Source organism: Triticum urartu, chromosome 7A (assembly GCF_056163025.1).
Source record: "Triticum urartu cultivar PI428250 chromosome 7A, HENAU_Tu73, whole genome shotgun sequence".
NCBI lineage: Eukaryota > Viridiplantae > Streptophyta > Magnoliopsida > Poales > Poaceae > Triticum > Triticum urartu.
Genome location: NC_141879.1, coordinates 631618199 through 631690287, shown reverse-complemented (window position 1 = coordinate 631690287; position 72089 = coordinate 631618199). Strand labels below are relative to the sequence as shown.

General features: G+C 46.7%; 1 protein-coding gene, 1 long non-coding RNA gene and 3 pseudogenes across 3 annotated transcripts; 3 read left to right on the top strand and 2 right to left on the bottom strand.

The window, feature by feature from the left end:
• Positions 1–18713: 18713 nt before the first annotated feature.
• LOC147960826 (uncharacterized) lies at positions 18714–20575 on the bottom strand. Its single transcript, XM_087536968.1, has 2 exons — positions 19338–20575; positions 18714–19101 (listed from the first exon to the last, which is right to left on the bottom strand). Exons 1-2 carry the CDS (start codon positions 20531–20533, stop codon positions 19080–19082), a joined length of 1218 nt encoding a protein of 405 aa, XP_087393094.1. The 5' UTR covers positions 20534–20575; the 3' UTR covers positions 18714–19079.
• Positions 20576–27044: 6469 nt separating this feature from the next.
• LOC147960825 (uncharacterized) lies at positions 27045–31270 on the top strand (annotated as a pseudogene).
• A 1070-nt stretch (positions 31271–32340) lies between these two features.
• Positions 32341–33099, top strand: LOC147960824 (secreted RxLR effector protein 161 pseudogene; annotated as a pseudogene).
• A 9091-nt stretch (positions 33100–42190) lies between these two features.
• On the top strand, positions 42191–45744 carry LOC125518995 (tyrosine-sulfated glycopeptide receptor 1 pseudogene; annotated as a pseudogene).
• Positions 45745–59723: 13979 nt separating this feature from the next.
• Positions 59724–65527, bottom strand: LOC125524962 (uncharacterized). 2 transcript variants are annotated; one of them, XR_015611748.1, is made up of 5 exons: positions 64883–65527; positions 64604–64748; positions 62245–64447; positions 59964–62053; positions 59724–59855 (listed from the first exon to the last, which is right to left on the bottom strand). It is a non-coding gene; the product is annotated as an uncharacterized LOC125524962 (long non-coding RNA). The 2 variants fall into 2 exon arrangements; XR_015611747.1 differs by having other exon boundaries at positions 62245–64748.
• Positions 65528–72089: the final 6562 nt, after the last annotated feature.

Here is a 72089-nt window from a genome sequence, read left to right as displayed (position 1 = left end):
TCACATGCAATCAATATAAGTGATATGATATGGCCATCATCATCTTGTGCTTGTGATCTCCATCTCCGAAGCACCGTCATGATCACCATCGTCACTGATGCTACACCTTGATCTCCATCGTAGCATCGTTGTCGTCTCGCCAATCTTATGCTTCCACGACTATCGCTACCGCTTAGTGATAAAGTAAAGCATTACAGGGCGATTGCATTGCATACAATAAAGCGACAACCATATGGCTCCTGCCAGTTGCCGATAACTCGGTTACAAAACATGATCATCTCATACAATAAAATCTAGCATCATGTCTGGACCATATCACATCACAACATGCCCTGCAAAATCAAGTTAGACGTCCTCTACTTTGTTGATGCAAGTTTTACGTGGCTCCTACGGGCTTAGCAAGAATCGTTCTTACCTACGCATCAAAACCACAACGATAGTTTGTCAAGTTGGTGCTGTTTTAACCTTCTCAAGGACCGGGCGTAGCCACACTCGGTTCAACTAAAGTTGGAGAAACTGACACCCGCCAGCCACCTATGTGCAAAGCACGTCGGTAGAACCAGTCTCGCGTAAGCATACGCGTAATGTCGGTCTGGGCCGCTTCATCCAACAATACCGCCGAACCAAAGTATGACATGCTGGTAAGCAGTATGACTTATACCGCCCACAACTCACTTGTGTTCTATTCGTGCATATAACATCAACGCATAAAACCTGGCTCGGATGCCACTGTTGGGGAATGTAGTAATTTCAACATTTTCCTACACACACGCAAGATTATGGTGATGCATAGCAACGAGAGGGGAGAGTGTTGTCCACGTACCCTCGTAGACCGAAAGCGGAAGCGTTAGCACAACGCGGTTGATGTAGTCGTACGTCTTCGCAATCCGACCGATCAAGTACCGAACGTACGACACCTCCGAGTTCAGCACACGTTCAGCGCGATGACGTCCCTCGAACTCCGATCCAGTCGAGTGTTCAGGGAGAGTTTCGTCAGCACGACGGCGTGGTGATGATGTTGATGTTCTACCGACGCAGGGTTTCGCCTAAGCACCGCTACAGTATTATCAAGGTGGACTATGGTGGAGGGGGCACCGCACATGGCTAAGAGATCAATGATCAATTGTTGTGTCCATGGGGTGCCCCCTGCCCCCGTATATAAAGGAGCAAGGGGGTGCGGCCGGCCATAGGAGGAGGCGCGCAGGAGGAGTCCTACTCCTACCTGGAGTAGGACTCCCCTTCTTTTTCCTAGTTGGATTAGGACTTGGGGGGAAGGAGTGGAGGAGAAGGAAGGAAGGGGGGCGCCGCCCCCCTCTCCTTGTCCTATTCGGACTAGGGGGGAGGGGCGCGCGGCCAGCCCTTGCCTCCTCTCCTCTCTTCCACCTAGGCCCACTAAGGCCCATTTGATTCCCGGGGGTTCCGGTAACCTCCCGGTACTCCGGTAAAATCCCGATTTTACCCGGAACACTTCCGATATCCAAACATAGGCTTCCAACATATCAATCTTCATGTCTCGACCATTTCGAGACTCCTCGTCATGTCCGTGATCACATCCGGGACTCCGAACAACCTTCAGTACATCAAAACATATAAACTCATAATATAACTGTCATCGTAACGTTAAGCGTGCGGACCCTACGGGTTCGAGAACTATGTAGACATGACCGAGACACGTCTCCGGTCAATAACCAATAGCAGAACCTGGATGCTCATATTGGCTCCTACATATTCTACGAAGATGTTTATCGGTCAGACTGCATAACAACATACGTTGTTCCCTTTGTCATCGGTATGTTACTTGCCCGAGATTCGATCGTCGGTATCTCAATACCTAGTTCAATCTCGTTACCGGCAAGTCTCTTTACTCGTTCCGTAATACATCATCCCGCAACTAACTCATTAGTTGCAATGCTTGTAAGGCTTAAGTGATGTGCATTACCGAGAGGGCCCGGAAATACCTCTCCGACAATCGGAGTGACAAATCCTAATCTCGAAATACGCCAACCCAACAAGTACCTTCGGAGACACCTGTAGAGCACCTTTATAATCACCCAGTTACGTTGTGACGTTTGGTAGCACACAAAGTGTTCCTCCGGTAAACGGGAGTTGCATAATCTCATAGTCATAGGAACATGTATAAGTCATGAAGAAAGCAATAGCAACATACTAAACGATCGTGTGCTAAACTAACGGAATGGGTCATGTCAATCACATCATTCTCCTAATGATGTGATCCCGTTAATCAAATGACAACCCATGTCAATGGCTAGGAAACTTAACCATCTTTGATCAACGAGCTAGTCAAGTAGAGGCATACTAGTGACACTCTGTTTGTCTATGTATTCACACATGTATTATGTTTCCGGTTAATACAATTCTAGCATTAATAATAAACATTTATCATGATATAAGGAAATAAATAATAACTTTATTATTGCCTCTAGGGCATATTTCCTTCATTCGGTACTTGGATCGGTCGGATCGTGAAGACGTACGACTACATCAACCTCGTTGATATAATGTTTCCGCGAACGGTCTACGAGGGTACGTAGACAACACTATCCCCTCTCGTTGCTATGCATCACCATGATCTTGCGTGTGCGTAGGAAATTTTTGAAATTACTACGTTCCCCAACAATGCCAAAGTCGGAGTAGAGGCACGGCGGTCGTCGGCGGCAGCGGGCGACACAAACCGATGTAGATCGGAAAAACCAAAAAGAAACGTCGATCAAGACGATCGGCGTCAGAGAGAAAAACCTGGATCAAAGGATCGGGAGAAAGACTCTTTAGGGCAGCCGATCAGCACGACCGGCAGACGAACCCTAGGTACGGGCGGCGCGGCCCCCCGCGTCGGTCATGGAGGCCGACCGCCCCGGGGCGGCACGCGGGTGCGGAAGCGGCGACGGCTGGGGTTTAGGATCGACTAGGCTGATACCATGTTAGAAGGAAGAGAGAGGTTTGGTAGAATAATTTTATTGTTTTGCTTGAGCCTCGTGGGCATATATATAGGAGTACAAAGACCAACTTGAAGTACAAGACAAGGCAGGACCAAATCCTAGTCTATCTTATACTTCCTAATAGTCCTTATACTCAACAGGCCAACAAACGAATTTGTAAACAATGCTCATTTTAGTCCCCACAAACGAGCACATTGCATTCAATGTTCAACGTAAACACATACACAAGTATCTTCTTCTCACTTTTCCAACAAACACCATGCACCCCTCTAGCCTCTCTTCTCCATTGAGCTTGTCTCATGTCGTGTCTTATTTGTCCATACATACATTAATCATCCTCTCAATACAAAAGATAATTTGAATAGATAGAATGACATCCATCTAAGGAATGCAATCGGTAAAACAATAACACCAACTGAAGAATGGTATAGTTTCATCTGCAAAAATGTGATGTTGCCTTCTAAATATTTTAGAGTATATAGTATTACTAGGTCTAGCCAAACGGTGAAATCATATACTATTTTACAAAATCGTTAACTAAATCGCTACACGTGTGACTAAAAATTTCATAACAAGTAGATTATCCTGCATTGATTCTCACACAAAAAGAGAAGAGATTCCCCTAGATCCTGGGTAACGAGCTCACAGATTTTTAACTTTTAGCCCATTAAAACTCCTTGAGCTACACGCATGACACCAGAAATACTATGAGGTTCATATGACAAATCAGCTGATCAAAGAATAATGCCACAAAGAGGGCTAATTTGAGCATTCCAACTCCTGCTTCTTGTACACTTATGTATAGATTTGATTATATCCTTCACTTTAAAGCTCGGAACAGGCTTTCGCCCTGCTATAATAATATAGCAACCACCCGATACAACTATGAGACCACTGTTGGTGAAACAACACAAGCAAGCCCAAAAGAAAAAAAACAAGAGAAACAAATGCCAACAACGCCAGATCGACGAAAGCGACGATTCCTCGCAACCATTTCACCCTCCGGAGAATTCCCACCACGCTCCCATGCCTTCGAATTGCCGCGTATCAAGCAACACCTTCAAAAAAGACTGCGACAACGACGCTGCTACCCATACTGATGCTAGGATTTCTCTCGATACATGGAGGGGTGGTGGAGAAGGGGTACACCAGATGCCCTTCAAGAAGGATGGCAACGCCCATAGGCATCACCGCATCGGCGCCGACAAGACCCGACAAAGACCCCCACACAACCACCACCCAGGACCACCCGTCGGCTCCACCATGCTTGTCGCCCACCAAAATGCGCCAACATAGTCATGAGGACACCATCGACGTCTCACCATGGTGAATGATGCGAGGCCGGCCAGACCAAGACGAAGCAATCATAAACAGGGGTCGGCAGTACCGCAGCCACGTGGGGGGGGGGCCTCCACCAGCTCAAGCAGTAGCACACCAGGCCAACTGCCCGACCGGGCCCAAATTGGGCTCGTGGAGCTCCCGCCGCCGCGCTGTAGCAGACGTGGTGCCGTAGCCACCGCTCCCATCACGAGGTGCTCGCCAGTATAACCGGAGGCGACCCGTCAGAGCCCAAACCAGCCCGCCTTGACACAAATCAGGCCCTCAGATCGGGCCCAAAGGGCCTAGATCTGGGCCTGCAGGGCTCCGCCGGCAAAATCCCGCACCAAGCCGCCACCGCCACCAAGAAGTCGCATCGTGGCCTTGCTGCCATCGACATCTGCGCCGGGCGCCGTCGGCCGAGCAGTACCGCCGCCAGGACTCGCCCTCCTAAACCGAGTGCATGCTCAAGGAGAAGAAGGGGGCGCCATCGCCAGCCTCACAACGACACCGCATGGGCAACACCCGGCCTCACAATGGCGCCGCATGGGCAACGCCCGGCTGCACCCGCCGGCGGTGGCAGCGAGAGGGGGAGGGGCACGATAGATCTCAGAGGTGTGGGGGATCATTCTACATAACAAAAGCCTTCTTTTCAAATTGTAACCTGGGCCATGTATGTTTAAAGAAAAATCTGCAAGGCGAGAAGAAGCGGCCACTCCTTCAAATCGATTCACTCGACTTAATACTACATTATAAGATATCAAATAGAGTCAGAGATCAAAAGAGCACTCGGTTAATTACGTACATTCAACTAAAGGGTAAAAATAGTTTCTGTGTTGCATACCTATATTGGGAACAACTCAGTGATGCTCCACCGAGAGAGACATGAACACAAGAAGTCAAAAGCTCTCACCATAAATATTTTTCCCACCTTAAAACCAGCTGACAATACTATATATGTGTCAAAAATGCGCATAAACCAGGGCAAGCCTAAATATAAGCAAGGACCCAAACAAAATTCTGGACATCTTATGGCACTTCGCACCTGGAAGTCCATATAGCCACCCAGACATAAAATTTGCCTCTAAATATAATAAACAGAGAAAGAAGACCCAAGGAATAATATCCATGGGCAGGGACTGAATGCAAGCACATTTAAGTAGTCAAATATGCATATTCGGGCTTTAGAGTCAAAACACAAAAGAAGTTGTTAATTGCATCTCCTAGACCATCACTTTTGCAATGCTAAAACAAGCATTGTACCATCCGGCGGAGGGGCGGCGAGGTGTCTCATATGTGACAGACGTAAATCTTTGCATCCGCTCATCCTTCATCCCCATCTTCTTCTATTGAATTGATGTCGGCCACAAAACAACTATGCGCGATTATTTAGAAACTAAAAAAAAGGCCTCTCAAGCATTTTAGTCCTACTTAAAATTAGTAAAGTCGAAATTTGGCATACCATCAACATTAGAGAAATCCATACTTGTCTATCATGCTGCTTCTTAAAGAAGTAGGTTTCCTTAGAAGTAGCAAGAACATTTGCGACATTCTTCAATATAGCGACCATCGCAACATTGATATACTTCAAACTGAATGATACAAAGAATATTAGAAAGTGCAGCAGATAGAGTTTAAGAAAGACCACAACATTCCATCCAATACTTCATTCTTACAAGTCGAGGAGCGATCTCTTCACAGCTCATACAGGAAAACTCAACTCAAAATGTTTCGAAATCCGAAAAACCGATTCAGGTTTATCAGTATCCTATCAAACTGATTGACCATGAATAGAGACAGAGCAGATGATCTGCAAAAAATATTCATTAGAAATTTTAACAACAACCAAACACCTCTAGAACAAACATTTTCTCCCTCAATGAACTTTAAGCTGTCAAAACAAAAGCATTGATCTGATTAAGGTAGTGTTCCTTTGCACATAGTTCTGACCTCTGATAGTGGGAAGAAAAGAAATAAAGTGTGCTTTCCATATTTTATCAAGTCAAAGAGTATATAACGATAAAATAAATTAAGGTTTTAAACCGAGTAAACAATTCCATATTCTGATATACCAAATTGTAAGTACAGACCAAGTATACTGCACAGAAAGTAGTGCTTAGCTCAAAATGATATGTAGATCTGACACATACCTAAACATGCTTGTGATTAGCATTCCGACAAATATGATGTTCACAGGCAACCAAACTTTGACTAAATTCCATGTTAGTGGTTTAGTTGGGATAACACCAGAGAGGGATAGTGTAGAAACTATGGTCACTGATACAATGTTCTGTAGTAAAAGTGTAAAACGTGATGAAGACACTATCAATGTCACCCAAGCAGCATAGACAACGCAGAAAGTAAACACAATTGAGAAGTACAGTCATTAATAAACAAAATTACCTGGTAAATCGTTAGAAATATTCCAGCATTGAAACCATATCTCTACCTTTTGTGGCCGGTGTCATCAATGCTGAAGGTTCCTGTCATAGACATATGGGCCAGAATTTTTCAGTTATTTAAGGTTCAGAAGTTGTTTTCAGATTATTTTTGGTTGTAAGACACTGATCAAGGGAAGCTATATGTCTGTTACCAATGCCTGGTGCTTTTCTCCTAGGAGGGGCGTCAGGATCAACATGAACGCTTAACGGAGGGTTTCTACAATATAAAAGAGAACTCTTACAATCAACAATAATCCAATTATTGAACCAATCTGTCTCATTATATTGTCTTCAACAGTGTTCACATTCTAGTTAGCTTAGAGCATCTCCAGCCGTTGGCCCCAGGGGGCGCCTAAAATCGTCGCCTGGGGGTGAGCCGGCGCAAAAAATCGGCCTGGGGACGAGTTGGTCCCCAGCCGCCCGCCCTCGGGCCGCCCGCGCATTCAGAAAAGGCAAAAATATAGCAAATTTCGGCAAAGTTCGGCGAAGTTCGGCATATATTACATAATAGTCGCGGATTTTTATTACATAATATATCTAATTAAAAAATGAACTGGCTGCACGCCGATTAGTCGCCGTCGTTGCCGCCGTCGTCGGGCTTCTCCTCCTTGACGCGGCCGTCCCTGGTAGACCCCTGACCGGCGTCGCCAATGCGGGCTGGTGGCGGCGGCGCGTCGTCGTCGTCGCTGTCCTCGATGACGATCGTAGCGGCCCCGGCGGCGCTGCACGAATCGCTGCAGAGCGGCGCACTGGCGCTCCCTCGCCATCTTCAGGGAGTCCGCGCCCGTGAGTACGCGTGCGAGGGAGGGGAGGCGTCGGTGCGCCGTCCCGTGACGCGCTGCTCGTGAGGAATCAATGGTAAGGCTGACCGGAGGCAGCTTTGCCATTGATTCCCCGCGTGAAACCAAGGCGTGGGGGGAAGACGACACGCCGTGTCGCTGACGCGGTGGGCCCGCGGCTCTTTCGCGCCAAAACCGCTCGCCCCGACGTCCCCGAGCGTCCCCCAGTGCGCCGGGTTCGGCCTGGGTCCGCCGGCGCTAATTTCGGCCCAGGTCGGCGAAAATCGGGCTCCTGGGGGCGCAACTGTGCCGATTTTTCTGCGCCTGCACGAACTCGGGGGATGAGGCGGAGCGCCGCCGCCGCGCGCAAGCGGGGGGGGGGGGGGGGGGGGGGAGGGGGCGGGGCGTCGGTGGCTCAACCGCGATACCCGGCTGCCGCCGGCCTTCGACCGCCGCGAGCTCGAGGACTTCGATCTCGAGCTCGCCTGTCGCCGCCACGCCTCCTCCGAGAACTGGTCCACGGGGAGCTCATCCGGCAACTGGTCCGTGGGCGCATCGAGCTCGCGGCTCGTTCCGGTGAAGAGGGAGCCTGAGGAGGCGATGAAGAGGGAGCCGGAGGAGGCCATGCCCGATGCGCCGCCGCGTCGAGGCATCATCGGGCCCGAGGAGTACCCCCCCCTGGGGCAGGAGGAGCTCCTCGAGCGCGTCGTCCTCGAGCGGTCGGCGAGGGAGCAGGAGGAGATGGAAGAGCGCATCCGGCGCGAGCTCGAGTACGAGTGGCTCTTCTTCGAGACGGGCGTCACGGCATCGCAGGCGCACGCATCGAAGGAGGCTGACCTGCGCGTGATGAAGGCGGAGCAGGCGAAGCTCTACATCGACCTCGACTCCGACTCCGACTGATCGCCGCCGGTGGGCAGCTACCGCAGGAGCTCCGGTGAGTTCAATTTTGTTGTAGTGGTACGGTAGCGTAGGCCCTGTCTAGCATCTCTTACCTTTAATATGTATGTGTGTGGAGTGTACGAACTTATGCAAAGAATAACCATCTATGCGAGCGAGCTCCGGCGAGCTGCTGCTTAAATTTCTCTCGCGAAACAACTTTTTTAAAATATTATGGGTTTGTTTGCGGTTTCTGTTCTGCCGCCGCGTTTATCAGCCTGCATAAGCGTCCCTGTTAGAGTTGGTCTAACTAAATTCTTGATGGATCGACCCGCTCTACTTGAGTGTAGGCAAATGGAGCTGAAGCGTACTACTATTGTTCCTAACCCAAATGATTCTTTGCTTCACGAGATTGTCAATCTTAGGAGCGACTATGACTTGCTTATAGCGAGGTAGTACGAGCACTCGCCTGAAGCGCCTTCGCTATGGCTGCCCAGCGTGCAGGGCCTTCAGCTCCCGTTTGTTTCTTTCGTTTTTTCATATTTTGTTTCCTTGTTTTTACTTTTATTTATATTTGGAAATATTCTGAATACATATATTACAAAAATCATTTTACATAAAAAATTCAAAAATATTAATCATGCATTTGAAAAATGTTAATCACATACAAAATAATGTTTCTAATCTATACAAAGATGTACAATGTGTATGAAAAAGCATGCATCAAAACATAAAATATGAAAAAAAAATATAACAGTGTATTTAAAAATGTTAAACATGTATATAAAATCCCGGTGTATAGAATTTTTTTTTACAAACTCTATGTAAAAGATACCCGTGTATGAAAAAAGTAGACATAAAATATGATAATCACGCATTTAAAAAATATTAAACATGTCTAAAACAATGTTCCTGTTGTATACAAACAATGTAGAAGGTGTATGTAAAAAGTAGACGTAAAAAATAATATTTGAATTTTTCTAATTTGTGCGTATAAAAAATACTCCTGATGTATAAAAAAAATACGATGTGTGTGATAAAAAGTTGACATCAAAATATATGTCACAAAAAATTAATCATGTGTTTGAAAAAAATTAAACGTATATAAATTATTGCTAGAGTTGCTTTTAGACTGAGCTATCATTTATTTTCGGGCTTGTTCCAGGTCGGCAGGTCGTGTACCTGGGGCTTGGTAAGTGCCGGTCGATGAGCTAGTTCTTAAACCTTATTTGGCATTGAAGGCGCTAGTTAAAGGTGTTTTCGCCAATCCGGCGCACCCCCACCCTTCGAGCTAAGCAAGCTCATTTATGCTTTCTTTTTCTTTCCTGCTAAAGTTCTAGAAAGTTGTGGCCGACGGGTTCGAACTCGAGATCCCTCGATTCACAGAAAACCGTAGCAACCACTAGGACATATTCACTCATGTGCTTAATAACTTCTTTTTTCGGTTTATTATTTCTCCAGTTTGTTGTGAATCTAAAGGTCTCGTTTTTTTTTCTTATACCTTTTTCTTTCTTTTCTTATTTCTTGTTTCTTGTTTCTTTTCTTAAATTCTCACGATTTTTTTTCTCAAAATCAATGAACCATTTCTTCAAAATCTATGTTTTTTTACAAATTTGTGATTTTTTAAAAAATGGTTGATTTTTCCATAAATTAATGAACTTTTTCAAATTTGTGAACTTTTAAAAAAATTGATGACGGTTTTTGTCAATATTAATGATTGTTTTTGGACGCCGATAACGCCCATACATGTGGGCGTTAAGGAGTCTGCTCACACATTTTGTGTGGTGTCTAAGAGGATCAACCCACGCGCCTATGTGTAGGCAAAACAAGTAATTCCCACACGCTACTTTTTTCCTCACGGTCCCTCTCACACACCTACGTGTGGGCAAAATAGACAACGCCCACACGGCCGTACCGTACGTTAGGCCTCCTACCTCATTGTCCTGCACGCCCCGCGTGACAGTCACCACGCATCCCGCAGTTGCCATGGTCTAGACCCTCTTTCATGTTCGTTTAATTGTAGTTGTCATGTCGCTGAACTACAGTTGCCATGTCGGCCAACTACAATTGCCGTTGCTCAACTGTAGTTGCCATCTCAGGTCAAGTGCCAGATGTCATTTTTGGACAATTGCAGCTGTTGCCATGTATGGTCTGATTTACTATAGTTGCCATGATTTGGAAAAACTTTAGAGGTTGCCATCTACTAACACTAGGCAATTGACATGTATGATCTGTTTTACTACAGTTGCCATGATTTGAAAACTTTAAGAGTTGCCGCCTACTAAAACTAGGCAGTTGACATGTATGGTCTGGTTTACTATAGTTGCCATGATTTGAAAATTTTAGGAGTTGCCGCCTACTAACACTAGGCAGTTGTCGTGTAGTGCTACAAGGAGACATGGCAAAATAACATGTTCCTGTAAAAAGAGAGAGTTGCCATCTGCTTACAAATGCACTAGGGCAGTTGCCATGTACCCTACAAAACAGATGACAACTGACATGTTCGGGTAAAAGAGAGAGTTGTCATCTGCTTACAAGCATACTAGGGCAGTTGCCATGTGCCCTGCAAAACACATGGCAACTGACAGCTTTGAGCGTGGGAGAGGAGACGGGCGTGTGGGCGAACTGATAAATGCTCACACACCAGCCCATGTGCGTGAGTGAAAACTGACGTGTGGGCGTACTGCTAAACACCCACACACCGATCTCTCCGTGTGGTGAACACGAACGTGCGGCGACCGAATGAATGCCACCACATCAGCCCAGTCCTACATGGCACCACAAACATGTCAAGATTCGTGCAACCACAAACAGACGTGGATCCACACATATGGGCGAGTTGCAAACGCCCACACGTACGGGCATTAGTGTTTCCGTTGTTTTTAAAATTTTGTGTTTTTTTTAAATCGATGAACATGTTTCAATTTTTTGATTTGTTTTTGAAAATCGATGAACATGTTTCAAATTTGTGATTTTTTCAATCAGTGAACATTTTTTGTAAATTTATGATATTTTTTCAAATTGATGAACTTCTTTCAAAGTGAAGGTTTGTTTTAGAATTTGTGAACTTCTTTTGATAATCGATGCACTTCCTCAAAACTGATGAACCTTTCTCAAATTTATGAACTTTTTTTCAAATGGATGATGTTTTCTACAAAATCCGTAAAAAAAATATTTCACAATTTTTTCATAAGTTTTAAAAAAACGATCAGGTTTTTTTTAGACATAAAAAACCGATCCGGTTTGTCCTACCAGATCGTCAGCACAAAAAACTAAAAGAAAACTATCCTGCATAGCGAGCGGCCCGCTTGGGTCGTTCCTTCGATAAGTAGCGTTGTTGGGCTGGCCCACGCAGCGGCTAAGTGAGCGCCAGTTCTTGAACTGGCGCCTGAAGCGCGGATTAGGAAGTCCCGAGCAAGTCCTTTCCAACCTACTACCCTAAGAAAAAACTACTGCTGCTGCTTCTTCTCCTGTGCCGATTTCCTACTCTACTACGTACGTACTTACTGTATTACATTTTCTGTATTGTCTCCACGTGATAACCGAGGAGCATCCAGTGCCCGTCACAGTGCTCTTTTCACCAAGAACAATACTACTACGACTTGCTACTTTTCAGCTTCCACGCTCGATAGTCGATACGGCTGCAAGTTGCAAACACTGGGAACGCATTTCCGGTAGTTGAATCTTGAATGGAAGACCAACACGTCCAGTCCAGACGTAAACTGCACACGCCGCCCCTGCAATTGACCCCCGCGCTGCAAGAGAATCTGTCAAAAGTCGCCGTCGAAATATTTCACGCTCTTTTAGGACGCGCTAATTTAAGAACCAGAGCCTGGACTAAAGAAAAAGAGGAGTGGGCTCTAGGCGTGTTCCTAGGAAGAACATTAAAAATGAGAGAAAAGGGATAGACAAGAATAAGAAAAAAGACTAGCCTTACAACCAACTCTATTGTATTTTTTTTAGGGTAACTCTATTGTATTTATAAGTAATAATTCTCTATAATACTATGCTCCTTAGTTTTTAATAGCCTATATTCAACTGAGGTCTCCAATTAAAATTGGGTCATCCGATTTTGACCGGATCAAAAATTTCGCAACGTTTTTCAATTCAATTCTTTTGTATTATACACTATGCTTCCTAATTTTCAACTCCTCACAATTGATTGAGGTAGTATTAAATTTAGAATTGGATCACCTAATTTTGACCGGGTCAACAATTTCTCAAGCTCTTCCATCTGATTTTTTTAATTCACTATGTTTCCTAATTTTGAAACTTCTTTCATTAAATAGAGGTATTCAATTTTGAATTTAGTTTATGACTTTGACCGGGCCAGCGGTTTTTCAAATGAATCAGCAGCAACCGGCACACATCAATCCCGTGCACCATCCCACCATCTAGAAAAAATTATGTGATATTATAGTACCAATATAGTACATACAACCACCGACGCAGAAACTTCCCCACATAAATATAAGTGGGTTAGTAGATAACATAGCATCAACCATGAAAGGCCACCAAATCATCACATTATAAAGAAAAATAAAACACACTCCATCATCTCCCGCACCCGTCTAAATAAGGATTACATCAGTTTGAAACTATAAGGGGTATTAGTTTTTTTAAGTCAGATTTTTGTAATTTTGACCAAGTTCAAAGCAAAGATATTGACATCCACAATATTAAACAAAAAAGTATGGAAATTCATTTCATGATGAATCTAATCATACCGATATGATATTATGGATTTTGATATATTTCTCTATAAATCTGATCAAACATAAAAGGTTTGACTTTTGAAAAAAGTAATACACTTTATATTTTGAAACAAAGTGATTTTTTTAAGAAATTCAACAACACCGAGGGCGCAGCAAAGCGCGCCCAACCCTTTTAGTAATAATGACTTTTGATGACATGGTAATTTTATATAGCTAGGTGCAGACTCTACTATTGTTCTTCCTTTATACTGAATATGAATCTTGAATCCACCAAAAGCTTACAAATTACAAACTACAAGGTTAGAGAAACAACCGCTTGTAAGCACAAAAGGTAGGGTCATCAATGATGTTTCCACTCATCATCGACTAGCTAGATTCAAAAAATAAACAAGATAAATCATTAATTGTCTTAATTGTCTTCTCATTAATGAGCAAACCCAATGGCATAAGATGCACTTTTCAAGCCTTATGATCATTCACAAAATTCCAGATTTTTTAGGCCTTTAAATATGTCTTCTTAAATTAGAGTATATATATAAGAGCACCTAAAGTGTGGGAGCACCTAAGGGCATCTCCAATGCTAACCCACAAACCGGACACCCATCCATCCGCAGACCGAAGGGGACTTAGTCCACGGACACGGATGCGGGAGGCGGCCATACAAAACTATCCGCATACGTTTCAAACCGGGTTTCAGGACGAATTTCATCAAACATGACACAATTCATCGGAGTTCGGATAGAAAAGAGCACAAATCATCCACACATGGCATGCAAATAAGTCTACCACAACTATAGTTCAAATTCAACGACATAAACCGGATGTTCAACAAGTTTTTCATGGATTGATCATGTTGTCCCACACATATTGCCCCTTGAGCTTTCTACAACAATGTGTGCACGTGAATGGTCTACCCTCTGCCTCGTGGCATCACGTCAGTGCGTACATGCTGCACAATGTGTAGAGCAACATTGAGTGAATCAATCAATCAATCAATCAACAAGTTAAGCAAGAAGAAGTGAAACTTACGATCTCCTGGGCTGCCGCGTGCAATGGCCACATTGTCACTAGCCGATAAACCGCGCCACAAAACTTCATGACAAAGTTCTTGATTGTGCACCATCAATACACTAACGACTTCACATTGCGTTCATGGATGATGTGCATGTCGTAGAGCGCAATGTCCTTTTGTGCATGAAAGGAACCATGCATGCGCTGCCAAAAGAGCCCCCCCTCTGCTCTTGCCTGTGAAGTCCACAGATACGGCCAACCACGCATCGCACAACAACTCATCCTCCATGATCGAGTACCCCGCCATCCTTCTTACTCTAAGAAAACAACATAAAGTTTGAAAATAAGTTCAATGGCATTTGACCGAGTACCTACCAGGCGTGGTGTCCGCCATGAATGTCGTCCGGGGGGGGGGGGGGGGGGGTACCTAGCTGCGGACAGATCCTGAGTGGACGACGTCCTGGTACAAGGCGAGAGGACGCGTGGGTGGTGGTTGTGGACGTCCGACAATGCATGGGCGGCGACCAGAGAGGTACATCGGCGGCGGCAGAGGAGAAGGGCGCGGATGCAAAGTAAGGGGGGTAGGAGCGGAGTGGAAGAGAATGGGACCGGGAGGGGGATTTGCGTGAGCCAAGGATGTCGTAGTCCTACGTGGCGACGGTCCGGACTCCCGCAAAGCCCTTTTCAAGTTCGCTTCTAATTTACGGGAAAAGTACGTCCGGGAAAAAGCAGCGGAGTGGAAGAGAAGAAACAAGGCTACATAGATTCTGGGGATGCCCTCATTCTCAGCGATTCTGGGATTGCATGACGTGCGGATGTTTGCCCCACCACCGTTCCGAAGTGATCAAAATGATCTAAAGTGCTGCTTCCTGGATTGGCTGCGACGTGCTGACAGTATGGAGGGAGATGCAACACTAATGTCAATCTACCATCTTTGGCTAGCCAAAAATGAAGCACGAGACACAAAGAAAATGGAGGATCCGGAAGCTTTAGCTGGTCGTGTATGGCGTCTGATGGAGGAATGGCATGCGGCTCAAGTTAATAACAAAGCTGCCCCGGTGACGACGGCGTTGCCGGGCAGGGCTACAGAGCAGCGATGGTCTCCTCCGGCGGGAGGCTGGATCAAGGTAAATGCGGACGGCGCTGTTGATAAATTGGAGGTGGAGGGACGATCCTGAGGGATCACCATGGCACGTTCGTAGCAGCGGCCTGCCATATTTTCCCCACGTCTCCGACCCTGCGTTGCCCGAGCTTTATATATGGCTTGCAGACGCGCGGCTCAGTTGGCAAAGGAGTTGGGGCTTCAAATGATCGTGCTGGAGACCGATAGTCAGACTGTGACCGCGTGTGGCTACGATTAGAAGAACTGTTCAACTGATAGATCACAGTTTGGGCGCATCATCAAGGATTCAAGGACAAGGAAACAAAGAGCTTGCTTAAGAGTTTAGGTGTTTTCAAAGTGTGCTGGGTTCGCCGTTCTGGCAACGTAGCTGCACCGCGGCTTAGCTACGGAAGGCTGCGTTAACAAGCGTTCTAAAACTTGGTTACATGTACCTCCGGGTTTAGTTGTGCACTTGGTTGTCTCGGAGTCAGCCGAGCTTGTTGAATAAATAAACGCAACGATTAACTTCAAAAAAAAAACGCAACGATTTTCCCCTAAAACGGATTAAAAAAGGAACTTGTCACTACGTGGTGCTGACTCGACGAAATATAAATCTAATAATACTACATTAGCGTGTACGGGCTAGTCAATAAGACAGGCGCCAAAACTCAAAACCACCCCCACCTAATTCGACGTAGTACGCACCAACTGCGAAAAAACAAATGAACATTTCACTTAAGATGTTTGTTGACGAGAGAGAGAAGGAAGAGGATCGAACACAGCGATCACATTGCATCAGTAGGACACTTATACAGAGGGGAACAGCGGGCGTGGGCGCACGATGGTGATCGTGGCCAGGCCGCGTTCGAGAGGAGGCGATCGTGGGCGCTTTGACTAACAAAACTGCACCCACGTCTGCTACTACTACTCTACGGTACAAGTGCGTATAATACATGAGGTTCAACACCCCCCGCAGTCGTGACGTCGCGAGAAGCGACGCAAAGACTGGACCGAAAATCATGAAAGACATCGCTTGGCAAACCCTTCGTCATCACGTCCGCGAATTGTTGTCGCGTGGGAACATGCAGAACACGGAAGTCGCCAAGGGCGACGCGCTCGCGGACGAAGTGGATGTCCACCTCCACGTGCTTGGTGCGGCGATGATGAACGGGGTTGCCGGAGAGGTACACGGCGGAGATGTTGTCGCAGTAGATGAGTGTAGCAGTGGTGACCACGCAACGAAGCTCGCCGAGGAGTTGTCGTAGCCAGACACATTCCGCCACAGCGTTTGCCACGCCGCGGTACTCCGCCTCCGCACTGGAGTGGGAGACGATAGGTTGACGCTTCGACGACCACGAGACGAGAGCGTCGCCGAGGAAGACGCAGTAGCCAGACGTCGATCGGCGGGTATCGGGACAGCCGGCCCAGTCGGCGTCGGTGTACACACGGAGATCCAGCGTCGAGGAAGCGCGAAGATGCAGGCCGAGGGAGACGGTGCCGCGCACATACCGCAACACGCGCTTGAGGAGGACCAGGTGACAGGCGCGCAGATCATGCATATGAAGGCAGAGTTGCTGCACAGCACAAGCAAGCTCGGGGCGAGTCACCGTCAGGTACTGCAGCGTGCCGACGAGACTGCGGTAGGCAGTAGGGTCAGTAACACGCGGACCAGCGGCAGACGAGAGCTTGGCCTTGGTGTCGACGGGGGTAGGTGCTGGCTTGCAGGCGTCCATGTTAGCGCGCTCGAGGATGTCCTCGGCGTACTGCTCTTGAGAGAGGAAGAAGCCGGTCGGAGAGCGCGTCACACGAATGCCAAGAAAGTAGTGTAGGTCGCCAAGGTCCTTCATGGCGAATTCGGTGGTGAGCGCGGCGACGACTCGATGGAGAAGGGCTTCCGTGGACGCCGTCAGGATGATAACATCCACATACAGCAGCAGGTACGCAGCGTCCGTGCCACGAGCGAGCATGAACAGGGAGGTGCCGGAGCGCGTCGCGGTGAACCCGAGGGTGGCGAGGAAGCCAGCGAAGCGGAGAAACCAGGCACGCGGCGCCTGCTTCAAGCCATACAGTGACTTGGAGAGGCGGCACACATGATCGGGCTTGGTGGCATCAACGAAACCAGCGGGTTGGAGGCAGTAGACTTCCTCCTGGAGAGTGCCGTGGAGGAATGCGTTCTTGACATCTAACTGATGCACGGGCCAACGGCGTGACACAGCGAGAGTCAGAACGGTGCGGATGGTAGCAGGCTTCACGACAGGGGAGAAGGTTTCGCCATAGTCGACGCCAGCGCGCTGGTTGAAGCCGTGGACAACCCAACGAGCTTTGTAACGCTCAAGCGAGCCGTCAGCGCGTGTTTTGTGGCGGTAAACCCATTTGCCCGTGATCACGTTAGCGCGAGGCGGACAGGGAACAAGCTCCCAAGTGTTGTTGCCGTAGAGAGCAGCGAACTCTTCACGCATGGCGGTGAGCCAGTTGGCGTCGTGCAACGCACTGTGCACTGAGCGAGGGATGGGGGAGATGGAGGTGGTGGGTGCAGTGGCAGCGACACACACATAGTCGTCGGCATACTGCAGGTTGGGACGAAAGACACCAGCGCGAGCGCGCGTGACGATCGTGCAGGGAGGTGGGTTGGGAGGTGAAGAGGGTGGCGAGGGTGCGGAGGGGGGCGAGCCGTCAGATGAAGATCCGACGGATGCATGCGCCCCGGACGTGTGCGCGCGGCTGGAGGAGGAGAGGGGCGCGGATGGCGACGCGGGTGGGGTCGGGGGAGAGGGGCCGCTGGATGACGATCCAACGGACGAGTTTGAACCCGAAGTTGGCGCGGGTGGGGAGGGGCGTGGGGTGGTGTCGTTCGCTGTTGGCGATGAACAGGGGCGGAAACGAGACGGGGAGGCGACGGCGGTGGCGTGGTTGGGAGGCGTGGCACGGCGTAGGGGAAGGTGAGCTCGTCGAACCGCACATGGCGGGAAGTGAGAACGCGGCGAGAAATGGGGTCATAGCAGCGATAGCCGCGATGATCAGGTGGATAGCCGAGGAAAACACAAGGCAGGGAGCGGTGGTCGAGCTTATGGCGTGCGGTGGAGGTAGTATTGGGGTAGCAGAGACACCCAAACACCCGGAGGGAGGAGTAATCATGTGGAACCCCGAGGAGCAGCTCGTAGGGCGTGCTCGGAGAACTAGCAGCGCATGGTTTGTAGTTGAGGAGGAGGGTGGCGGTGGCTAGAGCTTCGGCCCAAAAACGAGCCGGGAGGGAGGCGTGGAAAAACAGGGCGCGAACGCTCTCGTTCAGAGTGCGGAGCACACGCTCTGCTTTGCCATTCTGCTGGCTAGTGTAAGGGAAGGTGAGCCAAAGCATGGTGCCATTCTTGGTGAGGAGAGAGCGGACGGCGAGGTTGTCAAACTCGCGTCCATTGTCGGTCTGTAGGGCAAGAATAGGACGCTCGAACTGAGTATGAACATACGCATAGAACGCAGAGAGCACGCAAATGACCTGGATTTGCGACGTAGGGGGAACGTCCAGACATAGTGAGTGCAACTATCAATGATCACAAGATAGAATTCAAAACCAGAATTACTGACAACAGGAGAAGTCCACACATCTAAATGCAGTAGTTGAAAAGGAAAATAGCTAGTGGTCATCGAGGCAGCGAACGGCAAGCGCGTATGCTTGCCAAGACGACATGCAGTGCAGGAGTGCGTCGGCGAGGGCGCGCAGGTGAACTGAAACTGACTCAGAGCATGACGCAGGGCCTCCTCGCCAGGATGCCCGAGGCGGTTGTGCCACAGCTCCATGGTCGCGACGCTGACGAACAAGCTCGCGCGAGGGACGGCGGGGTTGGGGCACACCGGGTATAGGTCGCCAGTCGAGTCACACCGAAGGATCACCAGGCGCGTGCGGATATCCTTGACAGAAAACCCAAACGAGTCAAACTCAACTGACACAGGATTGTCACGAGTGAGGCGACGTACAGAGAGAAGATTTGTGATGATGGATGGAGAGAGCAGAACATTGTGGAGTGCAAGAGAGGTGTTGGACGCAATGAGCGAGCCGCACCCAGTGTGCGTGATGGGCATGCGGCCGCCATTGCCGACAATGATATCACGGGGAGGATGAGAAGGACGAAGGGAATGGAGAGTACCAGGGTTGGAGGTCATGTGGGAGGACGCGCCGGAGTCCATGTACTAGTCGGAGGTGCTTGACGGCGGCGGCGGTGAGGTGTGCGCAGCCTGGAGCGCAGTCTGCAGGCCACCCATGTCCCATGGCTGTTGCCAGGGCGGCGGCGCAGGCGCGGTGCTGGAGCTGGCACCCGGCGAGCCGTAGGTGAAGCCGGGGAGGAGCGTTGGGTAGGCGCCGTACGGCAAGGGCAGCGGGGGCGCCGCACTGGAGTTGGCGCCCGGGGAGCCGTAGGCGAGGAGGGCCTGCTGCTGCGGAACGCCGGGGCGCGGCCCGAGGACACCGGCACCGGGAGCGCGCCACGGCATGGTCCATGCTTGAACCATGCCAGTCCAGGAGTTGGCGCTCGAGCCCTGACCTGGGAGGGCAGCAGGACGCGGAGCCGGGGCAGGTGCTGGGGAAGAGCCGCCGGAGCCGCGACCACGGCGACGGTTGCGGCCACGACCGCGGCCATCGGTGGCGGGAGGTGGAGGCGCGGGCGCAGCCGGCAGGCGCGCAGCGATGAGAGTATGCGAGGACTGCAGGGCGGGCAGTTTGCTCCGCACGGTGCTCTTCCAGAAGGAGGAAGGAGCGGGCCTGGAGGAGGGTGGGCAGCGGAGTGCGCATGGTGAGGTGGGGGATGACACTGTGGTACTGGCGCCCCAGTCCGCGCAACATGTGGAAGAGCTGTTGCCGATCACCGACGGGCTGGCCGAGGTCGCGGAGTTGGTCGGTGAAGTTTTTGAGGCGTGCAAAGTACTGCATCATCGTCAGGTCACCCTGGACGACGGCGTGGTACTCCGCGTCGATGTAGACGGCGCGGGAGAGCTGATTGGCGCGGAAGATCTCCTCGATGGCAGCCCAGAGGACGTCAGCGGTGTCGTCTGGCTGCATGATGGCGTTGAGCAGCTCAGGCGAGACGGTGGCGTAGAGCCAGTGGACGACGCAGTGGTCGACCATGACCCACTCGGGATCACGGCGGTGAGGAGCGGTTGGGGCGACGAGGTGGTCGCCAACGCCAAACATGCTGACGATGGTGAAGAAGAAGCGCCGCCACTGGCCGTAGTTGCCGGCGTGCAGGTCCAGGGTGATGGAGACGTGATGACGAATATCGATCGTCTGCAGCACCGAGGATGGAAATGCGCCAGGGGCCAGCGAAGGCGGGGCAACGACCGGAGCCATGGCCGCAGCGTCAGCGAGGGCAGTGTGGAGAACGCCGGCGGTGGGCGGGCGCATCATCGTCAGAGGAGTGGGGAGAGGGGAGGGGATTGGTGTCCATGGCAGCGGAAGAGGGAGGGTGGTTGGGTGCGAAGGGATTGGCTTTTTCGGCGTCTGATACCATGTTGAAAAGAGAGAGAAGGAAGAGGATCAAACACAGCGATCGCATTGCATCAGTAGGACATTTATACAGAGGGAAACATCGGGCGTGGGCGCACGATGATGATCGTAGCCAGGCCGCGTTCGAAAGGAGGCGATCGTGGGCGCTTTGACTAACAAAACTGCACCCACGTTTGCTATTACTACTCTACGGTACAAGTGCGAATAATACATGAGGTTCAACAATGTTGACATTATGTAATAATCCAAGGAGAGCGCCCAAGTCCAAACAGATGCGTTGCTGACTTTGCATTGCACGTAGATGTGGAGGCGGAAGACAAATGGACGAAAATCACGCAAGTAGGACCGGTGCTACGTACAGGGCCACTTTCTCTCATTCTTTTTTCAGTTTCTTCCAATCTTCCTTCCAAAAGGTTCCGAGCTCGTGCAGGAGCTGAAGTACCCAGTACGTACTATTATAGAAAAGAAATGACCAGTGCATTTCCTAACAATATCACGATCTCTTTTTGGTTAATATATAAACCTTTCGGCACCCGGTCACAGCTCACGCGCCGGACCGGAACGATTCGCGTCGCGTCGCCAACCACCGGTTGAATCCGCCCGCGATCATGTCAAACCGGTCATGCATATCAGCATATCCCACCCACCGTTGAGTCCATCTTCTCGTCGCATCGATCTCCTCCGCGTGCGCGTTACGACCGAGAGAGGGAGATCGACGTCACCCCGGCCCTCACCGGAACCAACACGGGCCCCGCATGCAGTCCCCAGAGCCGAAAGGTTCAAAAGTCAGAAACCGCAAACACGACGTCGGAGCTTGGACGCCTTCGTTGCCGCGCCCGTCACCAGCCTACGTACCTCCTCCTCGTCTAGCTGTGTAGCAGTGCTAGCTAGCTACACACTGAGGGCTACTCCCTGGGAATTTCTGGGGAAGGTGGAGAGGCGATTCAATATACTTGGCCTCCATCACACACACACACACACACACACACACACACACACACACACACACACACACACACACACAAAAAAAAATCGCCCTCAAGGACCAAGCACTCCATCGAGTTGATGTGAGTCTACTTTGATTGCTCACTTGCCAAATGCATAAATAACATTTGCACTTTTGTATAGTAATTTTTACTTTCTCAGTCCACATGGAATTTCTTAGTTCCCAGTCGGCCGTTCAAGATGACATTTCAAAGTAAGAAAACTCTAAGCAAAGCAATGTATGCTTTTTGCTCTGGGCGTACAAATTATTACGGCACGCTGAAAAAATTAGATCAAATTATGAAGAAATTTGTAGAACCGACTGAGAAATAAGATTCTCTTGGTCAACTGAGACCATACTTTTTTCCACCAAATCATAAATAAATTGGTAAAGTGACAATACTTTTTTTTTAATTTCGCACTAGGTGTACAAATTATTACATCACGGTGATTATTTTTCTAGATTTGGGTAAAGAAGTTGCAAAGTCGGTTAAGAAATAAGATTTTCTTGGCCAACTAGGATGTAGACAAATCCATGGAATAAAGGTGAATTACGGGTGTCGGTGGACGGCCCACGTCCTTGATCATCTGACCCACCTATGGGGGCAAACATGAGACATGCCACCATAATAGCGTAAAAGTTCCGGTAACACAATTTGTAGGTCACTCCACATATCTGCATTCTATAAATTCATGCAACATAAGAAATCAACTCATGAGACATTTATAAAAATATGTAGCATAAAACATATTTAACAACATCAACAAACATACACAACATAGGAAATAGAAAATAATAATCAATGCAACATAACAAAGTGTGTACGCAACAATAATAATGCATGCATAACACACCAAGAAAAATGTCACCATACTTGTCTAAGCCACACGAATTCGGCTTGCCAGAACCACATCATTGAATTTTTTGATACCTGAGACCATCTCATTGTGGCCGCCATACTCCTCGAGCTCAGTGGCACAACAAGCTATTATTTTGAGGGCACCACTAGCTCCAATGTTGAGGTGATGGGTGGAGGAGATATCATGGTAGAAGTGGTGTAGGAGGAAGGTGACATCATAGAAGAAGGAGGATATGGGGAGGGGGAGGGGGAAAGGAGCGGGCATGAAGGCACTCAGAAAGGCAATGCACTGGAGTGAGGAGAATCATTTTCCTGAAGAAATATACTTTGTGGGATTGTGTATCAAATCAAGTGCTTATCACTAACCGAAAGAAATTCGATTAAGATCTATAGTTAACCTATTTATTATACATGCTTCTTATATGACTAAGCCATGGAAAAAACTCTTAGTTGCTTATCAGAAGAAAAATAGATATCAATGAGTACCAAATTCATATGCAACCGAGAATGGGAAGGGAGAGGGCATGAAGGCACTCAGAAAGGCAATGCACTACAATGAGGAGAATCATTTTCCTTAAATAAAATATATTTTGTAGGGTCATGTAACAAACCAAGTGCTTACCATTAACATAAAAGAAATTCGATTAAGATCTATAGTTAAAAAATTTATACATACCACTTATACGTTAACTAGGGATAGGGAAAAAGAATTCAAGTTGGTTAGTAGAAGAAAAATAGATATCAAAGAGTAAAAAACATATATATAAGAATCATAAGTGGGCATGAAGCAGACACTCGAAAAGGCATTGCGCTGGAGTGAAGAACCATTTTCCTTAAATAAAATGTACTTTGTAGGATCATGCACCAAACCAAGTGCTTACCACTATGGAAAATAAATCCGACTAAGATCTATAGTTTCTTTCTAAGAAAGAGACCCCCCCTCCCTCTTTCTCTACCTAACCAAAACGTACTTTGTAGGAGTGTGTATTATATTCAAGTGCTTAACACTAACCGAAAGAAATTTGAGTAAGATCTACATTTAATTAATTTATTATACATGCTGCTTATATATATGACTATCCAGCTTCACGAAACTTCCCAAATCATGCTTCCCTAGCCAGCTTCTTGCTTCAGCTGGCGATTCCCAAACGTTCGGTGTCGTGCGTAGCTTCTCCCATCGCTAATGCCCAGCTAGGAGGTTGCTGGCCTAGTTGGGCGTCAGTTTGGGCCGTTGGAGGGAGCCCAGTATGGGCTAAACATCAAGGGAACGCGCCCCTGTACAGATTCAGTTGAGGGAACGAACTAGCGATCTGTTTGAGAGCGTACTGATTCAATGGATTCACTTGGCGGTGCCAATTTGATTGTAATATTGGCTAACTCCAGCTTTTCCTATCGGTGGAGCTGGGCCGACCGTGCCTCGCGTTTTTGTACTGCAATCAATCGTAACTTCTTGAAGCTAGCTTCTCGGTGCTATTTCGTTCGGCTCAGATCTGCTCCAGGAATTTGTGAAGTGTGGAGCGGGAGAAGATCAGAACACACCCTAAACCATGGAAAAATAACTCTGAGTTGCTTATCAGATGTAAAATAGACATCAATGAATACAAAATTCCTATGCTACCGAGAATGAGAGGGGAGCGAACATGAAGACGCTCAGAAGGGCAGTGCACTAGAGTGGGGAGAATCATCTTCCCTAAACAAAATATACTTTGTAGGATCATGTATCAAACCAAGTGCATCTATAATTAAAAAATTATGCATACTACTTATATGACTAAACTAGGGAAATATAATTTGAGTAGGTTATCTGAACAAAATAGATATCAAAGAGTAAGAAATATGCCACCGAGAATAAGAAGGAGCACTGATGAAGATGCCCAGGAAGGCAATGCACTAGAACGGGGAGAATCATTTTCCATAAATAAATTGTCCTTTGTAGGATCACGCACCAAACCAAGTGCTTACCATTGTGCAAAAGAAAACCGGTTAAGATCTATCATACATATTTTGGAAACAACACATGAGAACATCAAACCTACACCAACATGCAAACAACATGAGGTACAACTAACAGGAAAAATGATTCGTTTGGCACTAAATAAGATCTATAGTGAATAATAGACATTATACATGTGGCTCACATGACAAAGCTAAAGAAAGAGGATTTCGAGTTAGTTATCCGACAAAAAATAGATTTCTAGGAGTAAAACAGCAAACAATTGTCCTGACCACATGCCATCAAAATCTTAGAAGGGAAGTTAAACCCAACATTTCACAATCTGTTCGTCCAAAAGAGTAATAACGATTCCAACAAAAATTGACAACACTCCAACAAGATGGATCTATCCTGTCATGTTTTAAATCCTCAATTTGATATACACATGAAGAAAAAATTCTAGAAAACTAAGGCCATATCTAGGTATTGTTTCTTAGTATACAAAACTCTAAGCAAAGCAATCTATGCTTTTTGCTCTGGGCGTACAAATTATTACGGCACGCTCAAAAAATTAGATCAAATTATGAAGAAATTTGTAGAACCGACTGAGAAATAAGATTCTCTTGGTCAACTGAGACCATACTTTTTTCCACCAAATCATAAATAAATTGGTAAAGTGACAATACTTTTTTTAATTTCACACTAGGTGTACAAATTATTACATCACGGTGATTATTTTTCTAGATTTGGGTAAAGAAGTTGCAAAGTCGGTTAAGAAATAAAATTTTATCGGCCAACTAGGATGTAGACAAATCCATGGAATAAAGGTGAATTACGGGTGTCGGTCGACGGCCCACGCCCTTGATCATCTGATCCACCTATGGGGGCAAACATGAGACGTGCCACCATAATAGCGTAAAAGTTCCGGTAACACAATTTCTAGGTCACTCCACATATCTGCATTCTATAAATTCATGCAACATAAGAAATCAACTCATGAGACATTTATAAAAATATGTAGCATAAAACAGATTTAATAACATCAACAAACATACACAACATAGGAAATAGAAAATAATAATCAATGCAACACAACAAAGTGTGTACGCAACAATAATAATGCATGCATAACACACCAAGAAAAAGGTCACCATACTTGTCTAAGCCACACGAATTCGGCTTGCCAGAACCACATCATTGAATTTTTTGATACCTGGGACCATCTGAAAGTGCAATGGCATTTAAGCTATATTTTGGTGTGATGACAATGTGGTTAGTTGAACTAATATCGGTTGCTAAAGTTTATCTCAGGTTATTGGTTCTAAGCACCCGCGATGGAGATGTGCGACCCCCCATTTCAAAAATGACAAAGGCATGGTCTTTCGACGCTTCGAAGGTTTAGTTTTGGTTTGCCTCGAGTCGTAGGAAAGACCGCACTATTAAGAGGGGTCTGTGTGGACAAATGTTGTGTGGGAATGCCTTTGCCGAGCCTTCTCTCTTACCCTTCCCACTCCAACCACCTCATATGTATCTAGTGTGTGTGTTGTGGTACTCAGAAAGTTGCAACAGTAAGTTACTGGGTACCCCGTGCGCACGGGATCTTTTGACCCCCGTGCGCACGGGGTACTGGGTAACTCTCTGGGTACCCCGTGCGCACGGGGTCTTTTGACACCCGTGCGCACGGGGTACTGCGTAACTCTCTGGATACCCCGTGCGCACTGGGTCTTTTGTCTCTGGACACCCCGTGCGTACGGGGCTGACTTAGCCCGTGCGCACGGGGTCCAACGGGCAGAAATGCCCACCCTCACATAAACACTATAAATAGGCCCTTCTTCCTCCTCCAACCTTTAACCCTAATGTCTTGTTGAGCTCCACCATTGCTACACCCCATTTTGCTCAATACTCTCAATCCATCCGCCCAAACTTGTTGAAACTTTGGGGATTGGGAGAGCAAGACCCAATCTACAACTTGACCAAACCAAATCGCGTTCCCCGCAACATTTCTTCCCCATTGACTTGTTACTCTTGGAGCTTGGGCTCCTAGGCGGTTAGAGGTTCCTCCGGAAGCTTCCTTGCTTGTGGTGTGCTCCGCAGAAGTTTGTAAAGGTGTGGTGGTCGCCTTCAAGACCAACCCCAAGTGATTCGAGGATTATCCGTTGGGGGTGACTCGAAGGAGAATACGGTGAGCCTTTGGTGGCATTCCGCAAGCTTTGGCTGCGGCACCGCTCCAAACAGAGATTAGCTCTTCCCTAAGGAAGAGTGAACTTCAGGTTAAAATCCACGTCCTCGTCTCACTTGTGGTTAATCCTTTCCCGCACCTTTCTTTGTTGGTGTATGTTTGTTGGCTTGCTAAGTAGTTTGTTGCCTAGCTTTTCTTCTTGGAGCTTGCTTGTCATATAGGTTGCATTCACCTAGTTGCATATCTAGTAAACTCTTTTATCCGCAAAGCCTTAAAATCTACAAGAAAGATTAAAATTTGTAGTCTCCTATTCACCCCCCCTCTAGTCGACCGTATCGATCCTTTCAATTGGTATCAGAGCCTCATGCTCTAATATAAGGTTTTACAACCTTAGAGGATATGGTCGATCTAGGGAATGAGGGAGGTGGCCTACCCGTTGCGGGGGATGGTCAAAACCAACCCCCGCCGCGAGTGAGACACTTGGTGCTCCAGTCGTTGCTCCTGCCGCTACTACTAACCCGAATGTCCCCTTGACCGCGGCGGATCTTCTTTCAATGTTTGCGGACCTCAAAGTCTCTATGTTGAAAGAGGTTCGTGCCTCGGTCAAGGAGGAAATTGATGATCGCCTAAAGCCATCAACGTCCGCATCAAACTCGTTTAACCCAAATGAGGTTCATGATGCGGATGACTCGAGGGAACCCCTTGCTTCCCCGGCTCGTACTCAAGTTCCCCAGTACAATGCCGTGGAACCCTTTTACTCTCCTCAACCCTTGCAACATCCCCGCATTAATCCTGTTGGGCCTCCGCACCCTTTGAAAGCTAATGCATTTGCTAAGTGGAAGCTAGATATGGAGTCTCACATCCGAAGTGCTTCAACTCAATTGTGGTGGATTGTGGTCAATGGATTCAACCCCAAGGACCCAATGAATCTCACTCCAAGGGAAGCAGTTGATGATCAACTCAATGCTACTGCACACAACATGCTTCGCAACGCTGTGACTGAAGACTATAGTGTTCCATTGCTCTTCTCAAAACCGCAAAGGAAATTTGGGATTGCCTTGAGGAGGCTCTTGAAGGAGATGAAGCAATTCGAAGATCTCGGTTGGCCTTGCTCAAACAAGAAGTCAATATCTTTGTGAGGAATGAGGGTGAGTCCGCAGAAGAGGTTTACCGAAGATTGAAGTCCCTTGTGCTAAACTTGAGAACCTTTGGGTGCACTTGGGCAAATGATGAATTCATCAAGGACAAGTTCATAGATGCTATGGTTCTCACAGAATATACCATGGTCATGATGGTTCATCAGAGTCCGGACTATCACAAGTTGACTTTGGCTCAAGTTGTTTCCACTTTCTCTACCCATGTTCTTTTAGAAACCAAGTCCAAGAAAACATATGCAATAGCTCAAGCAACCAAGAACTCCAATCTTGCCTTGAAGGCCAAGAAAGTGATGAGCCAATCCTCAAGGGAGGAAGAAGTGAGTGAAGAGATATGTGAGGAGGATAATGATACCTCGTGCCCGGCAAATGATTTTGCAGAAGACTTGGCTCTCTTAGTCAAGAAGTACTCTGGGGCCATGGCAAACAAAGGAAGAAATCTTCAAGGAAGATCTTTTGGACGAAGGAAATGCTACAATTGTGATATCCCAAGACACTTTGTTCATGATTGTCCATATGAGAGACGTGAAGACAAGTCCGAGAAGCTTGTGCTTAAGAAGAAGAAGTTCATCAAGTTTGCAAAGAGGAAGGATGACAAGGCTCTTGTTCATGAAGAATACATGTCTAGAGATGAAGATGACGGTGATGATGATCAAGTGGGCACGACCGCCTTTGCCATGCATGCCACTACCTCCTCCTCCACCACCGGCCTCTTCGACTCTCCAAATGAGGACAAGCCATTCACTCATCGATGCCTCATGGCCAAAGAGGTAAAAACAAAGTCCAAACCCAAGAGACCCGACAACTACACTCCCAATGTCTCATGTGAGATAGTGGAGGATGAGTGTGAGGAGGGTGTGGATAATGATGAGGAATCCTTAATGGCTTTCATGAAAACTCTTCATGGTGAAGCTCGTGCTTGTTTTGGCGATCTCCTTAAGTCACTCGCCGAACGCGATGACTTTATTGAGAACGTTGAGAACCTCCTTATAGAGGAAAAAGAGAGAGTTGATCTCCTCGAGCACGAACTTAATGAAGAGAGTGTCATGAGAGCATCACTTGAGGAAGCCTTATCTGCTCATCAAATTGACTTTGTTAAAACCAACAATGCCTTGCAACTTGCTCTTGAGAATAAAGATGCTCTTAACGTTAGAGTTGAAAAACTTCTAGTTGACCATACAAGACTTGTTGAGGAGCATGAGTTCCTTGTGATTAGTTCCAAGGTTGTCAAAGGTGACCTCATTGCTCTCACCGAGTCTCATGCTCAATTAAAAGCTACAACCATTAAGGCTCTCACTTCCGTACCTCATATTGATTTAAATGATGATGCTTGTACGGTTAACTTTGCTCATGATTGCACCTCCCTTCAAGAGGAAAATAAGAAGTTGAAAGCTCAAATTGAGAAAGGGCTTGTATCATGCATCCAAGGGGAGAAAAACCTAAACGATCTCTTGAGCAACCAAAAGGAGTGTGTTACCAAGGAGGGAGTTGGGTTTAATCCCGCAACTAAGAGTGGTAAGAACAACAAGAAGATCGATCCGACTCCTTCTCCTCCCCAAAAGGTAGTGTTTGTGCAAGAAGGGCGCAAGGAGAGGGAGAAGGAGAAGGAGATGAATGGTGTTGGGAATGGTAAGGTCATTAGGGACAAGGCTATTCCCAAGAATTTTGCCGGCAAGAACAATCCATCATATGTTCTCATGAGAGGAGATGATGGCTATACCTTTGCAAAATTTGTTGGAACTAACTATGATGATTATGCTTGGACTATTTGGGTTCCCAAGACCCTTGTTGCTAACTCACCAGGACCCATTGCAAAATGGGTACCTATAACCAAAGCTTGATTATTGTAGGAATATGTCTCTGGTGGAACTCAATGGGTGATCGACAGTGGATGCACCAATCATATGACCGGAGAAAGGGAGATGCTTGTGGAGTTCGTTGATTCACTCAAGGCCTCTTCGAACATCTCCTTCGGTGACAATAGCAAGGGAAAGGTATTGGGTTTGGGCAAGGTGGTAATCTATAATGATTCATCTCTTGCAAATTTCATGCTTGTCCAATCCCTTCACTACAATTTACTTTCAACTATTCAATTGGCTCGTGCCGGATATGATTCACATTTTGGTGAATTCCATGTGACCGTCTTTAAGAGGAGCAATCTCAAAGTGGTATTTGTTGGGCATGTTGAAGACAACCTTTACGTGGTTGATTTCTCGAAAGAGAAAACTCATCTTGCAACATGCCTAATGGCCAAGGCCGACGTGGGGTGGCTATGGCACCGTAGGCTAGCCCACGTGGGCATGAGAAATTTACAAGCTCTCTTAAAGGGGGAGCACATTCTTGGACTAACCAATGTGTCTTTTGCCAAAGATCGTCCTTGTAGTGCTTGCATTGCCGGAAAGCTTCATGAAAACGCTCATAAAGTGAAGACTATCATCACCACCTTGAGGCCCCTCGAGCTTATCCATTTGGATCTATTTGGGCCTCCAACATATGATAGTTTGGGAGGAAGGAGATATTGCCTTGTCATTGTTGATGACTTCACAAGATATACTTGGGTGTTCTTTCTCAAGACTAAAGATGAAACTCAAGAAACCTTCATCAACTTTGCCAAAGAAGCTCAACGTCAACATAACTGTGAGATCAAGGCAATCCGAAGTGACAATGGCCCCGAGTTCAAAAACTATACAATGGATGAATTCTTGAGTGAAGAGGGGATAAAGCATCAATATGCCGCACCATATACTCCCCAACAAAATGGTGTTGCGGAGAGGGAGAATCGGACTCTTATTGAGATGGCTAGGACCAAGCTTGATGAGTACAAATCACCATACAAGCTTTGGGCAGAAGCCATCAACACCGCGTGCCATGCTTCAACCCGGCTTTATCTCCACAAGCTCAAGAACAAGACCCCTTATGAGCTCCTAATTGGGAGAAAGCCCAACGTCAAATACTTTTGGGTATTTGGTTGTAAGTGTTTCATTTTAAACAAAAAATCCCGGTTAGCTAAATTTGAGTCTAGAACTTATGAGGGCATATTTGTTGGATATGCATCAAACTCTCATGCTTACCGAGTTCTCAATAAATCCACCGGATGCATTGAGGAAACGGTAAATGTGGAGTTTAATGAAGATAACGGCTCCCGCATGGAGCAAATTGTTCCTAGTGTTGTAGGTGATGAGGCTCCTTCACAAGCTATAAGGATAATGGGGATAGGCCACATTCTCCCACAAGAAACACCCCACGTCCAAGTAGAAGAAGAAGGAGTAAGAGCCCCTCTTGAGGATTTTCCACAAGGGAAGTCATCACCAACACCACTTGTACAAGATTCCTTGGGAAGTAATGAACCTATCCAAGAACAAGATCAAGACCCTCATATTCCTGAGCAAGATCAAGAGCAAACTCTTCAGAATAATGAAGAACCAATCGTTGAGGCTCAAGATCAAGCTCAAAGTCATGATCAAGATCTAGATCAACTCCAACCACAAGTGTCTTCATCGTCATCACTTCCTACTGAGCAAGAACCTGTGGTTTCAAAGAGAAGAGTGTCTCCAAGGCTAAAGCAATCTCAAGGGCAAGCTTCTTCATCAAGTCCAAAACCAAGTGAAGAAGAGCTTGACCGCAAAGAGCAAAAAGTGGCCGCCAAGCTAAAACATCTTCAACACCTCACCGAGAACATCTACGGAAGCATAAAAAAGGGGGTAACTACTCGTAGACGTTTAGCAAACTTTTGTGAACATCACTCGTTTGTCTCTTGTGTTGAACCCCTTAAGGTGGAAGATGCCCTTGACGATCCGGATTGGATAGATGCCATGCATGAAGAACTCAACAACTTCACATGCAACAAAGTGTGGACCCTTGTGGAAAGACCCAAGGAATTTCATAATGTCATTGGAACAAAGTGGATTTTCAAGAACAAACAAGATGAATATGGACAAGTAATAAGGAACAAGGCAAGGTTAGTGGCACAAGGGTTCACCCAAGTTGAAGGTTTGGACTTTGGTGAAACTTTTGCCCCCGTTGCCTGTCTCGAATCCATTCGCATCTTGCTTGCTTATGCCTCTCATCATGATTTCAAATTATATCAAATGGATGTTAAGAGTGCATTTATTAATGGTCCTCTTAAGGAGTTGGTGTATGTCAAGCAACCTCCCGGTTTTGAAGACCCCGATCATCCCTCTCACGTTTATGAACTCCATAAGGCACTCTATGGACTCAAACAAGCACCTCGTGCTTGGTATGATCACCTTACGGCGTTCCTAAGCGAGAAGGGGTTCCAGATTGGGGTAATAGATTCCACTCTCTTTACGAAGAGGGTAAAAGGAGAGTTGTTTGTCTGCCAAATATATGTTGATGATATTATCTTTGGGTCAACTAACCATGCTATTAACGTTGAGTTTGAGAATCTTATGACTAAGGAATTTGCGATGAGCATGATGGGAGAGTTGAAGTTCTTTCTCGGTTTTCAAGTGAAGCAATTGAGAGGTGGAACCTTCATCAATCAATCTCGTTATATTCAAGACATGCTCAAGAGATTCAAAATGCAAGATGTCAAGCCAATGAAGACACCCATGGCCACAAATGGTCAACTTCATCTTGATCCAAATGGTAAAGAAGTGGATCAAAAGGTATATCGCTCTATGATCGGTTCCTTGCTTTACCTTTGTGCATCTACGCCAGATATTATGTTGAGTGTGTGTATGTGTGCAAGATTTCAATCCGCTCCTAAGGAGAGCCACTATTCGGCAGTGAAAAGGATCCTTCGATATTTGGTTCATACCCCAAACTTGGGCCTTTGGTATCCCAAGGGATCATCATTTGAGTTAATGGGTTACTCGGATTCGGATTGGGCCGGAGACAAGGTTGATCGCAAGTCCACATCCGGCTCATGTCAATTCCTAGGGAGATCGTTGGTAAGTTGGTCTTCAAAGAAGCAAAATTGTATATCTCTCTCCACAGCCGAAGCTGAGTATATTTCTGCCGGAAGTTGTTGTGCCCAATTACTATGGATGAGGCAAACTTTGATGGATTACGGTGTCAAATGTGACAAAGTGCCTCTTTGGTGTGACAATGAAAGTGCCATCAAGATCGCCGAGAATCCGGTTCAACATAGCAAGACCAAGCATATTGAGATTCGTCATCATTTCATTAGAGATCATGTGGCCAAGGGAAACATTGAGTTACTCCATGTCAACACCGAGAATCAACTAGCAGACATCTTCACCAAGCCCCTTGACGAAGCAAGATTCCGCGAGTTAAGGCATGAGCTAAATATCGTGGATATTAGTAACTTCAGATGAAACTCTTGCTCACACACACATACTCATGTACTATCTTTCTTAGATGTAGGCACATGTCTAGGGGGAGCTAGCTCAACTCATGAGCTATCTTATCCTAGAAGTGCATAAAACAAACACCATCTTTCACATAAGCCACTTTAGGTGGTACTTGTGCTTCAAAGATGAGTATTGGTCTTGGGCCCAAGGTTCATATCTTCGCGGTGCCATACCAAGTAAACTCAAACATGGTGGCTTCGGCGACCGCCATCGCTTGAGGTTTTTTTGTCCGTGTTTGTTTCGTGTGTGTGGTGTCGTGTTTCTTTTTCTTTCTGTTTGGTTGGTTCTCCTCATTTTTTTGGTACAAGTGCTCCACATATACCCTTTCCATAGTGATAGGACTTTCCTCGCGGCGTGTTTAGAAACGTAGACCGAGTGCCTTGTGAAGTAGGGGTAAGAGTATACACTCAGCCCTGTATTTAAAAAGATCCACTCATGTCAAAGTTACTAGATACCCCGTGCGCACGGGCCTGTACCGTGCCCAAGGGGCCCCTGTGCCCACGGGCTCTGTACCGTGCGCACGGGACCCCCGTGCGCATGGGGCTCACTTAGCCCATGCGCACGGGGTCTGCGGTTTCTGGTCCTGAAGAGGTGGGGCGTGGGGGGGCACGGGTTCATTCCCACCCATTCGCCCCCTCCACTCCCCAGGAAGCCTCCAGCGCTGCCGTCGTCGCCTCCTCTTGCCGGAGCTCCTCCGGGCCTTGTCGGAGTTCTTCCTTCGTGGATCCGGATCCTGATGGGGTCCTCCTCCGGTTGGTCCTCTCCTCTGGTTCCATCTCCTTGTGTTCCCTCTTTTGTTCTAGCCTTAGGGTTTCTTTGCTCCCTAGATTCGTTTGTCCTCATCTAAACTTGTAGATAGTAGTCTAGTGCGTAGATCCGTTGGTCTCTCTGCTGCATTCACTCCCTAATTTCGATCTAGAAGTGGCTGCCGCTGGGAGACCCTTGTGTCCACGGGGTGTTTGACCCTCGTGCGCACGAGGCCCCGTGCCCACGGTCCTGTACCGTGCCCACGGGGTCTAAACCCCCGTGCGCACGGGCTCTCTAGGAACTATTGCATAGATTGTTGTCTATCTCCTTGCCATTTTTCTAGCACTTGTACTCATTTGTGTCTCGTACTATGTGTTGTTGGGTTTTTGTGTGTGTTTCAGACTCCGCTGACAAGAGGTCTGAGCTTCGTCGCAAGCGTGCAAAAGAAGGATCAAAGGACTTCACCATTGCTTGTCGTCAGCCGTCTGAAGGCATGGGTCAGGGGTCTGGGACAGGTCAAGGCCGTGCTCGCCGTGCAGCCTCAAAGCGGCCCGTTGTTGAGGCTTCCGATGAATCTGAGGAAGAGTATGAATCACAAGATGATGAGATAGAAGAAGAAGATGGTCGTGATGAGGAAGATGAAGAAGATGATCGTGATGAGGAAGATGAAGAAGAGGGAGAGGAGTCTAGTCCGGAGGAAGCTACTACGGGCAGGTGTGACCTCCGGAATATGCCTCTTGTCAAGTGGACCAAGCCAGAGATCTGGGCTGAGAGACAGAACCATCCGTATGTTAAGGCCACGAGTATGGGAATGGATCCCCGGTTCAAAAATGGATTTCAGCAAAGAATCTATCATGAGCTTCTTATGACCAAGTCAAAGAAGTTTGCTCCTCACAAGCAAGTCAACACTGAGAGTTTGCGCGACAATGATCATCTGTATCCCGGTATGTACACCGCTCTTGGACGATTGGGTTTGATTTCGTTTGTCACCTTCAACCACCCCTACAATGAAGATCTTGTGATGCAGCTTTTTGTCACTCTGTACTTCTCCAATGATTCTGCTCGCACCCTCACATGGATGTCCGGAACATATCAGTGTTCAGCTCCTATGGCAAAGTTCTCCGAGATCATTCCCTGCCCATTCATGGATGAAGAGACTGTTTCTGATGAGTTTGGCATTGTTCGGGAAAGTGGACAGCGCACTAAGGATGAGATTGCCTTTGCTTACAAACAAGAGAAGTCGTTTGTCACTGGGTCAATCAAAGACCTCCTGCCCCTCTATGACACCATGCGCCATATCATGCGGTATACCCTCACTCCAAAGGCGGGGGATTCCCATAACATTCGGAGCTCCATGCTTGATGTCTTTGTGTGTCTTCATCAGAAGAAGAAAGTGGATGTTCTGGATTTCATGTACTACGAGTTGCGTCAGTGTGTACAAGAGAACAAGTCCTTGATCTATGCTCCGTTCATTCAGGCGTTGATTGAGACCGTCTGTCCAGCAAAGTACATTGCTAGCTTCAAGACTGTCGTTCCCAAGCGCAACTCCAACCGGACCCCAGCTGCTCCTGCTTCCTATGTGCCCATCAAGAAGGGGCGCAACCCTAGGCCTGAGGATCGTGCTACTTACACTCCAGGCATGTCTTCTACTGCACGGATCCCTCGTGGTAAGGCCAAGTCTGTTGGCTCTGAGGCCATTTTTGCCAAGGGATGGAAGAAGTCGCTGTTCAAGACCTTGAGCAACATGTTCAAGATGTGTCAGTCGATTCAGCGTCGTCAGATCAAGGAAATCAACAAGGAGAAGCTTGTTCGGCATGAGCAGACGGCAGCAAGGGCTGCTGCTGGTGAGGAGGTCGGTCCAGGTTCTGAGGACGTCGACAGTGAGGCCACTGCTCAGTCTTTCCCAATGGCTGGGTGGCGTTTTGATGATGATGATGATGCCTCGAGTGCTCCTCCTCTTGTCTAGTGGGTCTCGTGTCGCCTTTTGTCTCCTTTTTGTTTTCTTGATGACAAAGGAGGAGAAGTGGTGTGTGTGGTGTGTGTGTTCGTGGGTGTGTTGAGATCTCAAGCCTCGTGTTTCTCGCTGTTGGTTGGTTTTAGTCGGCTTGAGATACTCTTATTTCCTTTCCGTCTGTGTGGTTGTGAGACTCTAGCTTTATTATTGTATCTTGCTATTATCCTCATATGCTTATGCTTATTGGGTCTCACATTATGTGCTCACCACATTGTGTCATGAGATCTAGGCACCGTTATAGGTTTATTTTGATGTATCTCATGACTTATCAATAGTGATCTTGGTCGAACCTCCTATGGGTGTACTAGATGCATTCTTGTATTCGGGCACATATATAGGGGGAGCTATCATGATCATTATTTGTTCCATGGCTTTCTATCTGTTTATTCTCTTTGCCATGCTCTAACCACGTTGTCATCAATGCACCAAAAAGGGGGAGATTGAAAGTGCAATGGCACTTAAGCTATATTTTGGTGTGATGACAATGTGGTTAGTTGAACTAATATCGGTTGCTAAAGTTTATCTCAGGTTATTGGTTCTAAGCACCCGCGATGGAGATGTGCGGCCCCCCATTTTAAAAAGGACAAAGGCGTGGTCTTTCGACGCTTCGAAGGTTTAGTTTTGGTTTGCTTCGAGTCGTAGGAAAGACCGCACTATTAAGAGGGGTCTGTGTGGACAAATATTGTGTGGGAATGCCTTTACCGAGCCTTCTCTCTTACCCTTCCCACTCCAACCACCTCATATGTATCTAGGGTGTGTGTTGTGGTACTCAGAAAGTTGCAACAGTAAGTTACTGGGTACCCCGTGCGCACGGGGTCTTTTGACCCCCGTGCGCACGGGGTACTGGGTAACTCTCTCGATACCCCGTGCGCACGGGGTGGTGCGTTTGTCTCTGGACACCCCGTGCGCACGGGGCTGACTTAGCCCGTGCGCACGGGGTCCAAAGGGCAGAAATGCTCACCCTCACATAAACACTATAAATAGGCCCTTCTTCCTCCTCCAACCTTTAACCCTAATGTCTTGTTGAGCTCCACCATTGCTACACCCCATTTTGCTCAATACTCTCAATCCATCCGCCCAAACTTGTTGAAACTTTGGGGATTGGGAGAGCAAGACCCGATCTACAACTTGACCAAACCAAATTGTGTTCCCTGCAACATTTCTTCCCCATTGACTTGTTACTCTTGGAGCTTGGGCTCCTAGGCGGTTAGAGGTTCCTCCGGAAGCTTCCTTGCTTGTGGTGTGCTCCGCAGAAGTTTGTAAAGGTGTGGTGGTCGCCTTCAAGACCAACCCCGAGTGATTCGAGGCTCATCCGTTGGGGGTGACTCGAAGGAGAATACGGTGAGCCTTTGGTGGCATTCCGCAAGCTTTGGCTCCGGCACTGCTCCAAATGGAGATTAGCTCTTCCCCAAGGAAGAGTGAACTTTGGGTTAAAATCCGCGTCCTCGTCTCACTTGTGGTTAATCCTTTCCCGCACCTTTCTTTGTTGTTGTATGCTTGTTGGCTTGCTAAGTAGTTTGTTGCCTAGCTTTTCTTCTTGGAGCTTGCGTGTCATATAGGTTGCATTCACCTAGTTGCATATCTAGTAAACTCTTCTATCCGCAAAGCCTTAAAATCTACAAGAAAGATTAAAATTTATAGTCTCCTATTCACCCCCCCCTCTAGTCGACCGTATCGATCCTTTCACCATCTCATTGCAGCCGCCATACACCTCGAGCTCAGTGGCACAACAAGCTATTATTTTGAGGGCACCACTAGCTCCAATGTTGAGGTGATGGGTGGAGGAGATATCATGGTAGAAGTGGTGTAGGAGGAAGGTGACATCATAGAAGAAGGAGGATACGGGGAGGGGGAGGGGGAAAGGAGCGGGCATGAAGGCACTCAGAAAGGCAATGCACTGGAGTGAGGAGAATCATTTTCCTGAAGAAATATACTTTGTGGGATTGTGTATCAAATCAAGTGCTTATCACTAACCGAAAGAAATTCGATTAAGATCTATAGTTAACCTTTTATTATACATGCTTCTTATATGACTAAGCCATGGAAAAAACTCTTAGTTGCTTATCAGAAGAAAAATAGATATCAATGAGTACCAAATTCATATGCAACCGAGAATGGGAAGGGAGAGGGCATGAAGGCACTCAGAAAGGCAATGCACTACAATGAGGAGAATCATTTTCCTTAAATAAATTATATTTTGTAGGTTCATGTATCAAACCAAGTGCTTACCATTAACATAAAAGAAATTCAATTAAGATCTATAGTTAAAAAAATTATACATACCACTTATACGTTAACTAGGGATAGGGAAAAAGAATTCAAGTTGGTTAGTAGAAGAAAAATAGATATCAAAGAGTAAAAAACATATATATGAGAATCATAAGTGGGCATGAAGCAGACACTCGAAAAGGCATTGCGCTGGAGTGAAGAACCATTTTCCTTAAATAAAATGTACTTTGTAGGATCATGCACCAAACCAAGTGCTTACCACTATGGAAAATAAACCCGAGTAAGATCTATAGTTTCTTTCTGGGAAAGAGGGGGGGGGGGTAGTTTTGCCCCCCCCCCCTCTTTCTCTACCTAACCAAAACGTACTTTGTAGGAGTGTGTATTATATTCAAGTGCTTAACACTAACCGAAAGAAATTTGAGTAAGATCTACATTTAATTAATTTATTATACATGCTGCTTATATGACTATCCAGCTTCAAAAACTTCCCAAATCCTGCTTCCCTAGCCAGCTTCTTGCTTCAGCTGGCAATTCCCAAGCGTTCGGTGTCGTGCGTAGCTTCTCCCATCGCTAAAACCCAGCTGGGAGGTTGCTGGCCTGGTTGGGCGTCAGTTTGGGCCGTTGGAGGGAGCCCAGTTTGGGCTAAACATCAAGGGAACGCGCCCCTTGTACCGATTCAGTTGAGGGAACGAACTAGCGATCTGTTTGAGAGCGTACTGATTCGATGGCTTCACTTGGTGGTGGCAATTTGATTGTAATATTGGCTAACTCCATCTTTTCCTATCGGTGGAGTTGTGCCGACCGTGCTTCGCGTTTTTGTACTGCGATCGATCGTAACTTCTTGAAGATAGCTTCTCGGTGCTATTTCGTTCGGCTCAGATCTGCTCCAGGAATTTGTGAAGTGTGGAGCGGGAGAAGATCAAAACACGCCCTAAACCATGCAAAAATAACTCTGAGTTGCTTATCAGATGTAAAATAGACATCAATGAGTACAAAATTCCTATGCTACCGAGAATGAGAGGGGAGCGAACATGAAGACGCTCAGAAGGGCAGTGCACTAGAGTGGGGAGAATCATCTTCCCTAAACAAAATATACTTTGTAGGATCATGTATCAAACCAAGTGCATCTATAATTAAAAAATTATGCATACTACTTATATGACTAAACTAGGGAAAGATAATTCGAGCAGGTTATCTGAACAAAATAGACATCAAAGAGTAAGAAATATGCCACCGAGAATAAGAAGGAACACTGGTGAAGATGCCCAGAAAGGCAATGCACTAGAATGGGGAGAATCATTTTCCATAAATAAATTGTCCTTTGTAGGATCACGCACCGAACCAAGTGCTTACCATTGTGCAAAAGAAAACCGGCGGTTAAGATCTATCATACATATTTTGGAAACAACACATGCGAACATCAAACCTACACCAACATGCAAACAACATGAGGTACAACTAACAGGAAAAATGATTCGTTTGGCACTAAATAAGATCTATAGTAAATAATAAACATTATACATGTGGCTTACATGACAAAGCTAAAGAAAGAGGATTTCGAGTTAGTTATCCGACAAAAAAAAATAGATTTCTAGGAGTAAAACAGCAAACAATTGTCCTGACCACATGCCATCAAAATCTTAGAAGGGAAGTTAAACCAAGAGGGGTTGATGACTGGTAAGCCTCACCCAACATTTCACAATCTGTTCGTCCAAAAGAGTAATAACGATTCCAACAAAAATTGACAACACTCCAACAAGATGGATCTATCCTGTCATGTTTTAAATCCTCAATTTGATGTACACATGAAGAAAAAATTCTAGAAAACTAAGGCCATATCTAGGTACTGTTTCTTAGTATACAAATCGAATTTGAATTTAAAATTTTGTTACATAATAGATAGATTTCATGTCCATATTTCCAACTTTTCAGAAATATTTACATATTGGCAGACAACAAGAGCAAGTTGGGTAAGTAGGTTTCCCCCTCGGGTTACCGAGTGGAACTATGAATTCCCTACAAAAAAGAAAGTGGAGGCCTGAGTTGCATAGTTTGATTCGGGGAAATTAGAAGCCTGTTTTGTTCAATATGTTAAACTGTTGTAATTTGATACGTGGATTCGAAGTTCTAGTTAATATATTGTTCATTCTTATGTATGTGGTGATCCTGCAAAGTTAAATCATATTCAAAATTTATATTTTTGTTCAATACATATGCAATTGTGCACAATAAATATGTGGTGCGGCTGCCTTATTTGAGGGCAGCTGTTGAAGCAATCGTGCCTATTTCGTGCACCGTTTTAGGGCAGTTGATGGAGACACTCACTTTTTCGTGCCTAAAAAACATTTTTTCATGCCCCAAATTTTATTCCAAAGCAAGTTTTGGTGCCCTGTTATAGGGGCAGCTATTAGAGATACTCTGAGTTGCATAGTTTGATTCAGACATGACCGTCAGTTTTCTCTTAGACAGAGACAACCACATGCGGCACCCGTGATAAATCAATGGCGATGGACAAGAACATATCTCAGATCGAATCTAGTAGAACTGACTAATGGAGAGCCACGTAGCCACCATCATTATGTAAAAGAATTGTTAGATTGTAAACCTAGCGCACTTGTAGATAGTGGATGGATGGCATCTTCTCCCCGCAAAAATAAGAAGATGATACCCCGTATAGATGGCATTTAGTAGTTTGATCCATATCTCTACGTGGATCGATGGATCCATCGACGTAGACTGCAATGGGCGACAGCACATGCATGCAGCTCACAGCTCCATGGCTGCTACAGCCTCCGGCGACTTTTGCTCAAGTGGCCATCTCGAATTGAATCCCACGCACGCTACGCTAGCTCGCTGCTTGATGTGTGTTTTCTTGTCGTGATCCGTGCATAGGTCATAGAGAAGGTGTGGTCTCTAGGTCATACTCGCGGTAGGTCCAAAGGAGGAAAACAAACCGGAAAGAAAAGCTTCCTGCAGACGCACCCATCACCCCTCCCTCTCCCTCCCCCTCTCCAACGGAGCTCCAAAAAAGTAAACGCCTCGGGCAGGGTAAGAACGGGGTACCCACCCACCCCCAAAAACACCTTTCCGGCATATTTCGACGAACAGCCAGGAAGAAAAACCGCACACATAATTTGCAAAAAACATAACAAAACAGAAGAACTGCGCTCAAGAATCTGCGAACCAGTGCGGGTCTACGGGCCGCGCCTGGCACCAAATCTCTCCATTACCCGCCTTTGAGTTGAGCAATCAAACCACGCACCCGCACACATCAACGACGTCCGACGGCGACGTTAATCATTGATTGCTTTATTATCAGATCAGATTATGTGCGCGCTTCATCCCCAAAGATAAGCTCCAAGTGCTCTCTCCATGTACCTACCACTAGGGGAAAAAGAAGAGAAGTGCCTTGCAGACGCTGGAATCTTCAGCACCGGTTCCTTTCATGCGTCGACGACGACGCCCGCCTTTCTTTCCCTGTTCAATCATGAAAAAAAACCTACCCGCCTTCCCAGCAAAGAGATTCCACGTGTAAGGGCACAATTTTTAGATGAAATAATGGAGCTGTTTTTTTTAGTAAATAATTTTTCTTATTCTGCGCGCTCGCGGTGAGAATTTATCAACGGCTATTTAGTCAATGGCTGTCGATTTTCGCCGGTGACATGCAAATACTGAGCAGAATTGACATCTACGCCGCGGTAAACTTGTTGATAGTTACCGCTTTGGTTTTCCTGAGCATCAGGGTCGTACCATTGAGCCAGAAAGATATGCATAGATATACGTACGTAGCTGGTGAATTATTATACGGGCATGGCGCAGTATTCAACACCAACTTCCAAAGCTGTGTGACGAGATCCTAGACAAGGATATACAACATCTAATGTATTGCATAGGGAAGTTGGACTTTTGCATACCAGAACCACCGGAGGCTGGGTGCTGGCCCAAGCAACAAGGTCAAACATGAGGAACGGGGCCCACACAGCAGCATTCTCCTTTTCCTCCTCCATGGGCTGAAAAACACGCTAGTGGCAAACGTGCAAAAGGAGCCGATTAGGATGTGAATGCGTCTATAGCGCCTCACCTTAACCATTTTCTGCGAGGGAACGGCAGGCAGCTTCTTCTTCCTCCTCCATGCTGCTCTGCGCCACGAACCCATCGCCCATGGTGGTTGCTTAGGCAGTCAGGGTCCGAGTAGCGCAAAGCACCCCTGCGGTAGCCGAGTTTCATGAGAGGAAACCATGCAGCCGCTCAGCTCATCATGGAGTAGCAGCAACAGTAGATACACCACCAAATCGTCCGCACCGTTCGCTAGCCTTGTCGCTGCCGCCCTTTTGCTCTGTTTCGTCTCGCCGACCAGCTCCTGCACAGAGCAGGAGAGGGGCGCCCTCCTCGGCTTCCTGGGCGGGCTCGTGCCGGGCGGCAGCGGAAGTCTCAACGTGTCGTGGGTGAACGGCACGGACTGCTGCCAATGGGAAGGCGTCCTCTGCAGCGGCGACGGCACGGTCACGGACGTCTTGCTGCCTTCCAGAGGTCTCAGAGGCCTCGTCTCGCCATCCTTCGGCGATCTTCCTGGCCTGCTGCGCCTCAACCTGTCTCATAATTCGCTTGAAGGCAATCTACCGGCAGAATTGGTGTTCTCCAGAAGCATTACTGTCCTCGACGTCAGCTTCAACCGCCTCGATGGTCCTCTGCAGGAGTTGCAATCCTCAGATACTGGCCTTCCTCTCCAGGTGCTGAATATCTCAAGCAATTTGTTTACAGGACAGTTTCCATCCGTGACATGGGAGGCCATGAAGAATCTGTTTGCTCTTAATGCGAGCAACAACACCTTCACAGGACAAATACCATCTTCTATCTGCAGCAACGCCCCCTTGTTTGACATGCTTGACCTTTGTTTCAACCAATTCAGTGGCAACATTCCCCCAGGGCTTGGCAGTTGCTCCATGCTGAAAGTGCTCAAGGTTGGACACAACAACCTCAGCGGAGCTCTCCCGCCGGAACTCTTCAATGCTACCTCACTGGAGCAGCTCTCCTTACCCAACAATTTCTTGCAAGGAGTTCTTGATGGCTCCCACATAGCAAAACTAAGCAGTCTGACTGTCCTTAATCTTGGATCGACTGGCCTCAGTGGCAAGATTCCGGATTCTGTCGGCCAGTTAACAAGATTGGAGCAACTCTACTTGGACAACAACAAGATGTCTGGTGAGCTGCCACCGGCCCTAGGTAACTGCTCAAATCTCAGATACATTACCATCAGAAACAACAGTTTTACCGGGGAACTTAGCAAAGTCAACTTCACCATGTTGGATCTGAGGACAGCTGATTTTTCATTGAACAACTTCACTGGTACAATTCCTGAAAGTATCTACTCATGCACCAACCTAGTTGCGTTACGGCTGGCTTTCAATCAATTTCAAGGCCAGATCTCACCAAGCATTGGAAATCTCAGGTCCCTCTCCTTCTTTTCAATCACCGGCAACTCTTTTACAAATATCACAAATGCACTTCAGATGCTCAAGAGCTGCAAGAATCTCACCTCCCTGCTTATTGGAACCAACTTCAAGGGTGAAACCATACCACAGGATGAAACAATTGATGGTTTTGAGAAGCTTCAGGTACTCACCATAGATGATTGCCCATTGGTTGGGCAAATCCCGCTTTGGATATCAAAGCTTGAAAAATTGGAGATGCTAGACCTGTCAATGAATCAACTCACTGGACCGATACCATCCTGGATTGATGGGCTGGGCTTCCTGTTCTTTCTAGATATATCAAGCAACAAACTTACAGGGGATATACCAGCTGCATTGACAAAGATGCCGATGTTACTATCAGAGAAAAATGCTGCTAAGCTGGACCCAAAGTTCCTTGAGTTGCCTGTATTTTGGACACCATTACGTCAATACCGGATGGTCAGTGCTTTCCCCAACAAATTGTGTCTGGACAACAATAATTTCACTGGTGTGATTCCCCCTGAGATTGGTCAGCTAAAAATGCTTGACATCCTTAATTTAAGCTCCAACAGCTTAACTGGTGGAATACCACAAGAAATCTGCAACCTCACAAACCTGCAAACACTCGATCTGTCGAACAACCAGCTCACAGGTGCAATACCATCTGCACTGAATGGTCTGCACTTCCTTTCCAAATTTGATGTTTCCAACAACAAGCTAGAAGGGAAAGTTCCAAGTGGAGGACAGTTTGATTCTTTTTCAAATTCTAGCTACAGTGGGAATCCAAAGCTATGTGGCCCTATGATCAATAATGACTGCAACTCAACATCATCTTCAGCGTCCCCAAGACGGTGGAACAAGAAGAACATTACTGCCGTTGGATTAGGTGTGTTCTTCGGCGGGCTTGCCATTCTGTTCTTGCTGGGACGTCTGCTTATGGCCCTCAGAAGAACAAACTCTGTCCACCAAAACAAGGGTAGCAGCAATGGCGACATAGAGGCAAGTTCATTTACCTCTGCATCAGATGACTTGTGCAATGTGATGAAAGGAAGCATTTTGGTGATGGTACCTCAAGGCAAGGGAGAATCAGGCAAAATCACCTTCCATGATATCTTAAAGGCCACAAATAACTTTGACCAGCAGAACATCATCGGCTGCGGAGGTAATGGTCTGGTTTACAAGGCAGAACTGCCAAATGGACCCAAGCTTGCCATCAAGAAGCTCAACGGCGAAATGTGTCTGATGGAAAGAGAATTCACCGCAGAGGTTGACGCACTCACCGTGGCGAAACACGACAACCTTGTGCCTCTATGGGGCTACTACATCCAGGGAAACTCGAGGCTCCTCATATATTCTTACATGGAGAATGGCAGCCTGGATGATTGGCTTCACAACAGGGACAATGGCAACACATTGCTTGACTGGCCAACAAGGCTAGAGATTGCACAAGGAGCAAGCCGGGGCCTTTTCTACATCCACAATATCTGCAAGCCACACATTGTACATCGTGATATCAAGTCCAGCAACATCCTTCTTGACAGAGATTTCAAAGCTTATGTTGCAGATTTCGGGCTTGCCAGATTGATCCGTCCCTATGACACACATGTCACAACTGAGCTGGTCGGCACTCTGGGTTATATTCCTCCCGAGTACGGGCACGCATGGGTGGCCACACTGAGGGGAGACATATACAGTTTTGGAGTGGTGCTGCTTGAGCTGCTCACGGGGAAAAGGCCCGTCGAGGTCCTGTCCAAGTCCAAGGAACTTGTCCAGTGGGTACGGGAGATGACGTCCCAGGGAAAGCATACTGAAGTCCTGGATCCAGCGCTGAGAGAACAAGGGCATGAAGAGCAAATGCTGAAGGTGCTTGAAGTTGCTCGCAAGTGTATCAACCATAATCCTTGCCAGAGGCCAAGCATCCAAGAGGTGGTATCCTGCCTGGAAAATGCAGATGTGAACCTGCAGGTGGAAATGTAGTTAAAAGTAGAATAGATACAGGTGGTAATCTTGTGCTTTGCTAGACTAGGTGTAACCTGAGTAGAAGGATTGTTTTCTAACAGATCGTACAGTCGTGTGTGTAGTGTACATCTCTGTACAGAAAAAAAAAGAGGCTTTGTAGTTGTGAGCCCATATATTCAATTTTGCCTCTTTTTGTGTGTGGAAACATTTCAGCTCCAAACTCGGTTCCACAATTACGGAAAATGGTATTCTTGCGCTTTGCTAGACTAGGTGTAAACTGAGTAAAATGATTGTTTTCTAACAAATTGCACAGTTATGTGTGTAAGCTGAGTAGAAAAAAGGCTCGTAGTTACAAGACCATATATTCAATTTTGCTTTTTTGTGTGTGGAAACATTGCAGCTCCAGACCCCGTTCCACGATTACGGAAAGTGGGTTGACATGCGCCCCCAGGTGCTGTTTGAGAAAGAGAAAGTGGGTTCAGAGCTGTTGCTGAATTCATCTTCATTTATTTGAGCTGCCTCAGTGCACTTCCGAGAACAATCCTGCGAAGCGGAGTGGGAACATGTTGATATGCTAGCAGAATAACTTCGATTTCTCTGAGAAAAGGCGCACAACACAACGTGGGAAGTCCAACATTACAGCACCTAGTTGACTAGTTGTTCCTATGACATTGGATTTATTTCTGAGACCAGAATCACGCGCATATGGCTTCACTAAGTCCTAATTGTTGCCATCGGAGAGCTAGTTTCAGTATACTGTACCAATATGAGGTCTGGTGGGGAAATCGAACTGTGGACGCGGCATTGATCCAGAACCCAGAGCAAAAGGAGTGCAATCCGCATGTCACGGACAACACATTGTAGCAGACTTAATAACGGTTTCTTCGAACGCCATGAAAAATCGCATCTATGGCATGAGGCGGGTTTGCTAATGGACGGGCACCGCACCGAAAGAAACAGCAGCGCTAGCAACAACCAAATCAAATTCCTAGGGCATCAAGTCGTTACCCCGTGCCGACCCTCAGCCGTCGCGCCACCGCGGCGCCTCGCCGCCGGCTCAACGCTTCCGATGGTTGCGCTTGCGCCCCGCGGCGGAAGGGGAGGCGGCCTCGCGTCGCCGCGGCCGGAGATGGGGGAGGGGGGCAGTGGCAGACGGTGGCCGCGGTTGGCACGGCCAGAGCCCAGAGCCCATTTGGGCAAGTTTGTCAGGGCCCCAGGATTGCGGGCTGTTTGATTTGTTTTGAGACAATTTCGGGCCATTTGATCTTCAGGAGTCCTGAGATGAGCGTGCAAACCAATTGTTTTGACAGGGCTGCAGCCCATTAAGGTTTGCACGCTCGCTCGCTCAGTTGTCTCGCCGGTTCCAGGAACAAGATTTCCTTCAAAACAATTGGTGGACTCGGACGCAAGTGACATAATGAAAACTGTGCCACCTTTGTTCAAAAAAAAAAAAAAAACTGTGCTACCTTCGTGGAGATGGTCTATCTCGGTTCTTACTATAGCAAGAAACTTCAAGACAGCTACAGCCTACAGCAAGATCGCATGATATGTCTGAAACAAAATGATGCAAGCCAGACCCAAAATTTACGAAAAAGGGTTTCCCCCACTTTGTATTACAAAGCAACCATCGATACATCCAACGATAGGTGCTGGGGCCGCAGCACAAACAAGCCCAAAGAAAAACAGAGAAGAAAGGAAGAGAAACAAATGCCAACAACGGCAGATCGACGAAACGAAAATGACCGGCGACAGTTGCACCCTCCGGAGAAGTACCACCATGTTCCCAGTACCCGAAGCGCCGTGTACCAAGCAACACCTTCAAGAAGGAGGCGACGACGACGCCGCTGCTGCCCGGACTAGTCCTAGGGTTTCCCCCGGTACGCGGGGGGCAGTGAGGGGAGGGGTGTACCCGACGCCCTTCAGGAAGGTCCGACGGCACCCACAGGCGTCGGGGTCGGACGAGCCGCCGGAGATTTCTTCCAACCCAAACCCCCACCACCACCCAGACGAATCATAGTGCACCGCCCATCGGGCCGCCCACCAACATGTGCCACCACGGTCACCGAATCAACTTTGTCGTCTCCCTGAGGTCACCGACACGAGACCTGAAGGATGGGAGAAGGGAGAGTGGCCTTGGGGGCATCCGCAACATCACCGACGTGAGGGGACAACCACCACCGCCACCGCGGAGCCGACCGGACGCGCGGACAAGGGGCCTCCCAGGCATCGAGGCCCGGCCGGACCCAAAAGGGTCCGGACAGCCCCTGCCGTCACGCTGCAACTCGCTGGCCGACGAAGCCGCCACCGCCCGCAGACCACCTCCATTTCACCACCAACCAGGGAGCAGCGCCGCCACGCACCGACTCGCCGGCCCGCCCTAGCCGAGATGGAGCCCGAAAGGGCCCAAATCTGGGCCGCGCGGGCGCCGTCGGCCACCAGCACCGCCACGTCGCCCCGCGGCCAACGGCCGCGCCACCGCACCGAGAACCACGGAGCTCGCCGGAATCCCGCCACCGAACCCCACCACAGCGGCCGAGCAGCACCGCTGCCATCGGGAGGCCCCGCGCCCCCCAAGAGCGAGCGGGGAAGGGACAGCCCGCCGCCGCTAGCGCCGCGCGGGCAGGGCCCTGTGGCTCCGACCGGCGGCGGCAGGGAGGAAGATGGACGGGGAGGATGCCGAAGGAGAGGAGGCAGGGGGCCGCCCGTCGCCCGCGGGGGGGGGGGGGGGGGCGAGCGGGCGGAAGGGAGCGCGGGGGAGGGGGAGGGGGAGGCGGGGAGCGCGCGGCTGGCGGCCGGCGGCGGCGGAGGGAGCGGGGGAAACCTAGTCGCAGGAGCGGGGGAAACCTAGATCACCGTTTTACTCCAGACCCAAGATTTACAAAATTAAACGTTTTCTTTGCAGATGAAGGAAGTGGTGTGACAGCTGCTGTCCTTAGATGATAGGGATCAGTTTATCGCCGCGCAATGTAAGTTCATTCCACTTGCAGCTAATGCAATTACCACGGAAGCGACGGCTATGAGACATGGCTTGGCATCTGCCAACTCTTTTGGTTTCAATAAGATTGAAGCGGAGTCAGATTCACTTTCAGTAATTAATTTTGTTCTGATCATACAAGATGGTGGGATGAAGCCACAACACTATTTGCGGAATGTGTGGACATAGGTACTACAATTGAGATGATCATGTTTAAGCATTGTTTTCGTTCATGTAACCAAGTGGCTCATAGCTAACTTTAGCTTTTGTACTAATTCTACTATTACTTGGTTGGATGAATCTTCTGACTTTATTGTCGGCAAGTTCATAGACAATGTAAACATTTTTTCGATTCAATAAAGCTAGCCATGATAGCCTTTCTAAGAGAAGATTCCTTCAAAACAAAAAAATGGCGGAAAATCACGAATTTCAAAGTACAATAAAATAATTTCACGGAAAAATACAAAATATATGTTTTTTATAGATTTAGAAAAGGGAAGCAAAAAATCATAATTTCGCGGAAAGTCACAAGTACCGGAAATAGAATAAATCAATTTAAAAAATCATAATTCTGGCTTTAGATGTTAGGTTTTGGTGCGAGGCCTGTTTGATATTCGGCTCGGATTTTCGGCATCCCTTCATCAAGTGGTTATGAGTAGCGACAGATGTTGCGATGATGGTGGTTTCAGACTTATTGATGTATTACTTGTTGGGGAACGCAATATTTTAAAAAAATTACCTACGATCACGCAAGATCTATCTAGGAGATGCATAGCAATGAGAAGGGAGGGTGTGTCGAACGTCAACCGAAAGCGGAAGCGTTTAGTAACGCGGTTGATGTAGTCGAACGTCTTCGTGATTCAACCGATCCAAGTACCGAACGTACGACACCTCCGCGATCTGCACACCTTCAGCTCGGTGATGTCCCTCGAACTCTTGATCTAGTTGAGGCCGGGGGAGAGTTCCGTCAGCACGACGGCGTGGTAATGGTGATGATGAAGTTACCGACGCAGGGCTTCGCCTAAGCACTACGACAATATGATCGAGGTGCAAAACTGTTGAGGGGGGCACCACACACGGCTAAAGATCAACTTGTGTGTCTATCGGGTGTCCCCTCCCCCGTATATAAAAGAGGGGAGGAGGAGGCCGGCCGACCCTAGAGGGCGCGCCCAAGGAGGGGAGTCCTACTCCAAGTAGGAATCGGCTCCCCCTTTCCTAGTCCAAGTAGGACAAGAAGGAAGGAGAGGGAGAGGGAAAGAGGGGCCGCGCCACCCTCCCCTAGTCCTATTTGGACTCCCCTGGGGGGGCGCCACCTCCTGGCTGCTTCCCTCTCTCCCCTAAGGCCCATTACTTCCCCGGAAGGGTTCTGATAACCCTTCCGACACTCCGATTTTATCCGAAATTATCCGAAACACTTGCGGTGTCCGAATTGTTGGGGAACGTAGTAATTTCAAAAATTTCCTACGCAGACGCAAGATCATGGTGATGCATAGCAACGAGAAGGGAGAGTGTTGTCCACGTACCCTCGTGGACCGAAAGCGGAAGCGTTAGCACAACACGGTTGATGTAGTCATACGTTTTCACGATCCGACCGATCAAGTACCGAACGCACGGCACCTCCGAGTTCAGCACACGTTCAACCTGGTGACGTCCCTCGAGCTCCGATCCGGCCGAGTGTTGAGGGAGAGTTTCGTCAGCACGACGGCGTGATGACGGTGATGATGTTCTATCGACGCAGGGCTTCGCCTAAGCACTGCTACGATATGACCGAGGTGGAATATGGTGGAAGGGGGCACCGCACACGGCTAAGGAACGATCACGAAGATCAACTTGTGTGTCATGGGGTGTCCCCTTGCCCCCGTATATAAAGGAGGGAGGGGGAGGTGCGGCCGGCCCCTAGGGGTGCGCCTGGAGGAGTCCTACTCCCACCAGGAGTAGGACTCCCCCTTCTTGCCTTGTTGGAGAAGGAAAGGGGAAGGGGGAAAGAGGAAAGGGGGGCGCCGCCCCCCCTTCCTTGTCCTATTCGGACTAGGGGGGAGGGGGCGCGCGGCCTGCCCTGGCCGGCCCTCCTCTTCTCCCTTAGGGCCCATGTACGCCCATTAACCCCCGGGGGGGGGGGGGGTTCCGGTAACCCCCCGGTACTCCGGTAAAATCCCGATTTCACCCGGAACGATTCCGGTATCCAAATATAGGCTTCCAATATATCAATCTTTATGTCTCGACCATTTCGAGACTCCTCATCATGTCCATGATCACATCCGGGACTCCGAACAACCTTCGGTACATCAAAACACAAAAAACCCTAATTACGATCGTCACCGAACTTTAAGCGTGCGGACCCTACGGGTTCGAGAACTATGTAGACATGACCGAGACACGTCTCCGGTCAATAACCAATAGCGGAACCTGGATGCTCGTATTGGCTCCTACATATTCTATGAAGATCTTTATCGGTCAGACCGCATAACACATACGTTGTTCCCTTTGTCATCGGTATGTTACTTGCCCGAGATTCGATCGTCGGTATCTCAATACCTAGTTCAATCTCGTTACCGGCAAGTGTCTTTACTCGTTCCGTAATACATCATTCCGCAACTAACTTATTAGTTGCAATGCATAGAATTGTAATGTCATGTCCATCTGAATCTGGCAGGATTCAGGTTTACTTGATTGTACTCCTTGTGTAAACAAATATAAGAGCGTTCAGATCACTACTTAGTGATCTAAACGCTTTTATATTTCTTTACAGCGGGAGTATCACAGAAAAGTGAGATTTGAGTGGATGCTAAATTTCATATGGAATGTAGTTAAGAATCCTTAGAGAAAAAGTGATTAAGATTCTAACCCTATAAATTGACTTTCCTATTGAAATCCTAAAGAGACCCTAAACCTGGAGACTTGAGGTTACAAACAAGAGCCCTCTGAACATCGTAGCGTACGTCTCTGTACAGAAAAAAGGCTCGTAGTTATGAGTCCATATTTCCAACTTTGCCTTCTTTGTGTGTGGAAACATTTCAGCTCCAAACTCTGTTCCACGATTACAGAAGGCGGATTGACAACTTGACATTCACCTGTGTGTGTGTTCAAGAAAAGAGAAAGTCGGTTCAGAGCTGTTGCTGAATTCATCTTCATTTATTCAGCTCCTCAGTGAACTTCCAAGAACAATCCTGCAAACACACTAGGAGCATGTTGATATAGTAGCATTTGTTTTTGAGGGAATGTTGATACAGTAGTACATGCTCTCTTTTTTTAGAAATTTGACAGGGCCCAGACTTGGGCTGTTTGATAGGGCCCAACTTGAACTGAGGCCGAAAGGAGAAACAAGCAGTCCTCGCTAGATCGTGGGTGCTCCAAGCCTCGTAGTCGTAGTCCAAAGGCATAGAGGCGCAAGGAAAAAAACGTAGCGGAGTCGGAAACAGACTTGAAAAAGGAAAGGCAAAGGTCCGATCCTATTTATACGCATCGTATGCTTGATACGTCGGCCCGAAGGAGATGGATGCGACGACGGTGTCGGTGGGCACGCTCCCGAACGACGTCATCCTCGAGATCCTGGCACGTCTGCCCGACGAGGCTGTGCTCTTCCGATGCGCGGCGACGTGCAAGCTGTGGAGTACCCTAGTGACCGACCCTTCGTTCCTCCGCCGCCGCTGGCCGGACAACTCGCCCCATCCATCCTCGCTCCTCGGGTTCTTCCCCTGTAACGGGCAAATCCCTCGTGCAATCATGGAGCACATTCCTAGGGGACCACGGTCGGCGTCGTCCGGCCTCCGCCGTCGACCCTTCGGATCCTTGCCCCCCGAAATCGACGGCCTCTTCAACCGCGCGAAGCCGCTCGCCTCACGCGGCGCTCTCCTCCTCCTGCAGTTCGTCCCGCGCCACGCCCGCGACCACCACTCGTCCCCGACCTCCATCCACTTCGCCGTGTGTGACCTGCTTGCCGGCTCGTGTGAGGTGCTCCCCCCATTGTGGCACAAGTCGATCTACGACGGCGTCGAACTGGCGGGCTCTGGCATTCTAGCGGGGGCGGACATCTGCTCTGGCGGCCAACAGCAGCGGCGGCGGCCATTGCGGGGCTTCTCGGCCTTATTCAAAGTGCTACTAATCGGCAGCAGCTACGATGGAATGCGCCACTACCTCTACACGTTCTCCTCCGATCAACCGAGCTGGAGCGCGCCAAGCAGCTTCCTGGACTGTGTGAAGCACCACAATGGCTTAATGATGTCCCAGCGGAGCGCCGTCGTGCGACGGGGCACGGCGCACTGGCTCTGCTGGGACTTTTCAGACATGTACAGCGTCGACGTGAACGCCGAGACCGGCCGATCTTCCTTGGTGAATCTTCGCGTCCCCGTTGGAGCACGCTACTACTTCCTCCCTTACAGTACGCCGAAACTTACCGTCGGCGTCGACGGGGCGCTCCAGCTAGTCCGCCTACACATCGAAGGTCTCTGGGTAGAGACCTGGACACGACAAGACGGCCGGGATCAGAGTGTCGATAGCGGGAGTGCAGACTGGCTCCGCACACGGGTGGTCGAGATAGAGCAACCCAAGCAGAAGTTGACTGAAAGAGCGGACTGTGTTTGCGTTGGAGAGAAAAGTGGCACGATGCTCCTCATCGACCAAGACGGGAGAGCGCTCCTGGTCGACCTCGAGACTGGGGCGGTGGAGGAGATGACGGGTCGGTTCAAAGGCCAGGAGTGGATGGCAGCCGTGGCGGTGGAGATAGATTGGCCGGCCTTGTTCGTGTCTCGTCTTAGCGGGCAACGACGACGCTACACTCATGGAGAGGTTCTACGGACTACACTTATGGATGCCATCCGCAAATTCCCCCGCTACATCCGTAAGCTTGTCTCATGACAAATCGTTTGTAAATATATATAGGTGAATAGTAGTGTGCGCGGAGCTGTTAGAACTTGGAGCATTGACAGAAAACTGTATTTGGTCTGTGGCCGTAGCTTGCTTGAACCGGCTGAGACTCTTAAGAATCTGAAAAAAGTGTGGGATTGGCTGAACACAAGTCAGTTGAAAAATTGAATTGGGTCAGTCGATTTGGCAGGATTAATTTGAGCGGCGAATTTCAAAATCGACCGACACAAAGCCAAAAGTCAGTCGACTGACATTTAACTATTGTGAAAAAGTATACTCGCATAGTGAACAATTTTCAATAAAGAGCAAATCCCAGTTTTTACCACATCTTCTAACATTTTTGGGACAAATTGTATAATTGAGATCTTCACTAGACAGAATGTGCTAGAAATAAGTAAAAACGGATAAAAATAGTGAGCTGAAGTGGTGAACAGTTTCATAAGAAAGGCTACAGGGCAATCCATTTAGCTAAGGAGGAACATGGTCGGCGAATGTTATTGTCTTCAAGAAGAAGACGTTGACTGAACAAGTAACTGCAGGCGGCGCATTCTTCACTGCAATTCCCCCTGACAGTAACAGGAGCAGTGATGTACTGACATGACTGCACGTGCTAGCTGTCATTATACTACTGTAGTACGTAGTGCTACTATTGTTATTATTCACAGGAGGGATGTGTGCATGCATGCGAGCAGGCAACCATCATATGCAGCGCAGTACAAGTGCGTACAAACAATTTGTAATTGTGGAGCACAGACAGCTCGCTATGCATAACTTAACAGCGAGCTGATTGCATCGATCCCTATCACACTGGAGTAGCTCCCTGGACAGTATATTAGTGCATGTGGATATTAAGTAGGGTATTATTTACATGTTATTATGTGATTAGCATTATTTTTGACATAAAATTAACTACATGCTACTAGTAGAGTGTCCGTGCGTTGCCACGGGCTCTTGAAATAGTAGCAAGAGTTACATGTTAAATTTCACATTTACAAACAATATTTACAAACAATATTGTGACACTACGTTATGTGACTTACCTTTAAAAGGAATTACTCACACATGTCGATTATGCCAATATTGTGACAAATATGGAATCCATGCAGTAAACATGTGATGGTGACTGGACTTGTTAGTGGTTGCAACATGCCTACGATGAAGAAATATTTACTCAAAACAAATATTTTTAGGGATAATTTATTTGAAGGAAAACAAGATATTTGGATTCATATCAAATTACCGCATATATCTTAGGTAACTTTTTTCATCAACTCGGCATCTAAAACATGACTTCTTATTAGAGTTATTCCTTTTAAAGATAAGTCACATAACACTTAAAAATATATATTTTTCCTTCCTCGGACCCACAATAAGATGTGTCATTGTATATAGAGGAAATAAACTAATATAACTACAAACAATAGCGTTCTATTTTGCACAACAATCAGTATAAATATATTATTATGAAATTGTGCTAACAGGGTCTTGGGGGTGGCTGCCGCCCATGCATCGCCCCAATGGAATCTTGCAGGAGGCACCGCTCGCGCCTCCCTAGTGCAGCCTTGGACATGCAGCACAACCGCCCCATTGCCGCCACCACCTCGCGCCACCGCATATCTTATTCGGTTAGCAACGATCGCGTCAAACATGTACCATTAGAATCCTCACGCACACCAGACGATATTGTTGATTTTATACCTTCTTCCTCCCCAACTATCTTCTCATCTTCGCTGTCCCAATCCAAACTCACCTCCTCGTCGATGACGCATTCGGCTCGCAACCTTCCACAAAGTTAAATTAAGAACAACACAAATAAACAAGCATCTAGTCGATCGATCTCATCTCATGATCCAAGTGGCCAAGCCCATGTACAATGCACATCAACAGCAATTCAAAACGCTCGCTTGCTGACGGATAGTATAGAACAATATAGAGATATTTATATATATAGTTAAAAGCAGGTGTGTTGCTATTACTCTTAAATCAATATAAAGTTACTATGTATTTACTATCTTTTTCTATCAAGCTTCTACAACAAAATTAATCAAGCAGTGAATTTTGGAAGAGAAAAATATGAGCACAAATTACAATCTTAATCCTGTCATACGTTTTCTGTTCTTTGAAGATGATCAACACTAATAGTGAATTTGGAACATAAGAAAAGTTGAGGAACATTAGGCACTCTCCATATTCTTTGCTCATGGCCTACAGACAAAATAATAACAACGATTCAAATAGAGAGATCAAAGTTCAGAACTTCAGAACCCCAATGGATGGCATTTCCTCCAATTCTGATTGAATGTTTCTTAAAGGATGGTATAGTTTGGAACTATGGCCTCGATGAGAAAGCTTTCAAGGTAATCACTCATGGCCTACATTACATGGCTTTTGTGAGTGCACTCTTTGCAGACCTTTCTTTCTGTTTGTCCGTCACACCAAGAATGATACTCCCTCCATTCCAGAAAATAAGGTGTATTGATATCCTCCAAGTCAACCATTCGAATGTTTGACCAAGATTATGAAATAAAATATCAACATCTGAAAAACCTAGTAGATAAAATATAAAACTACTTTTCATGACGGATCGAATGATATAAATTTGGTATAGTGGATATCGATATATTTTCTAAAAACTTGGTCAAACTTGCACTTGTCTGACTTTTGAAAAAACAATTAGACTTTATATACAGGAAAGGGGGGAGTATGATATTTTCAGTTGTTCCATCTAACAAAAATGAGCTTCTTGAATAGATGAAGAATTTATGACAGAAAAGGAGACAAGGACAAGACAAACTGGACTAAGCCTTGATTAGGAAGAAGGAAACCCCAAACAGAGTTGGCACGATCTGAAAAGGCTCTAGGTTGGCACAATCCTATTAACATACCGGGACCAACTTGCGATAATTCACCTATCTGAATATATACGGCATAAAACAATAACTACATGGTTATCTTTCCAGGAAGTTCTGTACACAGCTTATAATAAAATAGCTCGGTTCATCTACACTGATTTTTGCTCAGATCGATGGTGGCACATGACAGAATGGTACACATAGCCTAAGCAAGAAGATTTAGAATAATCCAAAGTGGAAGGCAATACACCAACCATTAATCAACCAAGAATAGTCAAAAAATTCAGAGCGTGTGTCATACTCATACCAAATGGAGAAAGACTGAAATGAGAAAATGTTTTTCTGTGAAGGAACAAAATTAAGAAATGGATAAAGTAAGAGGCTTGGTCCTTTGTGAAAAAGAACTGGGCAGGAAGTGCAAATCTAACCCTGGAATGAGGATTGATTATTCATGTCTATCATCCCAACAAAGCATTCTCTCAACGCTTTCTCTCCAATGTAGCGTTCTAGCACTCTACAATGCAAAAAAAATCATGAATATATTAGTATGTGAATACGCTAACTAATATAACTCATGTATATGCATTAGATACTTGCCACATGAAGATACTGTTTTCTATGAGTATAATGACATGCATGGAAACATGAAACTGGTACGGATACAATCATTTAGACCCCTCTCCCTCTCCACCGCTCCCTCCCTCCCTCTCTCTTGCGCGCGCACCATTGGTGATACAGCATAAAGAGAAAAGAGAGACTAAAACGCATGAGAGCTAGAGGATGTACATTTTATCTACATTTTTCATATATACAGAGAAGTAACCATGGATGCCAATGTTAATGTAGTAAGGAATCTCTTAGTATCTTAGTATGATCTAGGATATATGAAAACAAAAAACAATATTCAAATGGAAATTACCAAAATCTGGTACATGTTGCTAACAACAAATTGCATGATTGATAAACTACATCAATTGTCACAAGCTATCAGGCACTTCCAAATCATAATGAGTTTCACATTTAGTGTACATGAAGAGTCCAAGCAGTTAAGATACGATCTAGAAAAATAAAGATGTGCATTAACTTAAGTACTCTCAATCAAATTAAGCAATTGACTTCACAATTATGGGATTATAGAGAACCCTCCAATGATAAAGAACGTTTCGGGTTTAAAAATAAGCACGATCAGGACTAACCTGCCAAAACACATTTTAGAACCTCTCTTAGTATCTGAATATATTCATCATTCGACATCTCCTTGACAGTTTCCATATTTTTGTTTGACTCGAGGAAATTAATTAACTCAACAGTATATTGCAGCATGTACTTTGACAATCTTTAAAAACAGAAAAAATCATGAAAAGCCCATGATTAACTATATGCAGAAACAAATGATGTTGAAGCATGCTCAGGAAACTGTACCGTCAAAGCATCAGAACCTTTCTACTTTAGTGAGCTCTGAATAATATATCTAACAATGGTAATGTAATTGCTTAAAAGAATTACTCCCTCTGTTCACTTTTATAAGGCCTTGAAGACATTTCAGACAATGTGCAAAGTAGTTTATTTTGAGTTGTCTGAAATGACTTATAAAAGTGAACGGAGGGAGTAGCTTTGTTAAAGCACCTAATATCCAACTTCAGCTTTCTTACGGAAGAACTGACCAAGTATTTTCTAGACAGCAATTCAAAAATATTATAGCACATAATAACAGGAAGCTTTGCCTACTTTTACAGATATTGAATTAGGAAAGGGTGAAGATGATGCACAAGTAACGTCTAATATTCACACAATAAGCAGTTATGTATGCATGAGATATTGAGGGTTTGAGCAGAGATCTGAATTGTACTGGAGCTTCCTCTTCCAGTTCCAACTATTACGAAACAAATATGTTAGACATCAACTTGCTTGTTTCTTTGATTCTTCGGTGGAGAGAAATCAGAGAATAGGTCAACACAAATGCTAGCCAAGGAGCAGACCTTAATCCCAGAGTGTGGCGCACGTGAGGGGGGGGGGGGGGGGGGGGAGGTTACTGGGGATGAGCAGTCAGCCATGGAGGCAATAACAAGAAGGGTGGCCGTCGCCCGTGCATCGCCTAGACAGAGCTTGGGGGAGTCTCTCTTCCTTTCGTCTGCATCTCTTTCCTGATGAAATCACTTGCATAGCTTCCTTTTGGAACCTTCCAAAGCACAGAGTCATACCTTTAGCATAAGTATGACCATATGTAAGAATATTTTACTCGCAAGAACATAATTAACTTTCCGATATTTAACACCACCATGATACATTAGTATCTGGAATGTTTGAGGGAAAAAGAAGTGTGAAATGAATACCCCCAATTATAAGGGTCCTCTTCCTGAATAGCTACTACCGCTGCTTGTTGCATATCTGATCCTGGAGGGAATGTTGCTAGTTCACACTCATCTGCCAGAGTAAATGAAGTTCCGTATAACCAAATAAGTCAATCTGAAGTAAATGAGACGAAAATGAAGAGGTGCAATTTAAACCAAGTACTTACAAGTAGTTGTCACTCATTGCTATCTAGCAAAATCTCAAAAGTGCCTTACCACCTTTTATAAAGAGAAATATTTCCTTACCGAAAAATTTCCAGTTGCTCTTAATGTCGTCAACGCCAGCAAAATGAAAGCTTGGCAACAAATGTACATGAGTCAAACATTCCTGCTGAGGCCTGTACCACAGGTTCCAATATGCAATGAGCATGAGATACTGTTGAAAAAAGGCAATGCAATTCGTCTAGTAAATCAACTCTGAAGACCTAGTATGCAAATGCACGAAATCCTCCACGAGAGTCAATGTCCATTGTGCCATCATGGGCACTGTAATTGAAAAGCACAGGAAACAGACAGGTAAGTTCCAAAGATGAATATGCATAAACCCCGCCAGATTTTTAGTTGTGTAAATCAAGCAGCACAATTTACCTAAAATCACAAATGTGCAATTCGTAGATGGTTATGTCAGAGCAGGAACCAAGTTTTGGCTTATCATCGGCCAATTCATCCCAGGAAGCTGGCTTCAATGTTTCATTGTTAATGTCAACCAACCAGGTCCGCGCTCCATTTACAGAAAGGCTGATCAAATAAATAACAAGCTAGTTTCTTCCTCTCCCTGAACTTTTTTCTTCTGCGGAAAGTTCCTCTCCCTGAACTACATAACTGAAATGCGCACAGCCACATACCCTCTAGCATAAAGGTCACCAGCTAAATATTTCAGAATTTGTGCCTTAGTTGGATGATACACGTCAACTTCATATAAATAGTATCGGTTTTCCCACTCTCTTGGTCAAGTAACACTCCAAACACCATTTGACTCCTTGAGCTGCACCGTCTCTAGAGCAGGGCCGGCGGACCATCTAAGAACCACACACTCACATCCTGCAAGATATATTGGGCACATTTTACATATAAGCGGGAATAGTACAGAACCGGAGGCGACACTTGAGATGGTAAAATGCGTCGTCTTTAGAAGCCAAACCTGTGTTGTAGGAGCCCAAAGGTGCAGGCTCGCAGAGTCCTCGCTGAAAACCGCACCGAGCGGTCCTCTGTATGCAAACATGTCATCCAGCACGCCGGGTAATTGCAGTCCAGTAACATCTACGTGTTTCCTGTCAGCTGCACACAAGCAGTATGTAAGGATCTTGCTCTGTCTCAGAACTTGTCTGAAGAATTTGACACTCATCTCTGAATCTGCATGTAAGGGTGCAAACAATCGAGAATTACCACCGAAAGAAGCGACGACCAGTTGGCATTTCACAAGGCTGGCGACGTCGACAGAGCTCGGAACTCTGAACGCTCTATAACTGCTGATGAAAGGGAACTTGTGGGTCACCTGAAACATGTTGCGAATGGCACTCTAGGTTCAACAAACTGAAAAAAATACATCGCTAAAGTGGGGAGCCAGCCACGGCCAACAAGAACTCAAACTCCTATCCGATTTCGACTTCGTGCTCTTGACTTTCCACACCGCAACCTCGAGCAACCATCAACATCCATCCCCGCATCCACCCCTACCTCCTACTACCGCCTATATTGTTCTTGCTCGTCGGGGAAGGGCCACAATCTCCTCTACGATGGCCACAGACAGATCCACGGGGAGGACACAATCTTCCAGGGGCACTCAACCAAGCACGTCACCCTCCACATTCATCCTACCCCAACCCTAACAGCGTCAAGACCCTCCATTGGTCCATGAATCAGGCTCGTAGCGTCCAGATTCGTTGCGGCGAGTCCGTAGTCAACGTCTTGACTTTGGCTATCCCCACGGCAGCACCATCGGATCTTGCTTGATTTTACCTTCACTTTGTCTCTCCCCAAGGCAACACCACCACCCAGCCAATCACCACCACCGCTTGTCCAGATAGAATCATGAACAATCCCCATGGCAGTGCTGTAGGATCACCTTGGCGACCACGACAGCAACCGCCTAGTCTAAAATCTAAGCGAGCCAATCTCTATAGAAACAAGTAGAAGCAAGGCGCATGGCTCAGATATGTTCATTTTTCGACGCACGCGCCTCTAGGAGAAGCGGCGTGCTTGCCCTGCCGCCCACCAGCTCCTGGTCTATAGCTCACCTAGCTAAATACTCTGCTTTGCCACCTGGCCAGATTTTTTTGCACATTTATAATACAGTTGAGTGGGTTAAAACTATTGCAAAACAACACACACTTTTATAATCTCTAAATACATATTTAGTTCGGTCCATATGTATATCTGAAGTAACTTATCAACGTCTCCTCGTGCATGGGACCCAAATACTGTACGTCCGAAATCACGAACAAATTGACATGTTCGCTAGAATTCCACGACGGCATGCAAAATCACAAATAAGTATTGTCTTGTTGTATAAAGAGAATTTTCTTTGCGAAATAACTGATATAGCTTGACATGTGGGACCTGGACTTACCCTCGTTGACACCACTAATATGTTAAATAGCTTCAAAATAATCAAACACATACTTGTCTTCGTATTTCCAGCCTCTCCACACAAGCGACATTTCCCAACAAGTTCCTAAAGGAGCTCATGGTCTGTCCATTTTAGTGAAACTGAACCTCAACAAATGGGGCAAATATAAAGACACCAAGTTTCAAGTAATTCATTGCAGTTTCAGTTCTCAGTTTAGGTGCAGCTCACACAACAACCTGCAATTATATACCTATTACAGAATTATTTTGAAGGCATGTTAATACTTAGAATAAAAAATAACCCCACAGGAGGGTAACTAATTTATACCAATGAGCATGCTAGCTCTCTCATGACCATAATGCTGCCATAACCCCACTGCAGGACGCCTTGCCCGCCATAGGCTGCCGCACACCCCTGAGCGCGTCCTATACTTCAGTCTTCTTATTCGTAGTGTAGATTTCATTACATGTTTGTAAACTAAATAAAGATTATTTGTATCAGCAATGTACATTTTCTTCAGGGCGATAGATATAAATTGATGTACTATCTATACATAGAAAGCATTGCATTGATACCTCCAACTATGAAACTGGAATAAGTAGAGTTGAGATAAAATTGGAGATGGTTAACAATTAAGGAAAAAAACTAAAGAGGACCCCATGTGCACCTCTGATATCTATACTGACTCCACTCTGGTACATCCTGAGTCGAAGCACATCGAACGAAGGGGTGTGGAGAAGAGGCGTCGAACGGGAGGCGAGAAGGGTGGTGGACCACTGAGCAAGGGCGCTCAACGGCTCTGTCCCTGCCCAATGGTGGCCGCTCCTCGCAAGGGCATAAGGGAGTCATGAAACAACAGAGGGTTCAACTCCTTTGCAGTTCGATTCTTACTGTATAGGTGCTGTAGCTGTTCAAAAAATTGAGACATGGTTATCTCAAGAAACTGGAAGGACTAAGTGTAACAAGCATGTTCATATATTGAACTTGAATGAGCAATGAGAAAGGAAGGCTGAATATAGAGCTTGGAAGGTTGGTAATCTGCTTCCTACATAATAACATGAAGGATAATCAGAAGAGGCTAAGGCAAGAGAGATGTACCTGGTTCTTGGAGACTCGGAACAGTAATGTGCCATTCAAATAGACCAGATGTTGTTGAAAGAGCAACACTCCACGATGGAGATGGACCACCCGCCATGGAGGAGAAATACTCAAGATGCACCTGGTTTTCAGACTTGGACTCATTTGCTAGATCTCTTAATCTTAGCCAAATTTAAAAGTATTTCAGAATGCAGTTAATTGTTTAAAGCAAAAGGCAACCTCATTCAAAGCAAATAGAGTATTTTAAAAAAATATGCTATGTTTCAGAGAGCATTCAGCAGCTACGTCATGTTTCCTTTCAGAATATACGCACTGCGAATAGCTTGCATCTGAGTCAAGTGCGCACATAAAAATATGCACAATACATAGAATTTTCAAACCTATAAACTACTTCATTTTAGTAGTTGTCTCACAAAGAATTAAATATTAAATTCATTTGTGGGGAAAAATTAACATCATATCATGAAGAACAGTACTGTACGCGTCTTCATTGGTCCTGTTTGGCCCTGCTTCTTGAATTATTGTGTGGGTTACAAAAGATTGTAGTATACTTTGTACTCTCTTCATTGCATGAAAGAAAAGAAAAGACTAATCTCGCACATATTTTTTCCAAATTAAAATTGCTATGACAATATCATCAATTGCTAGTACTGTTAACTGTATCCATGTCACTGTTGTTGCCTGGATGCTGCAAATAATTCATCTCCAGCTATATTCAGAACCATTACATTTTTCACTTAGGAAACATGCATGCAACAATGTATTTCACGCACAAATCCAAAGCCCATTACCAGTAGGACTACATTTTGCTCATTACCAACAAACTGAAGAGAATATATTTTGGCCGCAATACCACAATTCCGTTAATCATCCTTTGATAAGAAAATTAATACATCAATTTTGATCCTAAAAAAAGCTAGTGAACATTACCCTACCAACTTATCTATCTCTAGATGTCAATTTGGATATTCCATGCTCACCAAAGAAGAAGAAAAATGGAGATGTTTTATATTGCATATCACTATGCTCATGTAGAGTTGGAGATAACAGTTTCAACAAGTACAGAGATGTTAAACTAAGAATTCGAAAACAGAAGGCTAAAACTACTTGTTCCTCCGATCCTAGAAGTATATATATCTGATGAATTTGACTACAGTTTGTTACAATAAAAAAAATATTCCACCATGTTACCACGATATTATCGAGTCAAGCCAGAATGACATTTAGCACAGCAAGCTGAATCTTCTCAGCATTCTTCTCATGAACCAAAGTGAGTACATATCACACTGAAGCAAGCTGAATGACTATAAAGCAAAATATACAATCATCTTATTTTACGATTTAGTACATACACACTGAAGCAACACCAAAGTGAGTAAAAGCAACAAAGTTTAATCACAATCCATTAGGAAAATATACTGTTTATAAATAGGATTTCATCGCAACAAAGTGTACGTTTAGCAAGTATTGTAATTTGGGGAGCCATTATCATAGCTCATCAACACAAAACATGATTATTTGCACAACAGAACTAACAAAGCATCCCATATGTATACATACATAAGTAGAAAGACGAACAAGATAGCCCCATTGGTTTATTTTCTGAAGGTATGTGCACTGATAAAAATAATCAAACCCTGATCATGCTACAAATGTTTACCATTCCACGCAGAGTGATCAAATAGATAATTTATGAAAACATGACAAGATTTGTTAAATTTAGCATGAACAGATCCTTCAACACAGAGTAGCATATAATCCAATCACCAAAGAGAGAGAAAAAGACAGAGCTGAGTAGCCCTTAATGAATGAGCTATACCTGCATCACCAGAAAAGGGGAAACCGTTAAATGAGTTCACTTGTTTACCTAGGTTGGAATTCCAAGACCTCGGCTAGCTTGTTCATGAAGGTGTACTTCCATATCATTTGCCTTAAATATAGGGAGGCATGCTGCAGGCCATCATAATTTAAATCACAATAATTGCAGTAGATCCAGGCATCCAGCCAACAGCTTGAGGATGCCAAAGAATATGAATGTACTAACTACCAGAACCATTATCCGAATCCCTCTAAAACAATGGTCAAAATCCACGAGAAGAGGAAAACGTAACCCTTCCACAAGATCAGCCACTCCAGCACCGAACATGTGGAAGATGTGATCGTGCAGAAGCCCAGCATAGACGACCATGGCACCCACCCTCAGCTAATCACAGAACCAAAGACCAAACCAAACAAGATTGAGTGACTAATCCAGAAATTATTGAACAAGGGAAAGTGATAATCTTGCATGGGGTTTCACCCGGCCAAGTGAATTGATAACAAGTCGTAAGAGTATAAACCACGACATGGTATATCTCACCAATTATCAAACCTGAATTGCGTTGGTGTAGGAGAGCCACATGATGCCGATGATTGTGATGTACTTGATCGTTCCCATCATCCTCTCCCGTCTCCACTTCTACTATTTCCAACGTGCTCTCCTTGTCATCAATTCATCCCAAAAACTGAACCAACCATCCATGAGTTAGGTTCTCCACAATGTTCTCTCAAGAAATTGCAGAGCAGAGCCAGATGGCTTAATGCAAGAGACTACCCTGACTTGGATTAAATTATGGTGATCAAGGACATGAAAAACAACCAGCAGTCTGCCGCAAGAGGAGCCATGTGGAGGCCTTGACCACACAGTCAGTAGGGCGTCTACCTCGTAGGCTCCTAGCTCGCTGGCGTCAATGCCATAGTAGTTGACGGAGACGCACGGCAGGGAATGAGGTGGTCGTGGCCGCCGACGGCGAGTTGCTTGACGAGCTCCGGCACTCACCGTCGCAAGGACTGCTGCTGCTGCTGCGCCGACGTTGAGGCTCTACGGTGGCTTCCCCGACCGGATTTGTCCAAAGTGACCACCGGAGTGGCAAGGCTTGGCCCTCTCTCCGTCAGATCGCGTCAGGGAGGGGAAGTCATGGCCTTGGACGAAGGAAGGAGGGAGAGGAGGGCGGCGTGAGGCCACGAAGGAGTGGTCGGCGTCACAAGGCCGCGGAGGAAGGGTCGGGTGTTCCTTGCGAAGGAGAGGACGACAACGTGAGGCCGCGGAGGAGTGGCCGGCGTCTGATGTGACAGCGACGGCGAGGCGCCGAGGGGTCGCCGGCGACGGCGGGACGCCAAGGAGATCAGATCGAAGGAGAGGGGCGGCGGGAGGACGCTGAGGAGGGGCAGTCGTCGGCGGGATCTGATCTAGGGCGTGCGTCAATAGGCGCTGGAGGGCAGGAGGCCTCGCTCGTACGCACGCACGATCTTCTGGCTGGTTAATTTTCGCCGGTTTGTGCTCGGTGGTTTATTTTCGATCGTCTCAGTTAATTACGACTGGAGTTTGGGCGTGTGCGGGACTCGATCACGGGATTTTTCTTGGTTTTTCGCGGCTGAGGGGAAGGTAGGAGGAAGTAACAAAAAAGACCGGGTGAGGTGGGACGAAAATTAAACCCGAAACACTACCTACCAACTGAGACATTAGGAGTAGAAAAATGTGTTGAGCGCTCGACATTGAAGCAGTCTAGTTTTTTAGATTGACATGATTTGATGGCCGATATTAATTGAATGTACCGATTTGAGTCTTTTTATATTAATATATAGATATAGATGTAGCAAAACAGCAAGCATCGAAGCAAAATTACCGCAGCAGATAGCTAACAGTCAAGTACGCGGCTGGCCGGGCCGAAAGTTAGCTTCGCGTTTTGTCTGGGTAATAAGCTGTGGGCATGCATGCATGCGAAAGCGAAAGGCAAGGGCACGTCCTGCGAACACGATCGGGTCGGGCACGCGGCCGTGCCGATTCAGTCGGCGCTCCACGCACGCTGACAGCTGTGGGTGCTCGAGGGATCTCGCCAGTGCCAGTTTTTTTTTTTTTTTGGTTCTTTCGTCGTGCCTGCTGGTGCTGTGCCTGCCATGGATCTTGCTCACAGATACAGAAGCTCTCGCCTACGTCTGCTACCTGCTAGTCTACTTACTCAGAATGAGTTGGATGCTGTAAGCAGCGATAATGACACTGTAAAGTCCAGTTATTATCTTGAACCCTACTAACTTTGTGTATTCGTCGAGGTTGTGACATCCCTGACCCATGGACGACAGGCTCCGATCGGAACGAAATCACTATTCTGACCCTTTGAACGAACTTTGTTACAAAATGAACTTGATGTAAAAGTATTTTATGATCTGACCCTTTTAGCAACGCCACAGCCCGCGGCGTTTCTGTCCAACATAGAAACGCCGAGGTAGCTAGCGTTTCTGACCAAAGAAGAAACGCCAAGGTAGCTAGCGTTGCGGACCAGATAAGAAACGCCGAAGGCGCTGGCGTTGCAGTCTATCATAGAAACGCCAATGACCATGGTGTTGCTGCCCTTTTTCATATGCATGTGGAACGTGGATGAACAACCTAATTAATAAGGCTAATTAACTATGACCAAAGAGGGCAGCAACGCCATGGTTCCTTGGCGTTTCTATGATGGCCAGAAACGCAAGCGCCTTCGGCGTTTCTTACCTGGTCCGCAACGCTAGCTACCTCGGCGTTTCTTTTTTGATCAGAAACGCTAGCTATCTCGGCGTTTCTTTTTTAAGCAGAAACGCCGCGGGCTATGGCATTGCTAAAAAGGTCAGATCGTGAAATACTTTCACGTCGAGTTCATTTTGTGACAAAGTTCGTTCAAAAGGTCAGAATAGTGATTTCGTCCCTCCGATCGCCATGCAAAAACACTCTGTCTGTAGTCTCTACTTGCAGCAGAAGCAAGCAGCACTCTCTGCTGCTTCCTCAATTTTCAGAGTTCAGATTTCCTTTTTACTTACCTGTCTCTCCGCAACTTGCGCCCGACGGTCGAACACGATGATGCATGCAGTCTTGTGAGGTGAAAAGTGCAACTGCACGTTGTCTTGGTTGATTAACCACTGCTCCATGTGTTACTGAACTACTAACAGCAATCCCGTGGTGTGTGGAGAAGCAGAAAACTTGGACCGGTGGGTGGATGTAAACGGCAGCGCCTGCCACGGCCAGCCACGCACTGCTTGCTTCCACGCGTCACGTGCCTCCGTCACGTGATCCCGGCAAGAGGAACATGGTTACCAGCTTAAACAAACCGGGCAGGTAGGTTATTAGTCCTTGGAACCAACTAACACCGGTGTGAAGCTCAGAAAAACACTATAGCATGCATGCTTAGTCACTCTTGGTGCAGAGCAGAAACTGTTGCTCAGTACAGTCAAAGATGCAGCACATGACACCCCTGACTTCCCGATTAGATCACTGATTAGCACATGAATCCACATCAAGCTCACGCTCTGAATGTAGCATCTTGGTCACTAATACTATCGCGTATACAGGGTCCAGATCTCAGCTGGGGACCCGTTTAGGACCGCCGCTGGCTACTCGCTACCGAGCTACTGGCCATGGCGATTATAGTACTGATCTGCCGCAGTGCCACTGGGAATAAAACCCTCCGCGAAGCCCACTTTAACTCGCACCACTTCTCCTCCATCTTTTCTCCCAACCATACCTCACCCACCATCCTTCCTCGTCTGCGCACTGCCGCGGAAGAACATACCACACGACCACAGACCTGGCTCCAGTCCTGCCTGACACCCAAGATGAGTTCTTCCTCCAACAGGTTTTGTCGTCCGGTGACGCTGCCACTTCTGCTGCTGCTGCTGCTTCTGCTCGTGAGTTCGTCGTCGTTGGCGCTGGGCCTGGCCGACGCGAGCGGGCAGCACCGGCCGGCCCGGCGGTTGCTGGTGTCGCCGCCGTCGACGCACGGCTCCGAGCAACGAATGCGGGTCGACGGTGAGAAGGAGCCCTTCAAAGACGCCCGGGCGAGCTTGGGGCGCCGGAAGATACCGGCCTCACGGTATAGTCCCATCCACAACAGATAGAAAGGTACTCTGATGTCTGTGCCTGCTTGCTCGATCGTACGACCTCAGTGGTCACGGTCTCCCGACGGCTCACCACTGGTCCTGGCGCCACCATCGTGTTCCACGTAAATCCGTGGCGGAACTGACGCGGCTGCTTCGGGCCGCCACCAAGCCTATATCGATCGCGGCGGGGAACAAGATTAGTATCTGCCGCACTGTCATTGAGCATGTAAGTTCATGTATCAACTTGTTCTTTTGCTTCGTAATATATTCTCACATCAACTTCTTGTCATATCTAACATATAAAATCTGGTTGTAGCTTGCTGAAGCACAAGCTTTTTGTATATGGAGGGGGAGTAAGAAAAGGAGAGCATTTTCCATGCATCACTGTTGGCTAGGTCCGAGAAACAAGAAGACCAAGTCCGCAAGGCTTTCACATCCACATCCACTCCAACGCGTGATTCATCACAGAGGAGGCAAAAATTGAATAAAGCAGTAGATGGTGGCGTATACAAGGAGGCGCTATGCGTTACAAGACATGTTGGTCATGTAGGAGAAAATGGAGGCTGCCAAGCAAGACAAAAAGAGGCAAAGTGGAAGGAGGCGTGTTAAATTCAGGAGCACAAGACGTCACTTGAGGAGGGCAAAGATCACGTAAGAGCGAGTAGAAGACCATGTGTTTGCCATCTCTAACATGGATCCTGATAAAAAAGAATACATCTTGGCTATGCGATCAGAGTTTGCGGCTTCAAAGATGGATGTGTTAAATGGTGGATTTGGTGATGATGGAAATGTCAATGGGAGTGGTGATGTTTGATGATCAAGATATTTTGTTTCTTGCATCTAGATTAAACTATGTCGAGTATGTTGACGATTTAATTTACATTTCATTGTAAATTTGAGATTTATGTTTTTTATTATAATTCAAATTGTGGCGCTTCAAATTTTGAATTTTAATATTATTGGGTTTTATGTATTAGAAATGTTTGAGTTTGTCATTGTGCTGTGAAATTAGGTGTTACATACAACAAACAAGCAAAAAAATAAGAGAAAAAAATTAACAACAGGAAATGAGGTGTATTACTGGAGTTCGTGGAAAAAAATTAAGAGGTGGAAAAATAAAAAAACTGAAATAGAGGGCTCCATTTGTGATTTTACTATGCATGTTTTACTTCAAATCCACAGTTCACTGAAGTCCGAATAATCTCATTTAATTTTGTTATTATTGTTTGGAAAAACACGGCACGCTATTATTAATTCAAACAAAAAACACTACGGTTTATGACAGAGAAGTCGTGAGGGTGGTTCTCCGCCTGTTACGTCAGCCAATTCAATTGCTATCATAGCCGCACATATTATAACAATTTTACTTCTTGCTTATTTATACTAAACTATTTTACTTATAAACATTTCCTCCTATCATAAGAATTTTACCACTATATTTATTAGTATATGTATCAAAATGAATTACATAATGACGCTAGAAAAAACGTACGCAATTATGATTTATACTTTAACAAATACATTGCTTTGCTTTATTTTTTAAGATGCGCTTTAGAGATCATCAAGAAATTATTGCATTCAAAAGAACCCAACTTAGATATAAGAAAATAACATAGGCAACATTATGTTTCTCTGTGGATGTGTGCCTTATAGTGTATTTATATGCACTCATGGCCATATTATTATCTTTGGATATCTTGATCGATGTTACTACAGGGTATGATATGTGTAACTAGATAAGGATTTATAGTTTGTACAAAATATCTACAAGTGTCTTGAGGCCATTGGAATTGCCCATTTCTTAGTTCTTACTTCTGTTGTCTCAAAATAAGTGTCATTGATTTAGTACAAAGTTATTAAATCAGCGACATTTATTTTGAAACGGAGGAAGTACATGTGTGCTGAGGGAGTCCTGGATTAGGGGGTCTCCGGACAGCCGGACTATATCCTTTGGCCGGACTGTTGGACTATGAAGATACAAGATTGAAGACTTCGTCCCGTGTCCGGATGGGACTCCCCTTGGCGTGGAAGGCAAGCTAGGCAATACGGATATGTAGATCTCCTCCCTTGTAACCGACCTTGTGTAAACCTAGCCCCCTCCGGTGTCTATATAAACAGGAGGATTTAGTCCGTAGAACAACATACAATCATACAATAGGCTAGCTTCTATGGTTTAGCCTCTACGATCTCATGGTAGATCAACTCTTGTAATACTCATATCATCAAGAACAATCAAGCAAGACGTAGGGTATTACCTCCATCAAGAGGGCCCGAACCTAGGTAAACATCGTGTCCCCTGTCTCCTGTTACCATCCGCCTTAGATGCACAGTTCGGGACCCCCTACCCGAGATCCGTTGTTTTTGACATTGACATTGGTGCTTTCATTGAGAGTTCCACTGTGTCGTCATCGTAAGGCTTGATGGCTCCTTCGATCATCGGTAGTGATGCGGTCCAGGGTGAGGTTTTCCTCCCCGGATAGATCTTCGTATTCGGCGGCTTCGCACTGCGGGCTAATTCGCTTGGCCATCTGGAGCAGATCGAGAGCTACGCCCCTGGCCATCAGGTCAGATTGGGAAACTTAAACTACACCACCGACATCCGCGGAGACTTGATCTTCGACGGATTCGAGCCTGTGTCAGGTGCGCCGCACAGTCACGACAAGCACGACGTAACTCTGCCGTCGGACAGTGTTCGGGAGATCGCATCTGCAACTACTCCGGCTTTCAATCCGGAGCAAATCGCTCCATCCAAGGACGGAGGGATAGACCCCGCCATGGAGGCCGCACTCTCAGTGGCGATGGAGCCGGATACTGACTTCACCCCTTACGAGAGCCGTGTCATCGAACCACTGGATTCGTCTCCGGCCACGGACTCCGAGCCGCTTGCATGCGCGCCTATCGAATCCGACTGGGCGCCGATCATGGAGTTCACCTCCGCGGATATCTTTCAGCACTCTCCTTTCGGCGAGGTGCTAAATTCATTAAGGTCTCTCTCCTTGTCAGGAGAACCTTGGCCGAACTATGTCCGGCTAGAATGGGATGCGGACGACGAAGAAATTCGCTGCCCAACCACCACCCACTTAGTAGCCACTGTCGACGATTTAACCGACATGCTCGACTTCGACTCCGAAGACATCGACGGTATGGAAGACGATGTAGGAGACAAACAGGAACCACCGCCCACAGGGCGCTGGACCGCCACCTCATCATATGATATATACATGGTGGACACCCCCAAAGAAGGCAATGGCGACGAGACAACAGAAGATAACCCCTCCAAGAAGCAACCCAAGCGCCGACGTCAGCGGCGCCGCTCTAAGTCCCGTCACAACAAATGTAGTGATACCGACACAGGAGATAATAACACTCCAGATAGTGCCGAAGACAACCACAATCCCCTCCAGCACGATGTAGAGCGGGAAGATGAACAAGCTAGCCCTCCAGAGCAGGCGGCAGATGAAGAACCAGAAGAGGACAATTACATGCCCCTCTCCGAAGACGAGGTGAGCCTCGGCGACGAAGAATTTATCGTACCTGAGGATCCCGTCGAGAGGAGCGCTTCAAGCGCCGGCTTATGGCCACAGCAAATAGCCTGAAGAAAAAGCAACAGCAGCTTCAAGCTGATCAAGACTTGCTAACAGACAGATGGACCGAAGTCCTTGCGGCCGAGGAATATGAACTCAAGCGCCCCTCCAACAGTTACCCAAAACGCAGGTTGCTACCTCACCTCGAGGAGGAAGCATTGAAACCTCCATCACCAGTGTACGATGCGGCTGACCGGCCACCGCGTGGCCGAGCCAGAGAGGCGTTTAGGCTTGAAGTTCAGCCTGCACCCGCCGTCACTCAATCAAAAATACCAAGGCCCGGGGCAACACACAGGACCTGCGAGATGTATTGGATAGCAGGGCAAAACTTGCAACGTCAATATATGGGTCACAAGCACGCGCGCCAACATGGTA

What these genes read in the sequence shown, in the direction of transcription:
- LOC147960826 (XM_087536968.1), bottom strand. Translation starts at nt 20,533, where the DNA reads ATGGCTCCGGTCGTTGCCCCGCCTTCGCTGGCCCCTGGCGCATTTCCA. An exon ending in CCACATGACCTCCAACCCTG is followed by an intron (nt 19,102 to 19,337) that starts GTACTCTCCATT and finishes TTTTCTGTCAAG; the next exon opens with GATATCCGCACGCGCCTGGT.